Source organism: Rhipicephalus microplus, chromosome X (assembly GCF_043290135.1).
Source record: "Rhipicephalus microplus isolate Deutch F79 chromosome X, USDA_Rmic, whole genome shotgun sequence".
Classification (NCBI taxonomy): Eukaryota; Metazoa; Arthropoda; class Arachnida; order Ixodida; family Ixodidae; genus Rhipicephalus; species Rhipicephalus microplus.
Window position 1 is genome coordinate 269,150,688 of NC_134710.1, and position 72,089 is coordinate 269,222,776.

Consider the following 72,089-nt stretch of genomic DNA (forward strand, 5'->3'; position numbering starts at 1 on the left):
CGCGTAATACAATGTTGAAGAAAACCCGCAGTGACGAGCTTGCGCACGCCAGCAACTCGCGGATGTCTGCATTCCGGACGTGAATCATGCGGTCGTAATGCGAGATTTTTAGCGACCTCAGATGTGTGTTTCTCGGTAGGAAGTTGAAGAAGGTGATCCAGTTCTTCGGGTGCCACAGCGAGTAAGGAAATGTGAGCTCTTGCAACGTCTCGTTCGCGGCCAGGGCCTCGCCGCAGAGCGTTAGTGTTGCATCCGATATATTGGTGCCCATGTCCTGCACTTTTCGGAGGGCTAGTTTCTTTAGGCCGGGGCATTCTGCTAGAATCCTCGTCAAGAATCGCGCGGTGCTTTCTCCGCCGCAGACGCTATGAATATAGAGTGTGGAGACAGTGGAGTTACGGGCGAGGCACTCCACGAGTAGGAGCTCTTGGCGATCGTCCTTGTCGCCCGTAAGCACCAACTTTGTTAGCATTCGGTCACACATCACGTAGTTTCCGAGGGCACCGGGCGGCACGGTTGCTTGCCAGTTCGTCCACAGCTCGAACGTCTTCAGTGTCGAGTTTGCAGCCAGCGCGTCCGCAAGCGTCCTCGGTGGCTGCCCGCTGAAGCATGCCTGCAATGTCAGGGACCTAAGGCAGGTCGTCGTTCTGAAAAGTCCCGACACGGCTTTCACAATGGCGCTTGTGTTCGGAGAATGGTATAAAGTCAGGTCCTCCAGAAAGCGAAGCCTTGGAAGCAGTGTCGCGATGTGGGTCTGCGGGGCATCTGTTGAAGGGAACCGCACAAAAAGTTTTTTGACGTGGTTGTTGTCCGGCAGTTCTTCCACGATGGTATCGCCGGGCGCCGTAACCCATTTATCCCGGAGCACGAGGCTGGTGATGCAGACGTGCGTTCTGATGAGCCACCGAAGGAAGGTCTTTGTCCGGTACAAGTCCACGTCGGCAGGAGGTGCCACTCGGGCGCTGGTGGCATCAAAACTCACCAAGGACAACGAGCCTCCGCGTCGTTCCCGAAGCTCTAGGCCGACGTGGAACAGTAGCTCGTTGCAGGTGTCGAGGTAGTCCCTAATTGGGCATCCTTGATTGTTCTGCGTGGCTGCAGGAACGTCTGCTGAACAAGGGAGGCGGAAATTTTTCGCTACGGCGCGATGGAGAATACTTGTGGCATGCGCCCTTTCCGCGAAGAAAGCGGTGAAAAGCCACTTCAATCTTCCAAAAATGTTTCCCATCGTGAGCTTTCGAACTGCGAACCTGCTGAAAAGAAAACAAAAAAGACAGTTTATTTTGTACCTGGTTATGTTTGCCCGCTTAGACTCTGTTTGCAGAGCCCCGTTATAGAGGCCGAAGTCGGCCTCCACTATAGATATCAAGGCCCTTAGATCACTACACCGCGTAAAGACGACGTATTAAGGAAGGTCGACGCTCTCCCCCTCACACCCCTGCTCCAAGGCTATGCTCGGAATTATTACGTATGCGATCACTGGTGCTTCGAAAGACCGGTGAAGATATGTCACATCACGTTCTATTTAGGCTTGTCACAGTGTTCTGGTTTGTCTGGCTTTGTCATGTCATGTCGTTCGATCATTTTACCAGCTAACGAAAAAAAATTACGTGAATGTGACCAAGAATTAGGCGGCATTCGCGAACGCCAACCATTAAAAGTCATGAAAGTGAAATCTAGAGAGAGCCAGACACTTAAAATCGGCTGCAATAAGCAGCACGCCTTTCGTCTTTGTTTAACCAGAGCAAGCCGATATCAGACAATAGGCGATATTTTTCATTACTTTTCATTTCAATTTCATTGCAATATTAGCAGTCCTGTGGCACCATTCAGGCAACACTACTACTCATTCGCCACGGTTTAGCCAACACTTGTTGATATTAGCCTATATGATCCCAAGAACAACGAACATTAACCAGTTTGAGCCACAACTGGAAGAACGTTACGTCTATGGGCAAATCATCGTTCTGAACTTTTGGGGAATCGCTCTCGGGATTTCGTGCCGACCGGTTGTGCCCCCGCAATCTCCGACGACAGCGCAGCTCTGGCTGACTAGGCTCGCCCTACGCCACTGCCTGACGCTGACAAGAGCTCTCGCCGAGTGGAGCCCCGTCCTCGGACTCCTCCGATTGTGTCCATCTTTCCTATCTCCTCTTTACTTCCGTCCTTTTCTGTCGTTCGCTGTTCCTGCGCCTCGTTCTCTCCTTCCTCTCTTTTTCTCTATACCTTTTAATCCTATCCTTTTAATCCCTCTTTACCACCATCCCTCGTGGGCTACTGTTGAGCTGCTGCACTCTGATGCAGACAGTTACGGGGCTCACGGGCTCATGTTCTCTTCTTTTTTCTTTAAGAATCACAAGAACTTTTGAGTAGTGTCCTTTTTCCCTTATGCGAGGACTGATTAAGGGTATCGATCTCTAGCGGTTGTTCTGCCTCCTTCACAGTGATGTGGATGGCGGCGTTACGAGTGACTGATTTATTGGTACCGAAGAGGCTGAAAGACAGTAAAGGTGAGAACCATACTACGCGTGATACGCTACAAAATACGCAACAACTAAAATAAATACTTGCAGAGTTCTGAATGAAAAAGGCTGAGGGAGAAGAGCAGCCGGAGATAAGATCAAACGCGCCAACCACGCCTTCCGCAGCGTTCTTTCTGCGATGAACAAAGCGACCAGTGAAAACAACTCAACTGCGATGGTTGCTGTACGTGCTAATCGAGGATGCACTTATAATGGCGAACTTCATTGGGAGAGCAGGAGCACTCTAAAGCACGCTTAAAGTGCTCTCTTCAGAGCATTTCAATGGTTGAACAGGTGCAGGAGCACTGCCATCCATTGGTAGAGCGAGAATGCTTCTGCTGTGCCGAGAGCTGCCAGGAGCAGTTTGCAGTGCTCTCGCCTGAAAAGCGGAGTAGGCGCCGTATGACTAGTCACGTGGTCCTTGAACGTCATAGCCTCCAAATTTTTCTTCAGCTGGCGAGCGCGGCAACCATGTGTAGTTGGACACCACTGTTTTGTACGGATGGCTACGATCAGAGCTGGACGTTTGCCGAATGAGTCATTGCACAAGCATACACGGTATCAGGATAATCAAGGATATGTGGATGACCGATTTCGCGCGTATTTTGCTGCTGCCCCACAAAGAATATGCCCGGGCTTGGAATCTTTCAGTCGAATGGTTCCCCACTCATGCCCCCTTCCTTCACCTGCCCTCCGGGAGCGCGGCGCATTGGGCAGGTTGAGTGGCCCTGCTTTCAGTGATCTGCCGCCCACTCCTCAGTGCCCTGCCCCTCTACTCCTGTTCTCTCAATGGAATTCGCCATAACACTAGAATCCGCGGGTCCTTGCAGCTGACACAAACCATCGATGCGATCACGAGTTGAATAGATGTTTTTTTCGAGCTCCATCACAATATCATACAGCTTATTTCCTGATTTGAGACATCATATTGTGCATAATGAACATCTTTTCCTTTTGCCCAACCTTTGGTGCCTGACAGTCGAATAGTTACACAGAAGCGCAGTCTCTGAAAACTAAGCACACTACTAAATAAAAAAACAAGTTGGGGACTGACAGAAGTAGAGGTGCGGCTCTACACTGCATGATAGACGTAAGACGTGAGGGAAGGCTAGCGATTTTTAATACGAAAATGAAAAGAACATTGAGCCGGCAATTGTCTGCATGAGATTGCGACATCTCAGCTATAGTTCACAAGAGAAGAATAAGGTGGGATTAAAAGAGAGAAGGAAGGACAAGAAAAACAAGAGAGAAGGCAGGGAGGCTAACCAGGCATGTGGCCGATTTGCTATACGCTACAGGTGGGAATAAGAGGGACAGAGAAGTAATGTTTTAGATAAAAGTAAGAGATTAGGAGATGGTTAGGGAAGTCCGTGAACAGGGCCCAGATCGGCGAGCGATCGTTAAAAAGATGCCATCGCGGAGGGAACAACAACCATCCGATTTGCCGAGCGTCTCCACATATGACTTCGGACACTTGTCAACCATGTTCGAAATGGGAGTCGCTTAAAAGATCCTATATTTATTAGTATGATCACCGATTTCCTCGTAGCACGTGAGCGGAAGCGAAGCCACGAAAGCTGTCCGTTTACCTGTGAAGGGGTGCCAACGACGTCGTTGGAACGCCTCTTTGCTACTGTAGACGGGTGGAGTGCATGGTGGAACGCAAGGCGGTGAAAGTATATTTGCGGGAGTGGAGGAGGCGCCCCTCAGGTGAAGCCGTGCGCCGCCATCTTGTTGTAGTCAAAAAGCGCGCCTTCCTCAACAACTCTAGCCGCTGCGGGCCACACATGTTCCAGTTGTTTTCCGGCGTCGTGGTGGTCCGGATGTTGTAATGGATACATTGCGCATTTCTTAAGGCTACATAAATCAATCGAAAGGGTGCTCTGGGATAATATTTCAGTTGTGAGTAGCATATCTCGAGCTTGGTGAAAACTTCTTCGTGTGCCGGTACACTTAAATTGTTGACAGCTCGAACCCTGTGTTCTTATGCCTCATGGTGATCCTTGTTTTTTTTAACAGGTTTCTTAAGGACCGAAATCTTGAAAGCACGGCCGGGCGTGCTGCTGATCTGTGGCATTAAGATGACGGAATGACTGAAAGCTTATAGACACGGCGATTACATATAATATAAAGGCACTTCTGGTGAAATTGTTACAAGCAGGACTGGCCTATGACCCGCAAGTTATCCGGCTGGGCTTGACGCATTTCCTGCAAGGTCCAGTTGTACACGTCCTTGTGCTCGTTGATAACACTGGAGCGGTGCGCGAATAGGAAACGAAAACACTGTTAACTATTCGTTGAAATTAAATAGGCGATCGATTTTCCAATATTTTGTTATCGGTTCTTTGTTGTGTTAATTAAAAGGGTAGCTTGTTACTACAAGGGTAGGTAACATCGTTTGGGCGATACACAGACCTGTCTTTTCTTGTATTCGTGCCTTTCATTTTGTTTCTTGTACAGCGCAGTGAGTAAAACCAGTATGAGGAACTGTGCAATACTAGTTCCAGCTGCAAAGAAAGCTGCCATGACCGAGGCCCAGGGTACTCCTGCCGTTATATGTATTGAACTTGAAGAAGCTGTTGGAGATATGGCACTGCTGTTTTATCACCTGCACGGCCGTTCTCACAAACAAACAAACAAACAAACAAACAAACAAACAAACAAACAAACAAACAAACAAAAGCTTCACCATTCTTAAGGAGATGTAACACAGCTCCATAACAAACTTTTACCGTAGAGAATCGTAGAGTGAAGTAAAAAAAAAAAGCGAGACATAATCCTCAAGGTGTAGTAAAGGGATAAAAAATCAGAAGCTCATATCTGATGAGGGGAAGAAGGTGTTCACTGCAACCTTCCCTCGCACATACAGCGACTCTTTCGGAGGGCACAAAACTGCCAGAAAGGCACGTATCCATTCGAGCTGTGGGCGTTTGCGTTACCTCTGCTCTTCCATTCTGCGTCAGCTTATTAGTATGTATGCTCTAAGTGAAGTATCGAGCTCTGTCAGCAGAGCGCATTTTTCGAGAATGCAACACAGTTCCATGAAAAAAAAATTGGGGAATAAAGCTTCACTTTTAGGAGTTGAACGCGATAGGGACATCTTGTTCAAAGTGCGTACTTCAAACATTTAGTGTATGAAACCTTTTCGAATTTTCTATCCCTCCACTACGTCGCCCTAAAGGGGCCTTGAAGCAGTTTTTCAAGTAACCATGGAATGAATTCACTGAAAGAGATTATTGCCTCACGAATTCAACGCTGCAAAATCTTTAAGAATTCGTCCAGTGCGACTGGAGTTACAAAAGTTTGTCGCATGCTGCAATTGCGTTCTCTCTTCTCTCGTCCATACGAAAACTCTGGAAGCTAAGCAGAGAGGAATGGCAGGGCCACAGAAAAACGTAACGCACGCTTCGCGACCTTGAGCACTTTTTTTTCTTTCTTTCGAATGCGCGGCTTTTTCAGTGTGATCACGCGTACATGCGTGAACAAGTAGCGGCCTCCCGCGAGCCAATGGCTGATAGATGGGTCGTTGACGTGTGATTTTTGGGCACATAACGTGATTTGTCGAGAGAAGAGAAAGCAATTTTAACTGACTGTGATAATTTATTGTGAATTCCAGGCCGCGTGGTGTGCTATAATATTTGGCTCGTGTGTTGTCGGGAGCCTCTGTTACCGATCGGCAGCGTTTTCTGACCACGCTCAAAGAGTGTTGCAGGGCCCTTTTAAGGGAATAGGCGCAGTAGCGTGTGTGCCTTTTGTAGAGGGCCGGGTACCAGCTTTCAACCACGAAACCATTATGGTAATCACACATTCTGACGCCCGTTGGTAACCGGCGCTTCACCACGCTTTATTACTGCAATATTTCATGTTGAATTGTGAAGCACATATACAGGAAACGTGCGTATGTAAAGCATGAAAGCTACTTTCACTGCATTTCGAAGCAGATGAAGTTCTTTTCACTGCTTCCACAAGCAGGGGCGTGGCCGTGTGCTGGAACATTAGCTTGCAACGCAAGCGACCCGGGTTCGACCCCCACTTGCGACCCCAACGGCCCTGGTGCGGTCTCTACTCTGCTCCAGGGTTTTTATCATTTATTTATTTCATTTGCATTGTTTTCAAATTTTTGGGTCACGCATGAGAAGATTTTTTCGCTCACAACCAGTGACGCCGCCACCGCAATTTTTTGTGGAACGAGCTCTCTAACGCTATCGCGTTAAAATAAAAAGCCTCCATTAGCAGCCGAGTCACCGTCTTGAAAAAGCTTGCCCAATTCTGCACAGAGACTCCGTATACTGTACGTTGATTGTTGATGCCAAATAAGGAAACACGTTGAGATTGCGGGCGACTGTCGTAGTTAGGTATGATGACTTTGGGTCTGGAATGCATGGCGATGGACTGCCTGTGCATACGCTCGTTGTCTTTAACTCACGACTTGGGATGCCACCAAGTGTGTTTTCAAATTGATTCATTCGCGGGATTAGGGAGAGCATAGTTAACGAAATTGTATCCAACAACCGGAGACAGAACCTAATAAAGCGAAGCTTCGGGCTTGTTGGTCTTGCATGATGAAGTACCAGCAGCGCGACATTCTACAGGAGGACACAAACGAGGAGACACAGAGTCTGTGTCTCCTCGTTTGTGTCCCCCTGTAGAATATCATGTGGTTTGTACCTTTGGCTGGGAGTTGCTTTCACGAAAGCTTATACCACGTTAATCGGAATTACTGACAGTGCGGCGTGCGATATTTGCGGCACCGACGAAAACATCGAACACCTGCTGTGCCATTGTCCTTGATTTGCCTCAGATAGACAAGTACTTGCCAACGCAATGCGGCGACTGGATGATCGGCCTCTTTCTGTGCAGGTGCTATTACAGCAACGTCCACATGCCTTGACAGCCCACAAGGCAGTGAAAGCCCTGCTGTGTTTCCTGAGAAAGACAGGCTTGTGTGAACGCCTCTGACATGCGGTAGAGCTCTACACGCTGCAGTGAAATTACTGTCAGTCTCTCCCCCACCATTTTTTTTCTTTTCCCTCTCTTCCCTCTTTCTCGTCTTTCTTGTCCCCTTTCCTAATCCAACAGTGTAGGGTAGCCAACCGCATGTCTTTCTGGTTAACCTCCCTGCCTTCTCCCTTTTGTTGCTTCCCTTCCCTTCTTCTGCACTTCATCATGGCAGATAGAAGCTGTTGAAATGGTGTCGACTGCAAGATGAATACCCTCAATTGAAGCACGTCTGTGCAAAACAAAAACACTGTCTCTGAAGCTATTGAGCTTGTCTTTAGAAAAGTAATGGCTTTTGATGAAAGCCTTGATGAGCATATCTTTATCGATGAGTGTGTGCTTGGGACACCCACATTCATATTCCACGCAAAGAAAGATGCAGAACTCTACAGTTGGATGATATTCTTTCACATGAATAGACCTCTACCGGGGTACGTCACAGCGTGATGTCACCGGTGCACGTGCAAGGCGGTGGTTGGCAAAACACTCCCGCCGGTGGCTGAGTGGGGTGCAGTCGCTCGGTGGCTTGGGGCAAGTGTTTTTTTTTTCTTTCTGAAAGTTTAATCTTCATCTCACAGTAGGAACATTAGCTGTAGTATGTGTCAGAGAACACATAGGTGTGTGCTGAAGTGCGTGATGAAACATTTGCCACACTGGCTGGCTGTTTATCTCGGAGAAGTGAACACACGCGGCGGCCTGTGCGAGGAACAGTGGCATCGTCTTCGAAAATGTGCAGTGTTGACTGCGGCGTGTAGTGTGCGTTGAAAGGCATCGACAATATTGCTTCACTTTTCAGTCAAGGTGAAAATGCATTTGACGTGATCATCTGCGAGTGGGTACATCTCAGCGTATGTACGGTGTGCAGAAAAATAAAAGTGCATGATCTCCGGGTGATATGTACGACTACGCATGAGCTATGAGCATGTTGTAGCGTTGCCGAATCTGCATATACGCTTCACCATGGCTATACCTCGTATTATTGGATACCTCATACGTGTAAATGGAAACAGCGGATATTTCCGTTTCTTATCTACTTTTTACTTATACGGCTCGATCCTTATTAAGTCACAATACGCATTAGACGTTTGTGTATCAGGCCTAAAGGTGCTATATAGGTACGAAAACACGTTGTAGGTGTCAAACGCACCAAGGCAAGTGTGTTAGATAATACTATATATTATTAAGTTGTCCGGTTTTACATCACATGAATTTTCACTGGGTTATTGAGAAACGTTATTGAGAATTTTACGGGTTATTGAGAATTTTACTAAAATTTTCACGAGGATATGTTAACATGAGCCTAACGCACGGCTAGAAGTGCTTCTTTATTTTTTTTCATTCATCTCCGATCGCACGTTCGCGCAATGAGTAAGAATCTTATCCGTAACGTCAAGCACAGCAGCTCAAAACCACGCTGCCGCCAATGCTGTTGTATCTCGTTCAAAACTTCATTGCACATGCAACGATGGCAATTGAATAAGTTTACATCAATGCCATGTAAATATTTCTCGAAGTGCCAGTCACCGTGTATACATTCAAAACATTCGCTTTCGGAAAAGATAAGATTTTTTGTGGCTGCCCTCTATGTGGGTGAAGCCCACTGCGTGCTAGTCGTGTCTCTCAGTGCTACAAATAGTTTCTCCATCCATCCATCTACGACGACCGAATTTCCACACTATGGACAGTGACCCTTCCGCGACCCCTTTCTTTCAAAAGCTGTGACTTTAGGACGTAGTAATGTAGAAATTCCTGTCGAAGGAATGCAGACACGCAGCTCTGCTATGCAGAAAGATGCCGCCGGCGGAACTTTCTTGCCAACCAGCACCTGCTCCGAGAAAGGGTATGGTGGGCGGGGTGCCCGCAGTGACGTCACACTGTTTACAAAAAGGGAGATGTCTATAAAATGAATACAAAATAGGGTGCCGAGAATGTGGGGTCTGCACTAATGAGCATGCTTCTATTTAAAAGGCAGCGATAACCTGAGTGGGCGTGCATGCTCGCAAGGAACACGCCGAAAAGAAACAGAATGAAGTAGACTGTATTCTTGTCTGCCATCTGACTTCTTTTTCTCAACAACTTTCCCCCAAATTTCCACCATAATAGTAAAAACTACGGTGGTAAGGCGCGGCGGGTGCGCTTTGGCTCTCGTATCTCGCCCATGGCAAGATGGCCACCGTGCGTGCAGCGCGGCTTCACTGCGCCCCATTTTGTATGTATGCGGTCTCCACTCGAGCAGAATTTTTGTTGAACCTGCTTAATGGAACAGCGACATCAAAACCAAGGGATGCTGATGACGATAACGATGCGGTGCAGCGGCGGTTGAACGTCGCAGAGTTTGCTTGCTTGCTTTTCCCCTAGAACCCACTATGAGGAATCGAACAAGGGGTCGGGGCTAGCTTAAATGACTAGGACAAAAGCAGGGCAAGACATTCAAATAACTTAAAAAAAAAGGAAACTTCATACTCACCCTAATTTGTCAGTCGGAGACAAAAATGACCACCATTACGAACCGGCATGCGCTGTCTTCTGCACCATCATCCTCTCTTTGCTTCGCTTGCTGAACACGTGTGCAGATTTCTCCAGCGTGGCTTGTAGCAACCCCGGTAGGCGAGAAAGCAAGCACGAGCAAAAAAAAAAAAAAAGAGAGAGAAAGAAAAAAGCTCAATTCTTAGAGGCGAAAATTCTTGACGAGGCGGGATGCGAACCCGCGATACCAGGACAAGAGAAGCTGGTTACCAAGAGGGGTTCGTTCACAATAATTCGCGGACTATGGCTTTCTATGATATCTAGGACACGTTTGCTTGCACTATTTACAACTGCTCTAGAGAGCCGAGCATCTACGTTCGTTCGTTGCCGAAAGGTCTCTCGTCACTGTCGCTGCCTTTTCGGCCACTGAGTCCCACACCGACCACTCTCTGTATTCTTGTATTGTCAGCCGCGCCGTCTGGTCTAGCGAGGGTCAGCCTGGTCCAGCAAGGCGCGCGTCATCCAGTTCCCCGAAAGCAAACGCAAGGGTCCCCGGCACCCGCCTCGCGAAGATTCGTGGAAAACTTCATATCTTTAACGAGGCTTTAGATAATAGTTTTCGCAACGGTTGGACGAATGGATGGATGTATCCGGCTGTGCCCTTTAGATCAGGCGGCGGCTCACGCCACCTAGCCATATAGTTAAGTACTATCAATATTAATTATTTATTTATTCAATACTGCTGGCCTGAATTTCCAGGCCTTTAGCAGGAGTGCAGGCGTTAAATTTTTGTGGAAGTAGACTTGAACAATGAAAAAGAGCTGACATACAAAACAGCAAAAAAAATATCAAATGGCGTGTGAGATGTGGCAGTGCAGTACAATGGCGAACAATGGGTATGCCAGCGTAAGTAGTGACACTTGATACAATGCGTTGTCGAACGCTTCAAATCACAGGAAAAGAAAAGAAAACAAGTGTCTGTTAAGTGATTTTTACATTTCACCACACTCGGTATCAGTACACACTTATTTTAAAACATTAAGTATGCGTTGAAGCATTGAACTTCACTCGTAATTTGATTGTATCCACCAATCAGTTAGCCTCTTCCTGGTTATTTCTACCCGTTTAAATTCCGTTTTGCCTTCACTGTCCCTAAACCCCAATACTTTGATGGTCGCGTCGCCATGCGGCATCCGTCGTAACTGTCGCTTTGAGGATGCCCATGCAGCCAGTTCATGCAGGTGTTCAGTGGGCCTCATTTTGGCTGTTCTCTGGTGCTTTATATTTAGAGGCTTGACGATTTGTTCGACGACTTTTCTGAATTCGGTGGTGAACTGCAGAAGACGAGACGGGTACTGCGAATCGTGGTAGAAATGATTCACACTTTATCCTTTTTTTTCGCTGTGACGTACAGGTATACAAGAATCGCAAATTGTGCTAGGTGCCGCTGTACACACGCCGTGCAGTCAAAGGCGAGGTTTCCTGCTTCGCGCGAGCAGTAGCCATGCGAAGAGAGGGAGAGAGAAAAGAAATATTCGTACTCGTCGCATTTCAGTCGAAGCATAAGTGCGCGGAAGGAAGATCATCATCATCAGCATCAGCGTCATCGTTGTCGTTGTCGTTGTCGTCGTAGTGAGGCTGCTGCTGCTGCTGCTGCTGCTGCTATGATGATAAGCGCGCGCAGGGTTCTCCTTTAAACGGGGGCGAATAAGGCTCATGGAAGCCCACCCACTCATTTATTATGCAACGCACCCACCTCCTTTATATATTACTGTAGACATTGCCCCTCACCTCCTCAACCGTCTGCATCCACCCGTGCGCACACGTATGAGCTTCAGTGAAGATGCACTTCCCATCAAATATGTTTCTCACCAGCATGTTCTTGTTGAATGTTGGGTTTTAAGTTTATTCTGCACTAATCACATAATTCATTTCTTTACAACTGGTTTTTATTACTGTAATTATTGTGTCATTTGTCTGTGGGACTATACACAATAGAAACAAAAGCTTGTTTTGAAGTTGATATATCGACGGTGATGTATTCAGCTTCCTGGTATCCCTGAAATTTTGACACGAAATACACCCGAGTATGTTTTGTTTACAAGCGCATTAAAGCAGCGTAGTTTCTGCCGTGAAAAGTGATGATAAAGTTCGAACACAGACGTCGCGACTCACTCTTAGCTAGATCATGAGAGTGGATGGCTACACTCTTTAAGATCACCACTATTACTTTCGTAGTCATGCATCGAAGCTAAAAGACGTAGGTCAGAAATTAAGAACGTCAGCTTTTGCTTCATGCGAGATGCGTCGGACGCACTAAGCCTCCGAAGAGCGCAGTCATCCACTCGCATTCGCATGACCTAGCTGGGTGCGCAAGGACGACTATGTGCATATGGACGACTGCAATATGAATTCGGACGGTCGGCTCTGTGAAATGATCATTTTGCTCACTTTCCAAGTAAACGACCCCCTCCCCCCCCCCCCCCCCCCGAGAAACCAAAGAGGTTTAAGAATAATTGCTGGAGTGGAAGTTGTCGCTCACATGTGAAGCCGTACCCACCGTGAGATCGCGGCTACGGCAGCCATCTTACTAGGGGCGTGATGAGCTGATGGCGTTCGGCGATTGAGAAGGAGCGTTCTCTTCGGATGCCCAGCAAGTTTATGATGCTAACCTTTTTTGGACAGTTAGCGCTCAAAGTGTGCCCTTCTCTTACTGGTTTTCTTTAGTAAGCCTCAAATTTAGGGCAAATTTAATAGAGATTAAGGCACCGATAGTCGTCTGTGTGCGTTATTTCATCAGAAACGACTACGTTTTGATTTAAAATCAACGTAGCCTTTAGACTGACAGGTCAAAGTCACTTGATATCCAAGTGGGCACTACCAGAAAATAGCATCTTTCTGAAATCTTTGGAGGGCAAAAGCTGGCTTCACTACTGCTGGCAAAGCGTTGCGGGAACTTCCACTCAAGCAATTTCTTTTTAAACCCCCTTGCGAAAAACCTACCCCTATTCCGCCCAGCGTGAAAGGAAAAGAATGCAACGAAGCTGCTGTTCTGCTGTATTTCCCTTATGATCACTTCTGCCTATATATATTGTAATAATACACAGTACTAGGCTGGGGTGTCAGCCATCTTCTTTATTTCTAACCTCCTCTTCCTCCTCGTCTCCCTCCAACCCTGCCTCACGTCCACGTACACTCCCCCTCTTTGAAGACTCATCCCTCCTGGGGTGATACTTGAAAACGTTTCTAATGGTCGCAAACTCCAGCACACCATCATCGTTGGTGTAACCGACCCTTTTGAGAACGTCATGTTGCACTGCGATCTGCACCACGCGATAAGGTCCCATGTACACCTTCTTTGTGCCGGGAAGGCCTTTTCTGACAAGCACCAGATCGTTCAGTTGTATCTGAGGTATCCGCGTGTTGTGGCGACGGTCAAAGTTCCTCTTCATACTTTCCCGGTATCGCTGGTAGGCTTCCGAAGGTTTTCGTTTTTCGCACAATTGCAGGCGGTCTGCAATGCAAAGTTCTTGATCAGCAGGAAGCACTGGTACCTTTCCGAAAGCTGCAAAATATGGACTACAGCCGATGCTCGCAGTGTGCGACCGATTGTGATGAGCGACAGCTGCCTCCAAGCAGCACTTCCATCCACCCTGAAAACCTGGATACATTGCAATGAACTGCTTCAAATCCCGAATGATTCTTTCAGCCATGCCATTTCCTGCAGGATGGTACGGAGCGCAGCGTCGCAATATAACTCCTCGTTCCTTCGCCCAATCTTGCAAACGCTGACTGAGAAACGCTGGCCCATTGTCTGATATTACTATTTTCGTATTTTTGAACATCTCCCGACTCAAAAGAGCGATCACACTATTTGCGTCTTCCCTTCCCGGCCGTGCAGCCACTATTCTTGTGCACTGGTCTATTGCCACTAGGAAAGACTGCGTTCTTCTTACTCCTGCAGCCTTCTTCTTGAGCTCTGCGAAATCCAGATGAATGACTTCAAATGGTACGTCGGAATGTTGAGGCAAAACCATCTCGTCTGTTCTCTGAAGGTACTTGGCCTTGTGAACTTGACATTGATGACAAGACTGAGCATACCTTTGAACGTCCTCTTTCATGTGTTTCCACTGGAAACGCTGACGAATCTTGTGATATGTCCTCCAAAAGCCATCATGTCCACCTGAGTGCGGGGAGTCGTGATAGAGCTCCAAAATTCGAGGCACCATTGTTCCCGGGACTGTGAACTTTCCGTTATGGAACTTAAGTTCTTCAGTTCCCTCCCACAACAATGTTGCGTTGACATTTTTATGATCAGGAACTACCGCAAGTCTTGAAAGCGCATCTGCGTCCTTGAGGTGTTCTCCAGGCCTGTGGTGGACAATGAAAGTAAACTGCTGGAGTTCACTCACCCACCTAGCAATTTTTCCTCGAGGCTCGGCGAGGTTAAGTATGTACGTTAAGGCTTGGTGATCCGTAAAGAGCTTGAAGCTCCTGCCATCCAGGTAAGGTCTAAAATAGCGTACGGCCATTAGGACGGCCAAGGCTTCCTTCTCTGTAGTCGTGTAGTTCAGTTGTGTTTTCGAAAATGTGTACGAATAGTACCCGACGACCCTCTGTTGACGGCTCTGTGGAGAGTCGGTATCTCTCTGGTAAAGCACGGCGCCTGTGCCATAATAAGAAGCATCGGTGTTCAGTTCAAAGGGCAACTTGAAGTCTGGAAGAGTCAGGACCGGATCCGATGAAATAATAGTCACAAGGCTGTGATAAACAGATTTACACTCTGCTGTCCACTGAAATGGCACGTTCTTCTTAGTCATTTCTGTAAGGCATTTGGTTTTGGTCGCATAATCTCTAATGAATGGCCGGAAATGCCCTGCAAGACCCAGAAATACCCGCAAAGAGTGCAAGTCATATGGCTTCTGCATTTTTGCGATTCTTTCAACTGATTCTTGTTTCGTTGTCTTGGTTTGGCCGTCAAATACTCTTCCAAGAAACACCACTTTACTTTGGAAAAACTCACTCTTCTTGTCATTAATTTTGAGCTCGGCGTCACAAAGTGCTTGAAGTACACTAGCCAGATGGTTTGAGTGCTCTTCCTCGTTGCGGGAGTATACTATTATATCGTCTATGTAGACGTTACAAAACTTCCCGATAAACGGTCGCAAGACGTCGTTCATCATTTTCTGGAACCAAGCGGGTGAGTTCTTCCATCCAAATGGAAGTCGGTTATACTCATAGATGTCAAAGGGCGTAATGAAGGCAGAATATTTCTTGTACTTTTCAGAAATTGGAACTTGCCAAAATCCTTTACATAGGTCAATGCGCGAGAAAACTCTGCAGCCACCCGTGTCATCTATGATAGAGTCTATACGTGGCATAGGAAACGGAAAAAGCTCAGTCTGCTTATTAATTTGTCTGTAGTCCGTGCAGAGCCGAAGACTTCCATCTTCCTTTGGTGCAATGGTGATGGGTGAAGCGAACGTAGACGTGGATGGACGGATAATCTGCGCATCCAACATCTTTTGAATCTCGTTCTGAAGCCACACTTTCTTCTCTCGTGACATATTATAGGGCTTTTTTCTCACCACCGTCGTATCACTGAGCTGGAATGGAACCTCAAACTTCGTAGTTGCTGTAGGATATCCTTTCAAGCACAGCAATTCTGGGTAAAGCGTCCTAACATCTTCACCTGACGATGGTTTCCGCGGAGTCCTTGAAGGCGAAACTGCAACGTTGACAGCGCGGCGCTTTTCTTCTGTGGTAATTTCGCCTGTCCAGTAGATATTAAGGCGAAGTGCACTGATGACTGGACGTGAAAGCAGTAGTTCATACGGAACTCCGTCGAGTACCAGTGCTTGCGCAGTGACAGTGTTGCCGAGACACGATATGGTTATACAAGTCCATTTATCGTGGACATCTCGTCTTCCATCGTATCCGTGTACTTCTACTGGTCTTCCCTCTTTTACTTTCGCCCTCTCAACAATATTTGCATTAATAACCATGACGCTTGCTCCGCTGTCAACTAACGCATTCCGTTCCTTTCCATCCACAAGAACAGATATGTACAATAAACTTGTATGAGACAAATAAACAGCTTCTTTTGATGTCGTCAGGTGGAAGCCGAGACCCTCTCCATTTAGTTTTTTGTTACGTCATCTAACTCTTCGCCATGGTCTGAGCCTCCCGGGGCGGTCAAAAAGGATACGGGTGTTGCAGTAGCTCTCCAGCTTGCAAGCGGGCGTCGTTCCACCTCGTGTGGCCCCGGTATTTCTTGCAGCCGGTGTCATGGGTTGACGCTGGGTTCCTAGGTCCTGGAGGTAGAGGTTTCGCATTCCCTGCAGAAGTTCTTCGACCGTCTTGGGTTCTCGCATTTGTATCTGCTTCTGGAGGTCCGGACTTAAACCATGAATGATAAGCGGAACCACAGACGTCTCAGGCAAAGATGAGTCCGCCAGCAGTAGCAAGCGCCTTTTCTCATAAAAATAGCTGAGTGCAGATCCAGACCTGTATTTAAACGTGATTGCTTTGTCCCATAGCAATACCTTGTTCTCGCTGAAAGAGCTCAGGAAGCTTGCTTTCCACTCTATCCATGGTTTGTTGCTGTGAGCGTTGAGACGCCATTCGTACCAACTCTTTGCTATGCCCGATAGGAATAGTCGCATGTTTTTCACTTTATCTTCGTCGCTGTGCCAGTAGTTCTCATTGCATGCATACTCGTAAAATGTGAGCCAGGACTCGGGACTACTAGATTCTTCGTCAAAAATGTCTGGCTTCACTTCTTCGCGACTCGGTCTGCTTAATCTTTCCGTCGCGTTTACAAGCAAGCGCATTAAATCATTTTGCTGCCTATTTTGTTCTTGGTGAAGTTCAAGAAACTTGATCATCTCGATGGAACTGTCAGGTGAAGCAGCGGTAGCAGGCTTCGCGTCGTTTCTTACTGAAGTCAGCACGAAATTCTCATAATCCTGAAGAGTCATGTTGATCTTCACCGTTCTTTTAGCAAGTAACTGGTCTGGAGTGAGCTTCATTTTTGTGCTTAGATAGGAAACAAATGCGTCAGTGCTCACTGCTTCCGGAAGAGCTAGTCCCTCTTCATCTTGAGGCGTTGCGGTCAAGATCCGGATGCCACCGCGTTGATTTGCTCCAATGCTGAAGTCCACCCACATCTTGAATGTCCGCACAGAAAGTATACGCGGCTGCGCCAATTTGTAATAATACACAGTACTAGGCTGGGGTGTCAGCCATCTTCTTTATTTCTAACCTCCTCTTCCTCCTCGTCTCCCTCCAACCCTGCCTCACGTCCACGTACATATATATAATATATATATATATATATATATATATATATATATATATATATATATATATATATATATATATATATATATATATATATATATATATCATTTTAGACCCACCATTACCTCTGTCTCAAATCGCATCTGATAACCTGCATCGCTCCCTGCTCAGATATACTCCTTTTTCGATTTTCGGCTTTTCTTTCTACATTTTTTTCAGCCCAAAATTACGTTTTCTTTGAAAAACCATTAGCCTTTTAGTTAAGATCCTGCCGCCCGGTTTTTGGCCGATCCCCCTTTGTTGGTGTGCGCCAGAGTGTCAAGGATCATCATCATCATCACCATCACTTCTTCGTCTGCAACCGAGGCAGTTGTGCCATCTAGCGGTGTATCTGAGAACCGACGATCGCGGAAAGCCTGTATGTCTAATTCGCGCTCAAATCGCAATCGTTTGTCTCACTGCGCGATTGCGCATCCCTCGCTAAATGCTGCTCCGCTTCCGTGAAACTCGCAAAAAGTGCGTGGCGCGGGCACCCATCGTTTTCAGTTCGTACAGTTGACACATACTGCTGTAAACAATAAGCAAGCACGTAGGATTTCACCAGCACGAGTATAAATAACTATTGTTAGGAATATCAGAAATATCGGCGTGCGACGTGCGCGCCACTTTTCGATGCGATTCCTTTAATTCCAGCTTGTTACCACAGCTGACATCAGTGTCGTTTTGAAGTTGTTTTAGGGCCTGAAAGTTGCGCCAGAGTGTGGCCAATTTTAGGTGGTTTCCTTTGAAGGAGTGGATTTCATTATAAATTAATGGCATCACGTTCATCATCGAGCCCTTCCTCGTGAGTACAGAGAAAAAGAAGCCCAGAAGGTGGCTAGGGTGTCTTTTCTTTTTTCTTTCTTTTTTCTAGGGGGTGGTTTCGATATTGAAAAAAAATCTTACTGAATTAAGTCATCGATTCTTGGCCGATCCCCCTGAGTGGGTACGAGCCATGGCTGTGGAATCATCATCATCATCATCAGATGCCACGAATTTAGGCATTCATCAACGTCATCATCTTCATTGTTCCCCCAGAGTGGGTACGTGCCAAATATTGAAGTAAAAACAAACAAACAAGGTAGCCATTGTTATCGAGTCCAGCAGGCCTGTTACAGTAACACTTTACCCTAGCGATGGGTACGTACTGCATTTCACTGGCGTTTACTATCTAACAAGAAAATAGAAGTTAGAAGTTTTCGCTTGGGCGTGCTTCAAGTTATGGCGCCATTTTGACGGCATTCGTTATGGTTGAAGAGTGGCCGTTGGCACGCTTGTAAGGTCGTAAGGTGTATGCCGTTACTGTTCTCTACTTCAGACGCACGAGGGTGCTGCTGACCTTTTTTGGGGGGCAATATGGACCGATCTTCCTTCAGCAGCAACTCGAAGCTCGACGTATATACTTGCGTTCTGACGTATCGTGAAGGTCATTGTAAAGCGGCCGGAGCAGCTTAAGTTTGCACCCAGGACGTCGTGTTTTTGTTGTCGTTTTCAAATCTCAGCGTGGTTCTCACGGAGCTGCCACAGTAGATCAACAATAAAGCTGTGGCAGCACGGTAATGATGGAATTCCATTTCTCGTCATCAACGTCGTGCCAGAAAAAAACTGTAAATTTATCAAGAAACACATATTGATTTTTACACGAATAAGTTTTTGAAAAAAGGGGTCTTAAGTGCATACCGTATGGCTTTTAAGACAGTCCTAAACCTCAACAAAATCAAAATCAAGGGAGTGACTTTTTTTCTCGTCATTATCACTTTTGACACCAGGGTAATGTCCTCCTCGCCACTTCTTTGTGAAGCTCATGCACAGAATTCGTCAAAAGTTCCCAGGCCACTATCCCATTTATTTATACGGCAGCATGGACGGCATGGGCATTTTCGATAGCCCCTTTACATAGCCAGCACTAAGCGCTGAGCCGATCGATATATCGTACTTCTCGGCTACACTGCGTAGGGCGAAATTTATCTGTATGCATGCGACAAATGGTGACCGTGGTACGCGCTCAACAGTTGTGCACATCAACTCGAAGGAACCATGCATTAGAAAAAAAAAAACTATATTCAGTCCATTTTCTGGAACTCTTACTCTCTTCATAGAGACACCTTAACTCTTTCTGGGCAGTATTGCAGTATTGTAGGAGAGTCGTTGAACCTAAAAGAGAGTTAACGTGTTACTAAAAAGGGAGTGACATACGTGACAAATCAGAAATCACACACAAAAGGAGAGAAAAGGCTCCTTCGTTGTCTCAGTATGTGGTAGGAAAAAGATGTGTACGTATTGGAGATACTTTACTGAAAGAAATATGAATGCGCTCGCACTTCGCTACTACTTGTTGTTGTTGTTGTTGTTGTTGTTGTTGTTGTTGTTGTTGTTGTTGTTGTTGTTGTTGTTGTTGTTGTTGTTGTTGTTGTTGTTGTTGTTGTTGTTTTTCTCTGCACATGGCTCGTTCCCAATGGAGGGGGTTGACCGATTATGCGGTGAATTTTCCTGATACGTCCTGCTTTGCTTCTTTCTTAGGAATGATAAGTAATTATGATTTGAAGCGCCAATTGCTAATTTGAAAATATGTAGTGAGCCCACGCTACTTGTTTGTATATTTGAAATTGTCAAAATATTCTTGTCCTTAACTTCATGAGATTGGTCGTGATAAAATGTTCGGAGTAATTCCATAGTTCATTTTTCGTATCGATATGCTTCCAATAATAATAAAAAAAACTATTGTATTCTTTCTTCTACCACCTCAGAAATAATACATAGTACGACTGCGCATGATTACAGTGTTTTGTATCTTGAAAAAAAAATGGTGCGTGTTTGTTAACTTGTAATCTGCCGCAAGCTTCGTTGAGGTCTCCTTTGTCTACAGGTTTCTGCAACCATTTCCTCTCTTAATTACCTATTGTGACAACGATTCCTTCTGCCACATTAGAAGCACTGGTTGTGTCTGTTTTTACAATACAGACGTGCCAGAATTCTGTGGTCACGACACGAAACGCCCGTTTCTCAAGGACAAGTGCATCGCTGCGTCCAGATTCGGAAGTAATATATTTACAGTGCAATCTAGTTGCCATAACAGGAATTCTCGCGTTCCTATAGCAAGTTCTGTTATTAATATTAACTCGACATTTCGAGTAATCCTACACCTTTTTGATTATACCTTTGTAGTGTTTGTGAATCGTTTTACGACTCCCAACACCACCTTTATATTTTTTTTTCTTCGCACACAGAGACCATCTATGCGACCACAACATACTCAAGATCGAGCTCTGGGCATTGTGAGTTCATTACTGCTAATATTACAGCGCAACAGTTCTACGGGGTTATCCCCACTGAGTAGATGTGGTGGCTAGTAAGTACTGCCAGGCACACGTGTTCATTTTCATGGGATCCGCGGCTTCACCCGGAAAACTGTTACCGGGGGAAACGGAAGTTTTCCGATTGGACTAGCTTTTCCGACAAGGTATCGCATAACTTGAGTAGCCGAACAAAAACGAGAACCCTCGATAGCATTCGTTTCTTTTATCAGCCTTGGGTATAAAAGATGATTAGGTTAACTACGAGCGACATCCGGGATAGCCATTCTTATTGGTACATTGTGTGTCGCTTGTGTATTCAGTGTTACTTTTCATGGGTATGAATTCACCCAGTAAAGTTGTTTCATGTTTACAGAATTGAACGCAGTGCACTGCGCCGTCACAGCCAATTAGAGATACGCTTAAATGCTTAGAGAGATTCGTACATGAATGGCGCGCATCACTTAACACTGAATCTGCGCAGTGACTCGCATAGGCATTCGATTTCTCCTTGGTGAATGGCCATACCATTTCTTTGTTTTTCCCTGTCTTCAGCTGAGTTGAACGCACCGGAAAGTTCGTTCTGTAAGTAACAGCCGAGTTTCCGTTAACTTTATTTTAGGGCCGCACTCCCATGGCCTCAACTAACTGAAACTGAAACTCGAAAGAATAACTTCGGTTGCCGCAAGGTTATAAATATGAAAGTAGATGCGCTTTCACATAACAACTGTTTATTGTGCCGACGTTTCGACAGGAACCCTGTCTTTTTCAAGGCATAATACCTCAGAAATAATACAGAAATAATCAAGAATACCCGCCAGCTATCATCGATGACGCCATCAAAAAAGCTTAAAATCTGGACCGCCAGATTCTTCTCAACCACCAGAGAAACGCCGACCAACACCGCAACAAAAACTTGCTATTAACTTTCACGAGCAACCCACCGAACATAAACAAGGTCCCAAGAAAACACTTCAACATATTGGAACAGAGCGTGCGACTATCCAAAATTTTCACTTCTTCTCCTTGTGTTGTATACAGAAGGCCGAAAAATATAAAGGATCATTTAATAAATTCAAAGATAGGTGTGAAACCTCAAATTGGGTGTCAACCTTGCGGAAAAAGCAGATGCAGGGTATGCAAACACATGCAGACAACGACAGTGGCGAAAAGCACCCACTCGGGAGCGCGTCCCCCTCCCCCTTCGCTCGCTCCTCCGCGCTCCTCGCTCGCTGCAGCTGCGCGTGCACCCCTCTCTCTCTCGCGCCCGCCTTCTCTCTCAGTCTCCCGTCGAGAGCGGGTCGAGAGCAAGCGCTGAGAGCTGTCGGCCGCCTATAAGGCGTGCTTGGAGAGTGCGCCTTTTTCTTTTTCGCGCTGTCACGGCTGACTCTTGCCGCATGGTCTCCTGCAGCCGTGACTTTTTATGAATTTTTGAGCGTCCCGCCTACAGGACGTGCGCTAGCCAGGACTTGATTAAGAGTGTAACAGAGGAAAGAGCTTGCAGAACAGACCAGTATCCTCCTGTTTATTCCAAAAGCGATTAAGAACAGAAAATTATTCATGAACGTATTACGGGGTCGGCCATAAGTTAGCTGAGTACCATTTCGAGGCATGTCGCCTAGGTGGGCATTTTTCTTTGCCCCGCGAGGACAATACAGAAGAAAATAATTTGATTAATATGTGGGGTTTAACGTCCCCAAACCAACGTATAGTTATGAGAGACGCCATAATGGAGGGCTCCGGAAATTTTGACCACCTGGGGTTTTTTAAAATACACCCAAATCTGAGCACACGGGCCTATAAGATTTCCGCCTCCATCGGAAATGCAGCCGCCGCAGCCGGGATTCGAACCCATGACCTGCGGGTTAGCAGCCGAGTACCTTAGCCACTAGACCACCGCGGTGGGGCAATACAGAAGAAAATAAATATTAATGAGATGGAAATACAGATTTTCATAGAAAAATAGTTCACAAGTTGATCGTATAATGTGACTGGGCGCAGCTGACCCTGGTATCAAGTTATTTCAGTGTTAATGATTTTTCATTGGGTGTGTGAGCAGCTAAGAAAGTTCGAGCATTCACGTCGTACGTCATAACTGAGAAATTTGGAAATAACTTCTCGGTATACAGTAGATATAATCAGAACTATTTCCTACGGAGTCTAATTCTGTAACGGGAGCTACCTCCTGGCGACGCCGCTGTGCTAGATGTTCCTTCGTTTGCTCCGGTGCCTCCGCATCACGTTTAACCTTCTGGTTGAGAGGCGCTATTAGGTATTTCCGGCGCAGCTGCGCAACAAAGGCGCACAGCTAAGCCCGCGCAGGCGCTAGCGCTTCTGCCCAACACCTCCTAGACACGTTTGCTGCGGCTATGACGTCACTACTCTAATATGCGCAGATTGGCGAGGAGCGTGGTGGTGGCTACCACGTGCTAGCTGTGTTGTGTGTCACGTGACAGCTCATCCCGCATGCGCAGCACGGCTCTTGATAAAGCATGCGAAACGACTCAACTTCGGCCAATGTAGCTCTCACCACGCTACAAATAGTGCAGCACCACCGTTTCTTAGTGTAGGTAGGCATGCAGTGATGGAAACTGGGTGTTTCGATGCGGTCGTCGCCGTGGGTCGTTCACCTGGGCGCGTGCGTAGAGGCACGCGTTCGCCGTGGCCGACCTCCGCTTTCGGCGGGAGTTTCTCAATCGGCTTTGGCACCGACTTCTGCAACTGCCTCTAGCCGCAAGTATCAGCTTCACTGGTCAACCATCTGTACGGAGTGCTTTCGCGGTGATTCTTTTTTATTTATTCCTCTTTTGGCTGTGATACGTAACCACCAAAAAAAAAATGCACCGCAGATGCTGTGACGTCAGCCTTTGCGCTCCTGGTGTCGTAGCCCCGCATAGCTACGTTTTGTTTTCTCTTGAGGAAAGGCCTATACACCTTTTCAAATTTTCCGGTCATGGGGACCCTTTATTGAAATGCACCCCTTCTAACATGCAATTTTGGCGCAATCGCCATGTTTAGTTGCGCGTATTCGAACTGGTGCGTTATTCGTTGGTGTGAGATCATTGCTACAGCCAGTGTTCACCAATTTTTCGTTTGCTTAGCCTGTTTTGTGGGACATTATCGCTGCCACTGACCGATCCGTCGCTGTCTAATCCGTTCACCGGCACGCATTCGCAACGTAAAAATGAGCTCCACTTCTGTGAACGGCGGTGTTTGTTCGACGGTGCTATACTCGGCGACAACTTTTCTTGGGACAGAAGGGAAAGCTATGGGGGTGGAGCTTCTGCACATGTAGCACTACGCGAAGTTGTCCTATTTGGCGCGCGTCGCTTAACGCTATGCAAAGGGAAGGGGGAGCACCATCGTTTCATTTCGACGCAGACGCCGCCTAGCGTTTGAGGTGCACGTATAAAGGCGGGACTTTCTAGCATGTTCAAAAACACGAAGCCATGACGAAAAAATTAACGGAAATAAAAATATTTTATTGCTCTGAGCTGCTGCCTGTCTGAAATAGCTTCACGTGGAAAATAAAAAAAAGGCATTTTATATTTCGCCTTGAAAACAATGCGATATTGTGATACTAAATTCAGTGGCGGAATGATGCACGCGATTTTGCTCCGTACGCTTCGCTCTAATGCCAAGAAAAGTGTTCGCCGAGTATAGTAGCACCAGTGGAGTGCTTGGTTTTGGACGCTGTTTTCCACAGCTGCTACTTCACGTTAGCTACAAGCTTGTGTTCATGTTTGAATTATAGCAAAAGGCACATGTGGTATAAGTGCGTTTGGTGATTATACAGCATCAGCTCTTTTCATACTTTTGCAGAAAATGGCAGCTAAAGCGGCCGGCGTCTTTCTCTAGACAAGTGTAACTCCCTTTGTATACCTTCTTTAGACATCCATCATGCAGCAAAGGAACGTTTTTTTTTTTTTTTTGGTTTTCTTGCTGCCGACAAAGTGCCGTGAACAGGACGTGATGATGGCGACACGTGGAGGTTCTTTTGATTTACTGACGACACCCACTGCTTTAATTCGCAATTCAGGCGACGAAGGAAAGCGATCAAGCACGAACATATATACCTGCCCTCATTGCGTGGCGCATTGTGCTGCAGAGACACGATTTCATCCAAACTGTTCCTCTTGCGCTGATTGTTCATGCACCCGTACATCACACAGTGATGTCCAGATGGTCTGATCTTCAAATACGCACAATTTCCTTTCACGACAGTTACTTTTCATTAGATAGAGCTGCCTGTTACACATCCAAGCGTGCCGTGTGTGCAGGTTTGGCATGTGCAGCCCAAAGCACGATGACAACACTGAGAATGAAAAAATGCAACCTTTATTTCAAAGAAGAGGTCGGCTCTGGGCCGCAGTTTTGGAATATGGGAGGAAGATTAAGTGCACAGCGTGAGCATATCAAAATAACACCAGTCCGCGGTCATCCGTTGCAGTAGTCGTTCTAAGAGTCTCTATCACCCGAGTTGGTCGACCTCCTCTAGACCATTCGAAACAGGCCGCTTGCACTAGCATACGTCACTAGGGCTTTTAAGGGCGAAGCTCCTTATAGCGGCACTTGTTCGTCCTTCGTAGCCGTTGTAGTATGTAACAAGTATAACATTTTGACCTCCAAGATGGTGAGAGATTTCTGCTGTGCGTTGTTGAAGAATAAAAAATAGTGCTCAATGTACATGCCGATGGCTGCTAATAAGGAATAAGAGACAGAGGCATTCTGCTTTTAGTTAACGCGCGCGCTGCAATTCTTATTAGCAGCCATGGGCATGTTCATTGAGCACTATCTGACAAGGAAGGGTTGCTACGTTATACTCGCTAGGCGGCAATAAAGACACGTATATTGAGATTTACTATGTAAGCACCTAGTTCATCAGGTAGCCGCATATGCTAGAAAAGAAGTACAGTACTTGTCCATCATAAAACTTCTCCAATTGCTTGCCCCCTGAAAGAGGCGTCTTTTTTTTTTAGTTACAATACGTGAAACATACAGAAGGTATAGACAAACCATGTCCGGACCGCAGAGTCCGGCCGTTGTTTTTAGTGTTGCCGCAGCACATCGTATCTAGAACGATCTCAAGAACTCAGAAAATTGCGAACCCCATCTTAGAACCGGGCCCAGCCCCTAACATGGAACTTCAGGCCCGAGCCCTCGGTGAAAACTACTTCACCCGGCCAGGCCTGGCTGGTAACGGTCAGGATCGAGCCTCGACATCTGCCATGTTGTGACCGGGGTTCGCGGCACCGGAGATCCGGGATCAAGATGTCGAGGCAGGAGCAGGTTGAACTTCGTAGAGAGGGTTTATTTACATTATCTACATGACACGGGCTCTCTGGCCCGAAGCTCTACATTGAAAGCTCTACATCGCAAAGGGCTGTCTATTTAACAAACTCCGTTAACCACCGTACGCAGCCCGCGAAAGCTGAATAAATACAGTCTCATCTCCCCAGATCGCTAGATCGTGGAAGAGGTCCGTACCCATGCAACTCCAATACCATGACGATAGTTATAGCGCGAAAACAAAACGACGACACAGAGACAAGAAGGACACGAATGTCTCTGAGTCGTCGTTTTGTTTTCGCGCTATAACTATCGTCATGCCATACCAACTAGCCCAAGCTGCCACACTTCCAATAACATGTCCCGCTGCGCACACAATGTCATAAAGCTGGCACCGCCACCAACATACACATATACAAATACACAAACACGTGTATGATCCCGGCGATGCTGCCTCCTTCGGCGAATCATGCTTGTGCGGGGCGAAACGAGTCCCTCATCTCGCCGCTCGGGCCGACCACCCATGCTTTGTCGACCGGCCGTCGCGATCTAGGCGCCTCCGAGGGGCCATGACTGGACATCTGGTTCTTTTTTGAGCGTCGGCGGCTCATCAGTCATGGCCTAAACACGGTACGGCCGCACGCCCAGTTCCGCTCCGTTTTTCAGGACTGTTCCGGTTTTCCGCCAGTCTGGAGACGGAGGCTGTTGACGGTGGGGCCGCACGAGCGGAATGCATGAGCACGCTGATTGGCCGACGCGATGTTCGCGAAGTGCTGGCAACCATTCGGCGAAACAGAGGTGTTCGATGGCGACTATCATCAGCAGACGACACAAAACATACACTTTTGCCCTTGCGGGTTCAATTTAAACAAAGTACGTGCACTGTTACGTTCTGTTCTGCAGCGGCATGAGTTCCATGGTTGCGGTCGTGGATGCTAGAAACTCTACAGAGGGGCCTTAACCTGCGTCATTGTTGATATTCGCTTAAACTGCCGTATCTAGCATGCGATCATTCGACCTGCCCTAGGTGCGTTCTGCGTGACATCGCCGTGCTTGAACGTGCCCGCGCTTCAGCTTCTTAGAACACGACGTTCCCGCACACGTTCCAAACCAGATTATTGACGTAGGCGCGCTGATGACGATCAGCCATCAATCTCGAGGTTACAGACATGTAGGTCGAGACAGACAGACAGAAATCTCAATACCCCCCCCCCCCACCCCCCGAAACGCTACTCCTTTAGAGCAGCGCCGCGGGCCGCTCTAATGAAGTGCGCAGCGCCGCCACGATGTGACAGGGCCACAAACCAGGGCTCGGCAACCTACTGCGGCCGGGCCTCATGCGCGCGCCCCCGCACGACGTCCGAACCCCCCTTCCCCCCCTTACCTTGTGACATTTTATCTGAAGGCTAACATAGCAATTTTGTTCTGAAGTAGATTTTCGCTTGTAAGTTTTAATTGTTTGTAAATTGCAACTTTGTGATATTTGTGCTAAAAATACCCAGCACTTCAATATATCGATCTATTCCAGTTTTTTTACATTTTTCTCAATTCGCCAATTTTTTCCCTTCACCTGTGCTCGATTCCTCATTATACAAAACTGGGAATGTGAGGGCAAATAATTGCAGGTTGTGCAATAATACGACTCATACACAGACCAGTGGGCAGGCACACATTTCATATTGTCGCGACGTGAAGACATAGGTCGTATTTTAAGAAGCTGAGAAAGCAGCAGCGGGTCGGTCTTTTTATTTACCGCGCGCCAGAGAGTTCCTCGTCTTTCTTGTTGCGTTCTACATAAAAGCGTGCAGATCGCGTATGCACTGTCACCTTTGTCTTACTCGCAGGACGCACGTGACAATATACTTGACATAACGAAAAGTACACTGCGTGAGGCAGCATAAAGGTAAATATTCCTACAATGCACACAGACATTGTTTAGATGCTCCCTTTACCTAGAAAGATTCACCCCAAATGACACAAGAAAAGACAGCAATCATATGACAGTGTAAGCGGTTATAAAAAGAAAGATGAACGACATAAAATCTACGTTCTCAAGTGTTTCCCATTTATTTTTCAAGCAGTCATAGCCTGAATAGTAATGAAAAGCAGTTAGAGCCATCCATGATCCAATCAAGAGCCATACTAGCAACAATTCTTTGACACCAAGGTCAGAGTGTGATGAAAACAGCACGCTGTACTGTTCATGTTTATTACTAACCCGCATGTACATAGCTCTTCGCAATGCGCCCATTGTAACAGATGTCGATCGATGCGATACTAAATGTGAGCTGAAAACACCAAGGGAGATGACGAATTGCCCATATTATTGATTTTTACACAAGCCAACTATGTAATCAATAAAAGAAGGGAATTCAAAGGGCTCGTTTTTCTGTTTAACTGAACCTTAATGAAAACCAGAAATTAAGTAAGCGAATAAAGGTATGGGGATAGTTAACTGTTTTGTTTTAAGTGTATTGTAGCCATTGTGATATAGATTTGCATAACAACAATGTGGACGAAGCAAGTTCCACCGACAAGCACCAAACCTGCAACCTTCAAATTATGCACCTGATGCTCTGCCATAACTCAAGCTGTATAGCATTACCCGCATAATCCAAAGGCCGCAAGTTCAGTCTCTGTTGAGCGCAAGTTGTCTTCCCATCCACTTTGCTTTATGCACATACATATCGCAATTATACATTCACAACGGTACAATTTAGGTCCCCTGTACCTTTCCTTAGCTTCACAATTTTCTGGTTTTTATTATCCTGCATAAGTGAAACTGGAAATTTTGCAAGAAGAATGCAGCAGCACCCGAATGATTTCGTGAACGGCAATGCAAGCTTGAATGCCACAACGAACCATCACTTGAACACTAACTGTGTCTGAATAAAATAAGCTTATGGTCATCACATCTAACTAAATTATTAAGTTCAGCCACAAATAATGCATATAAACAATGACAAACAGAAGTCTACACATTCAACAAATACCTCTTTGATTAGATGAATTTTACATTTACACATGTTATTTCAATTGTTTATTTGGTATCAAATTTTCACCAAACCTACAACTACGATATCATTATGTCTTCCCTTGGTGTTTTTATGCACATGATTGCAACTTTATATGTGGTAATTCTATCTTTTGTACAACTGTACATATTGATGATTGGGATTTTGCTTGAGTAGTTACCTCATAAACTACTTCCCCTTTTGCTAGTATAGTTATTTGCTTCTGCTGGTACACATCCCTGTATTGCTCCTGTATTGGTTGGTGCAAGCTTTTACTCGATCTTCTGTTTTAAATACTGCACTTAATTCAGTGAAAAGTAAACACGAACTGACTTACTAGGTGTCAATAAACAAATTTTGCAACACCATATGACACACTGATCGTGAAATTTTGAAATGATGTGAGGATTGGCTGTGCCACAAACTTAAACATAGTTTTCCTTCACATCCATCTATGAATATTCAGTCAAAATAACTTAACCTCTACGGTTCGAGACTACATGTAAGAGAATGAAAAACAACATTATTGAAATAAAGACTGCTCGGTTACTATGGAAGGAGTCAGGGCAAGGGAAGAGTTGTGCGGGTTCTGACACTCTCCACAGCTTCTTCATGCTTGAACTTTTTGGGTTTGACTAAAGTATTTACACGGCTTCACATAAACTACCTGTGGCTAAAGTTAGCCGTTTACCACATAAACACTGCCCGAAAAAAATTCTTCAGTTTAGCCATGCATCGAGCACCTTTTGCAGGGCCCTGTTGTCTATTGCAGCCTAATGGTTGCCAATTGGTTTTCAAATAAAGATTGCAAAGCCACATCTTCCACGGCCATATGTTGGGTCTCTTGTTAAATGATCGCAAGACGACTCTTGCCAGACGTTGCGTGCACTGGTAGTTGGAGTTATTGCCTCGCTAACTGTATCAGTTAAGAAGTTGTTTGCATCCTACTGGCTTCTGCACAGGGCAACTGTTCAGGCTTGTTGCTGTTTTGTGTAAACATACGAGTTCATGTAACATGGGATGAGGTCCACATAGATTCTTGCTCCTAGATCAGGTGGCTTGTGTGTGGTTCTATTTTATCATACCAAAGGCTTTGAAGAGTAACATAGCCACATTAAGACGGAGGGCCCCTGGGGTGTTTCACCGAGTCTCGTGCTGAATCCAATTTGGAGATCAGTTCCCAATGGCTATACCTCTCTTATATTCTGCCCCTCCCCCCTTAGGTGCACTCAATCCTGCTTTGTCAACCAAACTAGCACAACTATCTGCGAGTACTTACCTGAATTAGTAGAAATGCAATATAGTGCATGTTATGAAGCCTCATCGCTGATTCAATAGTATTAACTAACTTATCCCTTAATTCGTTGCCTGCATTTCGCCTGAGAGTATTGCAGAAAGAGGGGTCCAGCAACAATAAGGTATGGACTGCACGAAGTGTAACAGTGCCTACAATCTCAGCCTTACAAATACAAACACATTGCTTGTGTAACATAATAAATGGTCTGAATGTTACTTGACCATTTTGAAAACAAAAACAAAAACATATAGCATTCAAATCGTAACAAATACAAAATACGCACAGATATATTGTTGAGTACGGTAGTGAATGCTCACAAAATACATAAATATTCTGCCATGGCATTAACTCCAGATAGTTCAGGGTAAACAACATATGACTGACATGTAGCTTGCACAACTTCAATAAGCAGTTTTCTATTGATTCACAGCATGAAAGCACCACAAATTTGGCTAAACCTTGGTCAGCTGTGTATTTTGGTTTAACGTGGCAAACAGCAACAAAAGCTATCGCTTTTTTCTTTAGTTAACAACTGTAGTGGAAAGGGACAAGACAAATTCAATCAAATTTATTTTCATCCTGTAATACAGAAAGGACTGTGATGAAAATCTATCTTCGGAACAATGAATGTTGAGAAATTTGATCACAAGTGAACTTAGCAGCGATTAACAGGGCCCTATGTGAGCGCAGGAACACCGACATGAGCTTACTGAGAAGCTTGTGCAGTGATACTTACGTAGGTCCATAATTTACTCCAACAATTTGGTGCAATAAGCTATGAAATTCAGCCTCGTGGCATGATGCAAGTGTAGTGGCACTACACATGGGTTGAAATCTTCCATGTATTGCAGCTTAAACCTTACCATGTGTGCTGTCAGACTATGGGGCGTCACTTCTCACCTGCTTTCTTAATTGATATGAGTGCATTCACAGTTTCACATTGCTTGCAGCACTTGGGCAATATTTTTTCAGAGAGGTAGTGAGACAAGTATTTATTTTTTGTTTTTACTGTTATTGTGTTCCGTTAAAACCCTACTGTTGCAGTTTTTCCCTTGTAGCAAGCCACACCTTCATGTATTGCAACATTCTTAAATCGTGGCCATCATTTCAACACTCACCTTAACAATGACGAGCTGAGCTCATCGACACAGTTATACCTCTTCTACGGAAAGCAAGTAGGCCTCATTCACACTGAAAGCAGTGCCTAGGACGCCGCATTTCAGATACTCTGAATAAGTTATCCTAGTTTTTTCATGGTTTGAACAAACAGTGCACTAAAAAATTTCAAAATATGCTCAAAGCATGCATTTTGATAGAGATAGGACTGGATTCTGGCAACGGTAACTTCAAAATAGCTGCAGCTCTCTTTAGAAAAAGAAAGTGCATGTTTGCCAGAGCTTTGTGCAATGAAGAATTTCACTCGTGCTAAGAGTGTGGCTCCAACTACATAGAATAGCGTTATTTTTCTAAATTGTATGATTAAGATTATCATTGGTTTTAACCTTTAGTAGCAGTGGATGCTGGTAGATGTAAACACCCCCCCTTCCCCCTGGGCTTTAATAACCGGCTCGCGTGTCCCTGCGCATTACTATTTAAAATATCAGCTGGACATGTTCTGCACTGAAGGCTGAAGCCGTTGTGGCACTTTCTTTGCTACAGTGAAATGAATCTTCTGCATATTCACAAAAAACATTTGGCTTGTTGTATAAATACATGTGAAATCAAATATGAAAATAAGAAAAAAATCAGTATTTTTGTATCCCTTCTGGCAAAAAGTGTGGGTGAAAAGGGGCGATACCAATTACAAGCATGGTAATTATAGCACGGTACGTAACCAATCACCTAAGTATAGACCTGGAATATACAGTGACTCAATAATGAAAACCTAGAATAATTCTTTGCTATATCCGACTCTTGACAACTGTACTCATCACTGTAATGTTGATGTCATGGTAGCTTAGCAGGCAAAGTGTTGTGCTGCTAAGCATAAGGAAACGGGTTATATTCCTGGTGATGGTGGCTGCATTTCAATGGGGGCAGAGAGCAAGAGCACCAGTGTACTATTGTGAACAGTGTGAGAGAACACGAGTGGATGAACAGAGAAATGGCTGTTCTCGCACTATTATTTTATTATCCCAATATATTCACACGCAGCTAGTAATACAATCAGCACTAGCAAGGTGGCAGTGGCAACGCTTAATAGAACCATGGTGCCCTTTGTTAGAAACAGAAAACATAGCGCGCGCTAGATGAACAGAAAAACTAAGATGGCACGTGGCACAAGAATCTTGCCACTTTTTCACCGGAATAAGTGGCAGGGTTGAGACGCACTGCTCGAAATCCCCAGGCGTATTCGTGCCAAAAACCCATTCATCTGCGAATGAAGTCTTCGTATTTTACACCCTTTTCAGTGTTTCCATCAGCTGCTGCAGTGAACCACGCAACAGTGTGTTCGAGGCTATTTGCCACCCATTCCACGTTCCCTGCCATAGTGCTCACTATAGTACTTTTTTTGTGTTATTGTTCAGGTTAATGTTAAAATGTTAAAGAACACAAGGAGAATAATCTACAATATCCCTTTACAGTTCATTATAAACGTATTATGGCTTTTGTGCATAATGTCCCAGATGATATGTTAGTTTACGGGGCTCACATTTGTCCAACAAAGGCTTCATTTATATTTGACGAGTTCGGCTGCTGAATCATTTGCAAACAGTACCTAATAAAAGTACAAAATTTCCAATCAATGACTGTCTAGATTGGGCTCTTTGTGACTGTGATCGTCCGAACACACCTAATTCAGTTAAAAATAAGAATAGTAGTCCAGCTATTCGAATGAACTAATTGAATTCTTAGAAACACATAGCTTTCTACAAGAACACAAACATATGTAAAACATTAAAATCAACTTCACAGTCCTCACCAAATAATTGTAAAGTAGTCAGCTGCTCTCACAAATGCCTGTACTATAAACCCACACAATTACATACCTGCAAGAACTCAGAAGTTACGATTCTTTAATGTGCGAAATGTTCTAGTCTCAACATCTAAACCATACGTATGCTTATTGTCAAGTTCAAACTGAAAACCACATATCAAAATTGAAGGTACCCAAAATTCAAATTAAAACACTCCAACATGTTGACCTTTCAGCTCACGCAAATTAAGCCACTTAGTAGTTGCACCTCACCAAAAGATGTACTTGAACCACACAGGTAACTAATTTTTCAAACAGATAGTACTTGGGAATACGCTTAAAGCGTGCAATAGAAATACACTAAAAGCGTGCATTTTGTAATAAAGATAGGAATGAAATATGGCAACTGCGAAATAAAAATAGCTGCAGCTCTGTTTAGAAAAAGAGGAATAACAAAACGCATGCTTGCCTGAGCGTAGTGAAATGACGAATTTCACTTCTGCCGAGAGTGCGGGTCAAACTACACAGAATAGCCTTTTATTTCTAAACTTTATGTATAAAATTCTCACAGCCTTTTAACGTCTATCAGCAGTGAATACTGGTAACTGCAAACAAACACCCACAGGCTTAATTCACTGGCTCGCTTTTCCCTACACATTATACTTTAAATTCTAGTTGGTGCTAGTATATGTAAACAAACCCCCACAGGCTTTATTCACTGGCTCGCTTGTCCCTGCACATTATTCTTAAAATTTTAGTTGAACATCTTCTGCACTGATTGCTGGAGATGTTAAAGTACTTTCTGTGGTGAAATGAAGTGTAATAAATCCTCTGCACATTCACAAAAAATTTGCTTGTTGTATAAAGACACATGATATCAAATATGGAAATGAAAGAAATCAGTTTTTTTTATTGCTTCCGGCAAAAAGTGCGGTTGGAAAAGGGGCGATACCAATTACAAGCATGATGGAAATAGCGCAGTACATAACCAAACACCTAAGTAGTGCTGGAATGTTCGGTGACTCATTAATGAAAATCTAGAATAATTGTTTACTGTATCAGACTGTTTGACAATTGTACTCATTATTGTGACATGGGTGTCTGGGTAGCTTAGCAGGCCAAGTGTTGTGGTGCTAAGCACAAGGAAAGTTTTGATTCTTGTGATGCTGCCTGCATTGGATGGGTGCAGAGAGCAAGAGCACCAGTGTATTATTGGGAGGAGTATGAGAGAGAACACGAGTGGATAGGAATGGCTGTCGCCGCACTATGCTTCCATCACATTAAATTCACAAGCAGCTAGTGATACAATCTCCTGTTGCTAATGCTGCTGTTTTGTATCAGCACTAGCAAGGCAACAGTGGCAAGGCTTAGAACCATGATGCTCTTTGTTAAAAACAAAGAACGTAGCGCACACTAAACAACAGAAAAACGAGGGATGAAGCATGGCACGAGGATCTTTGCGCTTATTCACTGAAATAAATGGCAGTGTTGAGACTCGCTGCTTGATCTCTCCAGGTCTTTTCATCAAGAAAACTCATTTATCGACGAACGAAATCTTCGATTTTACACCCTTTCCAGTGTTTCCATCAGCTGCTGCCATGAACCATGCAACAGCGTGTTCGAGGCTATTTAACAAGCACTTCCGTATTCCCTGCCATAGTGTTCATAATAGTATTATTTCAGGTTGTATTATAGAACACAAGGAGAATAATCCACAATATCCCTTTAGAGTATGTAATAAATATGCTATGCCTTTTGCGCATAATGTCAAGGATGATATGCATGCTGCTTTACTGGGCTTGGATTTGTCCGACAAAGGCTTCGATTATACTTTAAAAGTTCGGATGCTGCATTATTTGCAATCTGAACCTAATGATAAGTATAAAGCTTCCACGAAACGATCCTCTAGATTGGGCTCCTCTATGAATGTGATCATCCGAACACACCTGATCCTGTTTTTCAAAATAAGGGTAATAGCCCAGCTATTCGAGTGACTTAATTGGATTATTACACACACATAGCTTTCTACCAGAACACAAAGATATGTAAAACATCAAAATCAACTTTACAGTCCTCACCAAATGAGTTCACTAGTCATCTGTTCGCACAAGTGCCTGTACTAAAAACCCACACATTTAGGCACCGACAAGCACCGAGAAGTTATGAATCTTTAGTGTGTGAAATGTTCCTGTCTGAACACAAAACCATACCCCTGCATATTATCCAGTTGCATTACGTCCACGTATAAAAAATTAGGGCACCCAAGATTCAAATTAAAACACTCCTACAAGTAGTGTATAGACCTGTCATCATATGCAAATTAATCCACTTTATATTTAGACCTCACCAAAAGATGCACTTGAAGCCCACAGGTAACTAACTTTTCAAACAATAGTACGAGATGTTGCAGATAAATCCATCTTTTATAGTTTCATCAAGAAGAGCACATGACTGATTACCTGCATGGATTAATTAGTAATACAAACACATCGCATGATGGGCTACACATAAAACAGCACCTAAAGCTGCTCCAACCCACTGCAGGTATACGCCAAAGGACACTATCGGTCCCTCAAAAGCTATGCCATCACCACAGAGGAAAACAAACTGCAAAATAGTTCAGAAACAATAAAACATGCATGACAGCGATGAAGAGGCAATGAAACTAATGCATTTCACTGTGTACTCTAGACACCAAACGCAGCAATCCAATACGTTCCACGTTTGTGTTCAATGAGCATGAGTCCTATGTAGATTTCACCTGCATGGGATTACTTGAGGAGTTAATGGCATGAAACACACACAATTGACAGCACCTCACACTCACGTACAAAGAACACTTTGTGCCTTTCCATGGGTGATATTACATCCAAAACCTAGCCCTGCTCTGCTGTTTTTCGATGAATAATTCCTCAAATGCTGATTAACTCTCGTACTAAAATCACAATAACATCCATATTAGCTTCATTTATACAGATGGCGATTAGGCCTCATCACTTCATGTGTGCGTCATGTTTCAAGTCGAACACACCTGAAAACGTCTATTGTCAGTGCCCTTTTCTCAGCCTATCAGCGACAGTGCAAAATAAATAGCTCATGGGAATAGTTTACTGGCATGAGTAGTTTTAGGACACGGTATCCAGCACCAGGTGCAAACAAAATTGGCAATCAAAACGTACTGGAAGTAGCCTCCAAGAACACTGATTGGTTAATATGGGTCAATTTTGTTTGCATTAAATAAAAGGTTCATGGCAAAAAGATGCGCCAATAACAATAAAATGAGCAAAAGCCAATCTGCAAGGTACTGGAAAGCTACAATTTTGGCAACTCGTTCGGCTTTTGTAACTATCATCTTAACTGCCATGAAAGTTTGACATAAGTTTTTGTGACAGTTGTACGTTAACAGATTTTATATTGAACACACAATTTTCGTTAGTTATACTGAAGTTTTCCTTATATGCATATAGCCTTCGATTACAATATGGAAATTTGTAGGAAACCGCAGCATTTTTTTTTTCACTTGACTATCAATAAAGTTCCTGTGTGGTTAAGAAACATCAAGAATACTTTCGCATCATGACTTCTCTTATTTGAAATTTTCTGTATTATTTTCAAACGTTAGACATAAACGCTACCTGAAGTTGTCATTTATGACTCCAACATTCTTGCACGTATCTAATACAGCACTGTGAAAAGCAAGGCGTGCTAGTGCGGAAAAAAGTTTGTAACAAAACACACGAGCAAATTCAAGTTTGATGGGATTCCTGTATCAAGATTCCAGATACACAATAAAGCTCAACTAACACCACCTATTCACGGCACATTTCAGAGCACACAGCACCGCAAAAAGCTTTTGCGTCTAGCACCGCTGCAGAACATCGCAGGCTCATACCCCGACCGGTATCTCGTCAGGAAACTTGGTCAACTGGGGACACGATCGAGCACTTCGGGCACAACGCGGTCACCACATCATACTGCCCGCGGCAAAGCAGCGAACACGCCGCAGAACATGTCGAATGACGGAGATAAAGTTGATCACCGCAGATTGTGATTGTGTCATCACCTCATCACCCAGTACTCCTCACGAATGAACCACGAACACGGCGCACACACAAATCACAAGCGTGCTTGCAGCGATCGAACACTTTTGAGAAAAAATATGTGTCATCCGAAGATGACACCTGCAGATGTTGACGTTCCGGTTTCCAAGTCAAAGCGAACGATGACACGAAACACACGAAATCGTCGGTCTCCGAACCTCGCGTAAACACAACTCTCCGTCGGGTTCCATCGGCGATCGCAGCCAGTGACGAGAGCAGGAAGGTGCCTTTTTCCTCTTCCTTACAACCACTCACCACCACCACCGCACGGAAAAAAACGGAGCGGAACCGGGCGTGCGGCTCGGCGGTGTGGCTGTTACCGGGGCACGAAGACGCCACGTGTCGTACTTCTGCGCGGACCCGAAGGACAGCGGTGCTCCGTAGAGTAATTTCAGCCACGCAGCGCCCAGCACACTGAAACAGCAGTGCGTCTTGGCGCCGCTCCTTATCTCCACAAAATGAGGCGGCTGCCTCTCTTCGGTCCTGGCAGCCGCGGCAAAAGGGCGGCAAACTGGTAGCTGTTCTGTGGGGCGGCCCGCCCAACGCAACACCCAACACCAAACGAAGCGAGGGGATCGCAGTGGTCGTGCCTAGCCACTCAACAATGTGGCGTTTTGCCCATTACTAAGCTTATTTTTGTTTTGGCAGAGGTGGTTTGGTTTCCGTGTGTAACGATTTAGAGTACTAGGTACTCTACTATGGGAGAGCTTAAAGCCGTCCCGTGAGCGCGCACTGTTTGAAATGCTATGTTCCGTGAGGAACCGAACAGCGCAGAACGTCTGCTTCGCTTTCGAGAGCATATCTACCAGCCTCATGAAACGACTGCACCACAACGCATGCTTGGTTTCAAAATTTCGCAAAGTCTGTATTCCTCTAGTATAAAGAATGCCGTTTTACGGTTTAACTTCTCGTCCTGCAGAGGGCTTTTATTTGACTTGGTACAAAATCGTATGGAACCTCAAAAAAAGACGATAGTTTAGCGCGAGAAAAGAACGACGACAAAGGGACAAGGAGGAGACGAAGACGTCGTCGTTCTGTTCTCGCGCTATAACTATCGTCATGTTATACCATCTAGCCCAAACCATCACACTTCTAACTTATAGAAAGGCCTTTCTTTTTACATTTGTTTTGCATCGCGTCTAAAACGCATTCGTATTTGCGTGCACGCAACTTTCTATGTTTCGTGTTGCCGGCGTATTGCGCGTGTTCATAGTCTTTATTCTGCGTCTGAAAGAGGTTTGCTGTTTAATGCAAAAGATAAACCAAGACGTTTGCACCAAAATGAAAAGTCTTGCAGAATTGTTTTTTCATGATAATCTGGCAAGATTGAACCGCAATGTGTTCTAGAAGAATATTATCAGAGTCTTTACGTCTCAAAACCCCGATTTGATTATGACAGATGCTGTAGTGAAAGGCTCCGGAAATATAGACCACCTGGGGTTCTTTAACGTGCCCCTACATCTAAGCACAGGGGCACCAAACATGATCGCCTCCATCTTAAATGCATCCGCCGCAGCCGGGATTCGATCGAGCAATGTTCGGGTTAGCAGTCGAGCGTTATAACCAAGAACACCGCAGTGGGGCAGCCACATTGTGTTCTGGCGAGCGAGAACGCCGGCAAGAAAAAAAATGGCTACGAATTCCTATAGTGAAAGCCGGAAAGATTTTACCGACTTAAAGACAGAAATGGGCCCCCGACCCGAGTAAAGAATACCTTTGAAAATGTGTTTAGAGAAATTTATTTTCACAGACAGGGAACATCAATTACAATCCAACAGAACATTGCGACAGAACACAACATCCACAGACACACCAAAAGTTGTTACAAAAATATGTGTACATATGTAAACGGAACACAACATACACAACTTACCCAACTAAACAGGAAACCATTTCGTAAATGCCAAGGAAATGGACTTTTGCGCTGTGCGAAACTTCTTTGAGCCTAAAGATATTAAGTGTGAATACACTTTATAAGCGACCCCAAACCATCCACCGCCGTCGGCGGCGTCCGCAGTCTTCTCTCTATCTTTAAAAGAAAGAGGACTTGGCGGGCCGCAGCGCGACGCTCTATACCGAATAAGCCACTGTTACGACCGGCCCTGGGGAGCCAAGCAGGAAGAGGTTGGGGGAGAACCGGTTCTTGACCTGACGGTGTCGTCCACCCCCACCTCCCCATTCGGGTTCCTCCTCGCCGGGAGAGCTCCGGGGTCTGCTGTGCGTTCGTGACCATGTTTGGTAACATTTTAGGGCACCGTGACCATATATGGACCTCGTGTTGGGATGTGCCACTCCATGTGTTGTGAGGTGTGTTTCCCCCTCTCTCGTGGCCGAGGGGCCGGAAACACCGTATTGGCTGACGATGCGGACGGGGCGCCCAGTGTCAACGGCGCGGCGCTATAAAATGCCGAAGACGTTTTGTATCACACGCACTCTTCTCTCTTTTGGGTCAGTTGACCACTTCTCCACATGTAAATAAATCTCTGTTGTTCGTTCGGGCGCTTCTTCTCGCTGAATTGTTGGACGATGGATCCTGCGACGGGGCCAGCTACCAAAAACGAGACCGGCAGGACCCGGAGTCACAACAACTGGATGGCAGCGGCGGGATGCCGATAACCCCGAAAGCGACCACTGGACGGAGTGAGCCCGAAGTTCAACAACGGGACGACAGGAGAAGGATGACACGAGCTCATCGACTTCCAGAGGGAATCGAACGGCACTTCTGAGAGGCACGACGCCGGATACATGACTGCGAACTGGGTGAGTGCCGGCTTTCTCTGTTAAATTTTACCAGGCATTTACTCTATGTGTTAAGTAAAAGCTGGTAGAGAGGGGCTGTCTTGGTCATTGGGTTAACAGGTAACTTGCGTCAGGCAGAAATTGTGTGATAGCTTGGTTAAGCTCTTTCTGTCAGTGGCGTCAAGGTTAACAGTGACAGGGCAGGATTCCGTGTAAGAGCTTTTGAAGCTTTATTTGTAGACTAAGTTAACGGAAAACTTGAGGCAAGGCAGGTATCTAGAGCTGTCGTTGCCGTCAAGGTTAATTAGTTGCAGGACAGGAATCTTTGTGGAACAGAGACAGCGGTACTGGAGGCAGCCATGAATCTGAAATCCCTGCGAAAGTCCATGTTGTTGCTTCTTGCAAGGGAGTTGAATCTGGAGGTGTCGGACTCTCAAAGAAAGCCAGAGCTGATAGAGGCGATTCTCGCATTGGGGGCGGAGGATGACGAGCTGTCACAATGTGTCGAGGAGATTCAGGAGAGGCAAGCGGCAGAGGCCGAAAGAAAGGCGGCCGCGGCAGAGGCCGAAAGAAAGGCGGCCGCGGCCGAGGCCGAAAGGAAAGCGGCAGAAGCCGAGGCAGATAAGATGCGAAAGCACGAGCTTGAAATGAAGCGCCTCGAGCTAGAGATTAGCCATAATAGTAGAACAGGAGGCAGCGAGGCATCCGGTACCGCAGAGCGGGTCAGGTTCAAAATGACGGATCTAATGAGATCGTACAAGCTAGGGGAGGACATTGGGCTGTTTCTCGTCAACTTTGAGAGAACTTGTGAAAGGCAAGGTTTCAGCCAGGATACGTGGTCTCAACGCTTGTTGTCCCTACTTCCGGGGGAGGCCTCAGAAGTAATCGCGCGCCTCACGAAAGAGGAGGCTGACGAGTACAGTGAGGTAAAGTCGAGCCTTCTCAAGAAATACAGGTTGTCAGCGGAAGGTTTCAGACAAAAATTTCGCAACGCCGTAAAAGAGAACAATGATTCATACCCGGAGTTTGCTTACAAGTTAATGGCCAACATGGGGGAGTGGCTCAAAGAGGCAAAGTCGTATGGGAATCATGACAAGGTGCTCGAGTGTATCGGTCTGGAACAATTCTATCAAAGGTTACCAGAAAAGGTGAGGTTCTGGGTGCAGGATAGACCGGACGTGAACACAGTAACGAAAGCCGCAGAGCTCGCTGAAGAATTCGTTACGCGCCGCGCCCTCGGGGCAAACAGCGAGCCTAAAAGGGAAAAATTCCTACGGCCGAATAAGGCGCCGTTTAGAAAACAACCGACAAGTCTCGCACAAAAGGGTGAGGAAAACAATTCATCTAACCATGGGGCGTCGGCAGAGGCAAGCAAAAGGAAATTTGAGGCGAGAAAACCGGCTGCTTGTTTCAATTGCCACGAAACAGGGCACTTCGCGAAAGACTGCCCGAAAGAAAAGGTGGCCTTTTTATCTATAAATGAAGCCGACGAGAACATGAAGTTGTTAGAGCCCTATATGTACGACCTTACCGTGAACGGCAAGCAGTGTCGGGTTCTTAGAGACTCCGCAGCCACTATGGACGTAGTTCATCTGTCTTTTGTTCAGTCCGGACAGTATTCAGGAGACTGTGCCTGGATTAGACAAGCCGTAGAGGCAAACAGTCAGTGCCTTCTCGTAGCTAAAGTTGTCCTCAAAGACGCATTTGGAACATTGGAAACAGAAGCCGCGGTATCGCCATATCTACCCCCTCAGTATCCTTACTTATTTTCAAATAAGTCAGATCAAATGCTGAAGGAGAAAGGTCTAACGTTGGGAGAAGGCATAGTGCAGGCACTGACTAGATCAAAGGCACGTGCGCTGGCTGCGAGAGCAACATTCACTGAGGCAAACAAGCCTCAAATAGACAACGGGCCTGGTTGCGAGTTGGACACCACGGAAACAAATCGACTTGTGCGAGAACAGGCTGCAGAAGCCGTAGTCGCGGAGGCAACCATTCCTAAAGGCGACGTTGAACCTCCTCCCGAATTGGAAGGGGTCAATTACGCCTCGTTGACCGAGCAAATAGAGAATGCCATTGCTCCCAAGCCGATTCCTGGTAGTACAGAGGATAGCACAGAAGGTGACACATTCCAGGTACTAGGAACTACAAAAGAGTTGTGTGTCATGCCAACTTCGGATAATTTCAGTCGGCTGCTGCAGGTGAGCCCCGCTTCATTAATAACCGAACAAAAGGGTGACCCAACGCTTAAGCAATTCCAGGACAGTTCGAAAGAGGGAATCGCCAAACGAAATGTGAGATTCCAAGAGAGGAGCGGCATACTCTATCGAAAATATCTAGATAGGCGAGGAGTAGAATTTGACCAGGTAGTCGTATCTCAGGCGTATCGTCAGGATTCGCTTAGTTTGGTGCATGGAGAATCATGGTCAGGCCACTTAGGCGTAAAGAAGACGAAAAATCGTCTCTCACAGGAATACTACTGGCCTGGATGCTTTAAAGATGTAGAGAGGTTTGTAAAATCTTGCGATGTGTGTCAGCGAGTGGGTAAGCCGGGAGATAAGGCGAAATTTCCAATGAAGCTGGTACCCGTAATCACGGAACCCTTTCGTTGGTTGGTAATTGACACAGTAGGTCCTTTGCCCAAGACAACTTCAGGCTACCGTCACATCCTGACCTTAATCTGCCCAGCTACTAAATTTCCAGAGGCGGTCCCGCTAAAAGAGCTAAGTTCCGTCGAAGTAGTGAACGCACTTCTGTCCGTGTTTGCCCGGGTAGGCTTTCCTGCCGAGATACAATCAGACCAGGGCACCATTTTCACGAGTGCCTTAACGACAACCTTTCTAGAACGGTGTGGCGTGAAATTATTGCATAGTTCAGTCTACCATCCGCAGTCGAACTCGATAGAAAAGCATCACTCCGTGATGAAGCGAGTGTTAAGAGCCTTATGTTTTGAACAGAAAACTGACTGGGAAATGTGCTTACCTGCAACGATGTTTGCACTAAGAACTGCACCACATGAGACAACAGGGTTTACGCCAGCGGAACTCGTTTACGGCCGCAGACTGCGGTCTCCTCTTCGTATGCTGAGAGAGTCGTGGGAAGGTCAGGGTGATGATCCTGTAGTAGTGGAATATGTCCTCACCTTATTGGATCGTCTAACAACAGCCCAAGAACTGACCGAGAGTGCGATGACCAAAGCACAGCAGAAGGCTAAGCTTTACTACGATCGGACCGCTAAAGCACGACACTTTGCTGTAGGAGACAGGGTCATGTTGTTGAGGCCCTCCCAAAAGAATAAGCTTGAAGTGCAATGGGTCGGCCCGGCCGAGATTACTCGAAAATTGTCTGACACCAACTATGTGGTAAAATTACCAGGAAGTCGTAAGGCACACCAGGTGTATCATAGCAACTTACTCAAACCCTACAAAGAGAGGGAAGCCATCGTGAACATGATTTTAAATGTTCCGGAAGAGGTTCCGGCAGAAATCCCTGAATTAGCTCCCGAATCGGACGAAGTCCCGATCGAGAAAAGAGTTGAGGATTTAGTATCAAAGTCACAACTAACAACGAAGCAGAAGCAGGAATTGCGTGGTCTTTTGACCGAGTTTCAGGACAGATTTGTAAGCGAGCCAGGCCGGACATCCGTCCTCACTCATGACATAGAGCTTACCTCGTCGGAACCGGTAAGATCTAAGACGTATCGGGTGTCACCTCGCCGGCTTGAGCTAATAAAAGCAGAGGTTAACAGGATGCTGGAATTGGGTGTGATTGAGCCGTGTGAAAGTGATTACACTTCCCCGTTAATTCTCGTGGAGGTACCCGGCAAAGATCCGCGTCCTTGCGTAGACTATCGTAAGTTAAACCTCATCACCAAGGATCAGACATACCCAATTCCCCACATTGAGGAACGCGTCGAGAGGGTAAGCAGCGCGCAATTTATCTCAACGCTAGACCTAGTGAGAGGTTACTGGCAGGTGCCGCTCACCGATAGGGCGAGCCGGTATGCTGCATTTATTTCACCATTGGGGACATTCCGCCCTAAAGTGTTGAGTTTCGGCCTAAAGAACGCGCCTTACTGTTTTTCCAACTTAATGGATAAGGTTTTGCGTGGTCAAGAGGACTTCGCATTGCCTTACTTGGACGACGTCGCCGTGTTTTCCTCGTCCTGGCCAGAACACTTGACGCATTTGAGAGCAGTACTGACACGCCTACGCGAAGCAGGTTTAACGGTAAAGGCGCCCAAGTGTCAGCTAGCACAAGCAGAGGTACTCTATCTTGGGCATGTTATCGGTTGAGGGCATCGCCGTCCCTCTGAAATGAAAGTGGCAGCTATCCGAGACTTTCCCCAGCCCCGAACGAAAACCGATATTCGGGCTTTTCTTGGAATAGCTGGTTACTATCGTAAGTACATCCCTAGATATTCCGACATTGCCAGCACTCTTACTGACGCGTTGCGCAAGACCGAGCCCCAAATGGTCGACTGGGATGAGGAAAAAGAAAAGGCTTTCCGCGTTTTGAAAGCGGCCTTGTCGAGCCAACCTTTGCTTAGTTCACCGGACTACTCGAGGCCTTTCATAGTCCAATGCGACGCTAGTGATAGAGGCATGGGGGCAGTTCTTAGTCAAAGGGATGAGGGGGATCAAGAGCATCCCGTCCTATATGTTAGCCGGAAACTCACCCTTCGCGAGCAGGTTTACAGCGCTAGCGAAAAGGAATGTGCGTGCTTGGTTTGGGCAGTCCAGAAACTGGCTTGTTATATTGCCGGAAGCAAGTTCATTGTGGAAGTGGACCACTGTCCTCTCACCTGGCTACAGACCATGTCCTCTAAGAACGGCCGCCTGCTGCGTTGGAGCCTCGTTTTGCAACAATATACGTTTGAAATACGCTACAAAAAGGGTGTACTCCATGGCAACGCTGATGGCTTAAGTCGATGCCCCTGACGCGAGAGGATGTATCGAGAACTCTGGCATTTTTTTTCCTGACTTAGACAAGAGCTAGGGATTGTTTTTTTACTCTTTTAGGTGTACTTGTTTGAAAACGTTGAAGACACGGCTATCCAGGGTTTCGGGTTCGGTGTGCTTCCAGTGTTGTTGTTTTGTGTCACCTTAAAGTGTGAGTAACATTTTGAATAAATTGTGTATTTCCTTTAATATCAGTTAAAGGGGAAAATTGCCTGGTGGAGTTTGGCGGAATTGTCCGGCGCTCACCGGCTGAGTAGTTGTGTTTTCATGTGCGTATGTGATGTCTGTTGAGCCCTCAATGAAGCAGGTGTTGCCCTCTACTTCATCAAAGACGGTCGTCACCAAACCGACTGCCGGCGATGATCTCTCGGGACAGTGGCTGCAAACCTCAGCCCATCGAGATCTTCACCCCCCCGCGCGAGAGACTGTTACGACCGGCCCTGGGGAGCCAAGCAGGAAGAGGTTGGGGGAGAACCGGTTCTTGACCTGACGGTGTCGTCCACCCCCACCTCCCCATTCGGGTTCCTCCTCGCCGGGAGAGCTCCGGGGTCTGCTGTGCGTTCGTGACCATGTTTGGTAACATTTTAGGGCGCCGTGACCATATATGGACCTCGTGTTGGGATGTGCCACTCCATGTGTTGTGAGGTGTGTTTCCCCCTCTCTCGTGGCCGAGGGGCCGGAGACACCGTATTGGCTGACGATGCGGACGGGGCGCCCAGTGTCAACGGCGCGGCGCTATAAAATGCCGAAGACGTTTTGTATCACACGCACTCTTCTCTCTTTGGGTCAGTTGACCACTTCTCCACATGTAAATAAATCTCTGTTGTTCGTTCGGGCGCTTCTTCTCGCTGAATTGTTGGACGATGGATCCTGCGACGGGGCCAGCTACCGAAAACGAGACCGGCAGGACCCGGAGTCACAACACCACGGACGCGACGCTGATATCCGTGTCAGTAACGTGCCTTATACCCCCTCCCCCTTCGCCGCTCCTCTGCTCTCCTCGCTGGCTGCAGCTGCGTTGGCACCCCTCTCCCTCGCGCGCCCGCCTTCTCTCTCAGTCTCCCGTCGAGAGCGGGTCGTGAGGGGGAGTAAAGTTAAAAACCGTTGGCATTCGCCAGTGAGTTAACGTAAACTCCCCCGTGTGATCAAACTGCCATTCCCAGGAACCATTACACCATAAAGGCACCATAGTGTGAATAATAAATATAATAGTGCGAATTAATAAATACCCCTCATAGCATCACCCCGTGTATTCGCACTTAACCATGTTCACCCTCGGGTAATGCTTGGGAGTTTATTTTCATGCTGGCAGTGAGGACAAATTCATAGTATATTTAGCATCAGCGAGAGGTTGCGAAAATACTTTGAAAAATTCAGAATTATGGCTGAATCAGTCAACGACTTTCCTGAAACATTTATTATATTCGAATCAACTAAATATTTTCGCGAAAGTGCTTGCAGCACATGAAATAATCAATGCTGGGATGCTTCCCCGTTCTCGGCTTCATCGAACACGCATCCCGCTGCTTTTTGGTTTTAGCGTATGCACGGAAACTCACACCAGGGCGAGAAGTAGAGACCGCTTTACGCGTTCCTTTAACCATACAATTACAAGCGCCGAACAGAATGGTTGGTGTGATTCCACGCTTCGGGAATCGTTCTTTCAAGCCTGTTGTAAATGAAGGCAATAAACTCCTATGCCTACATATCCGCGAAGTATACACCGTCATAGTGTTGGATGCATGGAAGCTCAAAAAAAAAAAAAAATGACCGCTGAGTGAGCTGCACGCTTGAGGATGAAGGCTGAGTTGTTTCGCCGATTTCAATTCTATCAGTAAAGTGTATCGGTGCCACGACGTTTTGTAAGGGCTCATTCACTATAAGGCTCACTCGAATGCGTCCGGCACTGCGGAAACTAGCGTATAAACAAATCGGTAAGTTAGAAAATGAACTTACTCGGTGCTGGAAGCACGCGCTGCGCTGACGACGGCATTGGTGAGTCACGTGATGTCGTTTATTTCGTCACAGCGACAGTAGCGCTGGCCTCTCTAGTGGTCGCCCTCCCTCATAACTCCGAACTCTCGATCTCGCCTCCTTCCACATGCAACCCCGTGTACACCTCCTTGCAGCATTGGGGCTGTTAGATTTTCGACTTCTGGCTACCCGCGGGTACAGTGCCACCCAGAACGCGCTCGTTTTTCTCGAGCTGCTCCCCCCCCCCCCCCCCCGCGGCGCACTTCCGGTTGGCGTTCGTTTTTCTCGGGTTGGACGTTCTGGCGACCCGCGGGGAGCCCGAGGGTCGCCAGACGCTTCCAGGATAATTTAGTCGCGGAAGCTTTCTGGAAGGTTTTTGGCAGGTTTCGGGCTAGCAGACGCCCTAAAGGTACGATGCGCGCTCGGTGCCATCTTTGTGAGGACTGGATGGATTGTAATGTGGGCGCTTGAGGACTGCGCCTTCGCTTGTCATTACGCATGGCGTTATCTTCTTAAGCCTGTTCCGCCTTGCGAGATGAGACGATTACTAGTGGTGGCGAATGTCTGAAGCTACTGTTCATCGCATTTGTTATGTTTCCCGTGAAGCTTTCTCCTGTCAACAACGCGGTGAACTGTTGACTACGTCGTGCACATCCCTTAAGAGTTGTGTACGTAGTACACGTCCATAAGCACGCATGGAGACAACTTTGGAGTTAATTTTTTTTTTCGTAGCAGTCGTTTGTGAAGCTGTGCCTGCTTTCTGTGCACTTAGCGAAGGCGATTGTGATTGAACTAGCTCGCTCCATCGTATGTTTGCATACGTGAACCTCTTGGAACCTCTGTCCTGGCTACACAATTGATCTTCGATGGTTATAGAAGGCTCTAGATCGCGACTGTTGGTGATGCTCACTGGTCGAGAACGGCGTACGAACCCATTTCTATCTATAAGCCAACATATGTGGTATGATATTATACGACACGGCGCGAGAAAAAAAAAAACGGAGAATGGTATCAGAAATGTATACATCCTTTAGTGGTCCATTTCATCGTTGGCTTTGTCTTTTTCCACCTCTTCGTAATAATGCCGCGCAGTATAGGCCGAATCAAAACTCATGTACATGACATTCGTTAGGTGCCACTTAGAACTGAAATACAGACCAAGGAAATTCTAAAAATGGGTCGAGAACTTGTCAAGCAAATGTTTATTTCATATCCGACGCGCACTCGTGGTACCGATACCCGCACCTGCCATAAGCCTTTGACAAAGACGTAAGTTGATCAACGTGTGTTTGCGACGTATGATACCCGATAGCTGAGCAGGTATATATCTTCAAGCTCTTTTGGGGACACGATCATTTTCTTGTGACTTCGCATCGTCTTGTGCACTGACTGATACATGTACTAACAGAGACGTGAGCTTGTCAAGCAGTCACCGTCGCGGCAGCTCACCTTGCATTGTTCTCAAGGCAGCGTGCGCCAGCTGGCTGTTTCGTTCGCGGACGCGGCCAGTGGTCGTGGGAGCGTACGAAGTCGTACCACAAATGCGTGTGCTCGAGGATATTATTTAAGCTTTTTGGCGAGCTTAGCTACGTTTTTACAAGCGGACAATGCAGAAAAAACCACCATACAAGCAGCAAATTGTTTTGTTTGCTGCCATGACGGTATAGAGTTTCTTCACGTTTACGCTGGCTGTCCTGCGTTCCATTTTGCGACCTTCGGGCAGTCGCCGGGCGGCCGTGTAGCCAGCTTACGTCATTTCCGATCAGAACCGGATGCAGCGGTAGCTTTCGGGGAGCCCGCGGGTCTCCAGAACTACCACTGTGGCAGAACCGACCCAGGAATCCGAAAATCGAAGAGCCCCATTGCTTGCCCCAGTGGCTGACGCTGCTTGCGCATGCGTATCACCGATACATGCGCGGCATGCCCCGACATGAACGGCAGCTGAATAAGACGGACTTCGCACGCGGAGACCGCATTGCAAGCGCTCAGAGCTGTCGGCCGCTTATAAGGCGTGCTTGGAAAGTGCGCCTTTTTCTTTTTCGCACTGTCACGGCTGGCTCTTGCCGCATGGCCTTCTGCAGCCGTGGCTTTTCTGAATTTTGGAGCGTCCCGCCTACAGGACGTGCGCTAGCCGGGACTTGATTAAGAGTGTAACAGAGGAGAGAACGTGCAGAACAGACCAGTATCCTCCTGTCTATTCCAAAAACGATTAAAAACAGAAAATTAGTCATCAACGTATTACGGGATCGGCCATATGTTAGCTGACTACCATTTCGAAGCATGTCGCCTAGGTGGGCATTTTCCTGTGCCCAGCGAGGACAATATAGAAGAAAATAATTTGATTGATATGTGGGGTTTAACGTACCCAAACCACCGTATAATTGTGAGAGACGCCATAGTGGAGGGCTCCGGAAATTTTGACCACCTGGGGTTCTTTAAAATGCACCCAAATCTGAGCACACGGGTCAACAACATTTTCACCTCCATCGGAAATGCAGCCACCGCAGCCGGGATTCAAACCCGTGACCTGCGGGTCAGCAGTCGAGTCTCTTAGCCACTTCACCGCCGCGGCGGGGCAATACAGAAGAAAAGAAATATTGTTGAGCTGGAAATACAGATTTTTAATAGCAAAATAGTTCACAAGTTGATCGTATAATTTGTCTGGGTGCAGCTGACCCTGGGATCAAGTTATTTCATCGTTAATAATTTTTTCATTTGTGTGTGTGTGAGCAGCTAAGAAAGTTTGAGCGTTCACGTCGTACGTCATAACTAAGAAATTTGGAAATAACTTTTCGGTTTACAGTAGATATAATCAGAGCTATTTCCTACGGAGTCAAATTCTGTAACGGGAGCTACCTCCTGGTGACGCCGCTGTGCTAGACGTTCCTTCATTTGCTCCGGTGCCTCCGCATCACGTTCAACCTTCTGGTTGAGAGGCGCTATTAGGTATTTCCGGCGCAGCTTCGCAACGGAGGCGAACAGCTGGGCCCGCGCAGGCGCCAGCACGTCTGCCAAACACCTCCTAGACATGTTTGCCGCGGCCATGAAGTCACTTCTCTAAAATGCGCAGATTGATGAAGAGCGTGGTGGTGGCTACCACGTACTAGCTGTGTTGTGTGTCACGTGACAGCTCATCCCGCATGCGCAGCACGGCTCTTGATAAAGCACGCAAAATGACTCAACTTCGGCCAATGTAGCTCTCACCACGCTACAAATAGTGCAGCACCGCCGTCTCTTAGTGTAGGTAAGCATGCAGTGATGGAAACTGGGTGTTTCGATGCGGTCGTCGCCGTGGGTCGTTCACCTGGGCGCGTGCGTAGAGGCACGCGTTCGCCGTGGCCGACCTCCGCTTTCGGCGGGAGTTTCTCAATCGGCTTTGGCACCGACTTCTGCAACTGCCTCTAGCCGCAAGTATCAGCTTCACTGGTCAACCATCTGTACGGAGTGCTTTCGCGGTGATTTTTTTTTTTCTATTCCTCTTTGGGCTGTGATACATGACCGCCAAAAAAATTCACCACAGATGCTGTGACGTCAGCCTTTGTGCTCCTGGTGTCGTAGCCCCGCATAGCTACGTTTTGTTTTCTCTTGAGGAAAGGCCTATACACCTTTTCAAATTTTCCGGACATGGGGACGCTTTATGGAAATGCACCCCTTCTAACGTGCAATTTAGCGCAATCGCCATGTTTAGTTGCGCGTATTCGAACCGGTGCGTTATTCGTTGGTGTGAGATCATTGCTACAGCCAGTGTTCGCCAATTTTCCGTTTGCTTAGCCTGTTTTGTCGGACATTATCCCTGCCACTGACCGATCCGTCGCTGTCTAATCCGTTCACCGGCACGCGTTCGCAACGTAAAAATGAGCTCCACTTCTGTGAACGGCGGTGTTTGGTTGCCGGTGCTATACTCGGCGACAACTTTTCTTGGGACTGAAGGGAAAGCTATGGGGGTGGAGATTCTGCACATGTAGCACTACGCGAAGTAGTCCAATTTGGCGCGCGTCGCTTAACGCTATGCAAAGGGAAGGGGGAGCACCATCGTTTCATGTCGACGCAGACGCTGCCTAGCGTTTGAGATGCACGTATAAAGGCGGGACTTTCTAGCATGTTCAAAAACACGAAGCCACGACGAAAAAAATTAACGGAAATACAAATATTTTGTTGCTCTGAGCTGCGTCCTGTCTGAAATAGCTTCACGTGGAAAAAAAAAAAGGCATTTTATATTTCACCTTGAAAACAAGGCGATATTGTGATACTAAATTAAGTGGCGGAATGATGCACGCGAGTTTGCTCCGTACCCTTCGCTCTAATGCCAAGAAAAGCTGTCGCCGAGTATAGTAGCACCAGTGGAGTGCTTGGTTATGGACGCTGTTTTCCACAGCTGCTACTTCACGTTAGCTACAAGCTTGTGTTCATGCTTGAATTATAGCAAAAGGCACATGTGGTAAAAGTACGTTAGGTGATTATACAGCATCAGTTTTTTGCATATTTTGCAGAAAATAGCAGCTAAAGCGGCCGGCTGCTTTCTCTAGACAAGTGTAACTCCCTTTGTATACCTTCGTTAGATATCCGTGATGCAGCTCAGGAACGTTGTTTTTTTGTTGTTGTTTTCTTGCTGCCGACAAAGTGCCGTGAACAGGACGTGATGATGGCGACACGTGGAGGTTCTTTTGATTTACTGACGACACCCACTGCTTTAATTCGCAATTCAGGCGACGAAGGAAAGAGATCAAGCACGAACATATATATACCTGCCCTCATCGCGTGGCGCATTGTGCTGCAGAGACACGATTTCACCCAAGCTGTTCCTCTTGCGCTGATTGTTCGTGCACCCGTACATGACACGTGATGGTCAGATGGTCTGATTTTCGAATACGCACAACTTCCTTTCACGGCAGTTACTTTTTATTAAAAAAAAAGCGGCGCATAAAAAGACGGAGACAAAGAAGAGAACCACACACAGCGCTGCACTCACAACTGAAAGTTTAATCCGAGCAACAAGAATTTAAAAAGTAATAGCCGCGCATGACAAGTGAGGTACAACGAGATTAAATGATACGCTCTTTGTTGCTCTTGTTGCTCGGATTCTTGTTGCTCGGATTAAAGTTTCAGTTGTGAGTGCAGCGCTGTGTGTGGTTCTCTTCTTTGTCTCCGTCTTTTTGTGCGCCGCTTTTCTTTTAATATGAATATACACCAACTCGCCCAACTTTCTATTCAGTTACTTTTTATTAGATAGAGGTGCCTGTTACACATCCAAGCGTACCGTGTGTGCAGGTACGGCATGCGCAGCCCAAAGCACGATGGCAACACTGAAAAGGAAAAAAATGCAACCTTTATTTTAAAGACGAGGTCGGCTGTGGGCCGCAGTTTTGGAATATGGGAGGAAGATTAAGTGCACAGCGTGAACATATCAAAATAACAGCATGCGGTCCACGTTCATCCGTTGCAGTAGTCGTTCTAAGAGTCACTATCACCCGAGTTGGTCGACCTGCTCTAGAGTATTCGAAACAGGCCACATGCACTAGCATACGTCGCTAGGGCTTTTAGGGTCCCAGCTCCTTTAGCGACACCTGTTCGTCTCTCGTAGCCGTTGTAGTATGTAACAAGTATAACATTTGACCTCCAAGATCGGGACTTCGCCTCGAGTTAGCTCAACCTGCTCGAAGTCACCTGCAAGCACTAGCCTCCCGGAGCCACCAGCGTTGTAACACCGCCGACATCGCAGTCGTGCCAGAACTCTCTTCGACTTCTCGCATCCGATCGTCGGGGACGCAACGCTGCCGGTCATCACACGTATGCCTTCACCTGTTTATATCTTCGAACTTTCTTCTCCGTAGTTGATGTTGATGAGCTGTTGATGTTGCCGCTGAGCTGTCTTTGCATGCAAGCTAATCGTGATTTAAAAAACAAAAAAAAAAAGACTGCCCCTATCTTGAGATAAATTCTTTGCATTCTTGGAATAGCTCCGTTTGGTTCTTTGCTTTGTACGCATCTGTGCATTTATTTTCTTTGAACATTGAAAACGTCATTGTGCATGACGCGAGACACCATATGTGCAACCGGGCTGCACTCCATGCTGGGACATGGCCGTGTGTGACATCGGTCGTCCTGCTAAAAGTGTGAATTAGATATTTAAAGCAGGGTACAGGCCTGATGTGTAATTCTGTATATCAGATGCTGATGTGTCACCACCGAGCTTTTTGTCGTATTACAGTGCAGGTCCTGGTTGAAATTACTTCTGCGTTTTTGTATTCTAAATCAAAGCGCACAGAGACACATAAAGAAGCCATTCATACATTCTTATATTTAGACTTCTTCAGGTCGCTCTATGTCCGCACAAAGTAGTCTTACTTAAGGCAGCCGCAGGAGTACCCATCCTCATGACGATGTAACCCTTGGAGGTACTTTTCTCTCATTCTGTTGGTCTGAAGGCTCGTGCATTGTTGCATCACAGCTCAGGCCACAAGCAAAACACATTGCGCACGCCGCGAACAGAAAAGGCCGAAAGAATAGAGCAGAACAAGCCGCAATCACCGCACGCACGCAGCAAACAAATTGCGCTTGCTCTACCGAAGCGAAATAGAGAGGGAGAGAGAGAGCAAAAAAAAAAAAAAAAACACGAGAAATTGAGCACCGCGCCGCAACAGAGGGAAAACATGATGCCTACGTCATCAAAACGAAGCTCCGGCCTGAACGGATTTGTTGTGATAACAGTTTCGCCCGACCACCACGCCGGGGCGCGCGAGCCGATTTTCGATGCGCCGAGCGGCCGCCGCTATCTCGGAGACGAGCTGGAAAAGCAAAACTTTTAAACGCGAATGTATTTCTTCGTCCGTCCGGAAATATACACTGCCCTCTCCCATAGCACCAGATGCTGGCGCAGGCGCTTATCTTTGCCCCTAGCAATCAGAGCCTCCCCCCCCCCCCTGCTTAATTTGAACGTGACTTTCCGCCGCCTCAATGCGAGTGGTTCTTAAGATAGAGAAAGGAAGAGAAAAGTGAGCCCCGTTATCGTCTGCTTCGGTGAGCGACACCGCCACAGAGCTTACAAGGGATGGGGGTGAGGAGGGATAAAAGGGTAGAAGTAAAGGTATAGAAAAGAGGAAGAAGAAGCAACAACAAACTGAGGGGATAGGAAACACAGGAAAGATGGAAGCACGGTCACTGGAGTCCGAGGACGGGGTACACTTGCGAGAGATGTTGTCGGCGTCTGTAGATGGCGTAGAGCAGGTCCAGTAGGTCAGAGCTGCACTGTCGTCGAAGACCGTCGGCGACAGGAGGTGACGTAGGTCGAGCCCAGTCGGCCAGAGCTACGATGACGCCGAAGGTCGCGAGCGCGCGGAGCGCGCGGGCGCACATCCGGTCGGCACGGAATCCAGCGAGCGAGTCCCGCCGCCTCAATGCAGTGCGCTTGAGACGCATTTGTAGCGTTTGTGCTGCACAGCCAGAAAACAGCACGATCTCTACGCGTTTGTGCTGTATTGAAGGCGGTGGAACAGCCCTGAGGTGATTACGAAAGCATGTAGGAAGTGTTCGTTGAAACAGGCGCTCAAAAGTGATATACTTGAGGCGCGTCGATGAGTTGTCCAGCGAGTGTTTTATTATTTAACCGTGCAAGCTAGCCACTAGAATTGCAAACGCCTATCGCGTTTTTCGTGACAGAAAAACGCCACGCCTGCCAAACGTAATGAAAAAAAAAAAAAGAAAACATTATTCTTCTAATGGTGGGTTGATTGATATGTGGGGTTTAACGTCCCAAAACCACCATATGATTATGAGAGACGCCGTAGTGGAGGGCTCCGGAAATTTCGACCACCTGGGGTTCTTTAACGTGCGCCCAAATCTGAGCACACGGGCCTACAACATTTCCGCCTCCATCGGAAATGCAGCCGCCGCAGTCGGGATTCGAACCCGCGACCTGCGGGTCAGCAGCCGAGTACCTTAGCCACTAGACCACCGCGGCGGGGCGCTAATGGTGGGTTCTGATATGCGAAACGCCGTTATGAAAACTACTCAAGACTTTCGAATTTCCTCACCATTCCCTATGGGAAGGTGAAGTCATTTTTGTGCTGAATAAAAGCAAACGTGCTGCTATACTCGCTTGTATTGCCTGTGTGCGATTGGCAGCCTTATTACGGCTCGTCCAACACCTGCTTACAATCGCCGGGTCGGCGCTTTTTGTCGCCGGAGGTAAATCTAGCGGGGTTTTGGCTATTTCTATGCGGGGTGATAAGAAGAAGAGGACGACGACGTGTTGGTGTTCGAAACATACAACAGCCGTCATCTTCACTGATGGACTATTTTTCAAAAGTGAAGTAGTAAATACATCCACAGCAATATTGTGCATCTACAATAACTTTCAGCTTTGCACTTCATGTTTAGTCCACTGAATGCAAGAGAGCAACAGTGCGAATCGGCCGGATAGTAACCATGGCTATAGGCTGTTTTCCTCTTTCGATACCGTAATTTCGGTGCACGGAACATAAAGGAACAGTGAAATGTTATTTTTTCTTGCTATTCAGCCAGCAGAAGCGCCTCCGAATAATTCTTAGCCCGTGTGCGTCATGACAGGTGAGGACGAGTATCGTTCGCCGCTGCACCGGTCAACCGACTGCGAGCATATCGAACAAGACTTGGCTAAAGATGAGGTTACCGCGTGCAAAAATCAAACAGGATCCGACCATTCGAGCAATAAATCGCCTTACAGTGTCCAGCAACTTTGCAATTCCTGACTCGGCAAGCTCCGGCGAGCACAGCGGGCCACGTACTGCGTTTCGATAGTTGGGACCGTCATGCCCGAGAACCACTCACCGCCGTCCTCGCACTGGGAGCCGTATGCACTGCCGTTCTCGTCATGGGATCTAGCCTTCCATCCCTGAGACACTCAACAGCACAGTGGCGAAGGAAAACAGAGAAGCTGCGGCGCCAGCCATTTTCGGAGAAGTGGTCGCGAGCTTCGAAAAATACCGCTTTCGACTGCAGGTGATATGAACCGAAATGCCGTGAAGACCAACGCTCACGATAGGCTTCTAACACACTGCATCATCTTTGAAGTGCAACAGCTGCATAAAAACGCACATTAGGAACTCTAGCTCGCTCTCAACAACGTGGTCACATGACTGGCGATTCAGACGACGGCGTCATCAAGGAACCCCAAAGCCCCTGCAAAAGCACGTGGCTGCTGCTGCCCTTTTCGTTCTGCAGTTCGGATTGCGAGGGCCTCTTCGGGAGCATGGCATCACGAAGTCAGCCGTCACAAGCCAAGTTTTGAAGCTAACAGTAGTGTCGGCCAAACACGCAACCTTTTCCGGCAATATCACGCAAGCAACAAGACTTGCCGAGAATTCGGGGTGTCGCGCTCTGCAGCTTTTATTTTCATTGCATTATACTTTTATCGAAGAGTGCTTCTTCGGCGCAGCCGGTCGGCTTCGGATTGCATGAAGTACAAGTATTCACTAAAGGGTTGCGTGTCCGCCCCTTAGTAAATACTAAGCCGTGGACTTTGAGCCCCCCCCCCCCCCCCCTAGGTAGTTTGGCCCCTCTCTTCTTTCCTCCCCCACGTGCGCACGCTGATGCCATGGTGCATGGCACTTGCAAGTTTTGATAAAATAACGTCAAGTGTTTCTCACAGCAAGTTCAAATTAAAGCCACACGCGCAACATGACGGAAATAACGGTAGTATTCCGGCACAAACGATCTGAAAAAAGAAAGAAAAGTGACCTTTCTCGGTCGTGTCGACACTTACCGTTGAAGAGTGCTTTAGTGATCGAGTGGACGCTGAGCCTGCCATCGCGAGCTAGGAAAACCCTAGTCACTCAAACCTTCCCCTTCGGCGTGGATGGCGTGTGCAGAGGCCGTTAGGACCACATAGCCGGCCCGTAGGCGAAGCTCAGCTCCAGCATCGAGCGCTACTCCACGCTCATCCACCGAGGGGCCGCATCTTCCATGGCTGTGACAAATGCTGGGAAAGCCAGCGTCACGTACAGAGGGAGCCGCGCCGTGACAAACTGCCGATGCGAGTCGGGCTCCTACAGGCAATTGGAGCGTTAAAAGGTGTCGCCATGTAAGAGATGAACAAATCAGCTTGTACGAAAGTTTGAACAAACCTATTATGAGCCGTTTGTATTACTTGTTTTTTGTGCTCTAATGATGCATGCCTTGCTAACGATGTTCCACCTAATGAAGGGGTGGCGATCGGAACACGCGGGTAGTCCGCCGTGATGGAGCAGTGGTTATGGTAATCGGCTGCTGACTTCGAAGGTGGCGCGCATTCGATCCAGGCTGCGGCGGTTGCATTTAAATGGAGACGAAATGGTAGAGGCCCATGTACTGTGCGATGTCAGTGCATGGTAAAGAACACCAGATGGTCGGAATTTCCCAAGCGTCCGGTACGGTGTCTCTCCTAATGATATCTTGGTTTTGGGGCGTTAAACCCTAGATATTTCTATTATTGGACTTCGGTGGTAGTACTACTAGCCGGACCTGGATGGAGATATATCGATCTGTTTTCTAGTTTCGTTTCATTCTTTAAAGTCAAGGAGCGAATAAGCTTCTCGGCGCTTACTGATTGTATGCTTACAGTTCCAGGTAAGGAACCCCAGGTGGTCGAAATTTCCGGAGCCCTCCACTACGGCGTCTCTGATAATCATATAGTGGTTTGGGACGTTATACCCCACATATCAATCAAGTTCGAAGTAAGGGGACATCATCCGGTAGGGAAATCGTAACTGTTTTTTCAAGCCAGATATGTCGTCAAGCGAATATACTTTGCCCCCATCCCTTGCCTAATGGACCAATGCTATTACTGTACATTCCTACGCGGCTGCGACACTATCGTGTAGCTCTCGCATCATACAGAGGGACACGACGAGAGCTCAGACGTTAACAATGTGGGCTGTGGATGTCCAAGTCTCGTCACGTGACCACTGAGAGCCATGACAAAGTCACAGAAAAGGAACGTGTCTACATAGCGATTCTTCACAAGACTATACACGCAGGCCTTTCGTCTAGTGGACTTCAAGAACTTTCAACATCTTTGCGCTGCCTCTGAGCTCTGTGATCGCTCTATCGATGATTAGTAATAGGTACTATATATTTATTATATGAGTTTATTGTTACATTTATCACTGCGATTTTAAATCACATTCCTGATTAAAAATAGTAACAAATGCAAGCAATAAAGACACGTATATAGAAATTTACTATGTAAGCACCTAGTTCATCAGGTAGCCGCATATGCTAGAAAAGAAGTTCAGTACTTGTCCATCATAAAACTTCTCCAATGGCTTGCCCCACGAAAGAGGCGCCTTTTTTTTTAGTTACAATACGTGGAACATACAGAAGGAATAGACAACCATGCCCGGACCGCAGAGTCCAGCCGTTGTTTTTAGTGCTGCCACAGCACAACGTATCTATAACGATCTCGAGAACTCAGCAAATTGAGAGCCCCATCTTAGACCCGGGGCCCAGCACCTAATGTGGAACTTCAGGCCCGAGCCCCCAGTGAAAACTACTTTACCCGGCCAAGCCTGGCTGGTAAGGGTCAGGCTCGATCCTCGACGTCTGCCATGTTGTGACCGGGGTTTGCGGCACCGGAGATCTGGGATCAAGATGTCGAGGCAGGAGCAGGTTGAACTTCGTAGAGAGGGTTTATTTACATTATCTACATGGCACGGGCTCTCGGGCCCGAAGCTCTACATTGAAAGCTCTACATCGCAAAGGGCTGTCTATTTAACAAACTCCGTGAACTCCCCTACGCAGTCCGCGAGAGCTGAATAAATGCAGTCTCATCTCCCCAGATTGCTAGATCGTGGAAGAGGTCCGTACACGTGCAACTCCAATAGCATGACGATAGTTATAGGGCGAAAACAGAACGACGACACAGAGACAAGAAGGACACGAATGTCTCTGTGTCATCGTTTTGTTTTCGCGGTATAACTATCGTCATGCCATACCAACTAGCCCAAGCTGCCACACTTCCAATAACATGTCCCGCTGCACACACAAGTGTCATTATGCTGGCACCGCCCCCAACATACACATATACAAACACACAAACACGTGTATGATCCCGGCGATGCTGCCTTCTTCGGTGAATCTTGCTTGTGCGGGGTGAAACGAGTTTCTTATCTCACCGCTCGGGCCGACCACCCATGCTTTGTCGACCGGCAGTCGCGATCTAGGCGCCTCCGAGGGGCCATGACTGGACATCTGGTTCTGAATTGAGCGTCAGCGGCTCACCAGTCATGGCCTAAACACAGTACGGCCGCACGCCCGGTTCCGCTCCGTTTTTCAGGACCGTTCCGGTTTTCAGCCAGTCTGGAGACGGAGGCTGTTAACGGTGGGGCCGCACGAGCGGAATGCATGAGCACGCTGATTGGCCGACGTGATGTTCGCGAAGTGCCGGCAAACATTCGGCGAAACAGAGGTGTTCGATGGCGACTATCATCAGCAGACGACACAAAACGTACACTAGCTTCTGGACTGCTGCTTCTGTTGATGACGACCGTTCCACTGCTCAATTAATCTCTCCTCTTCTTTCCACTTTTCTACCTTTTCCCTTCCCCGCAGGCACTGCGCCGTGCTCCCGACCGGGTTGCAGAAATTAGGTGCCTTTTCTCATCTTCTAACCACTACCACCACACAAAACGTACACTTTTGCCCTTGCGGGTTCAATTTAAACGAAGTACGTGCACTGTTACGTTCTGTTCTGCAGCGGCATGAGTTCCATGGTTGCGGTCGTGGACGCTAGAAACTCTACAGAGGGGCCTTAACCTGCATCATTGTTGATATTCGCTTAAGCTGCCGTATCTAGCATGCAATAATTCTATCTGCCCTAGGTGCGTTCTGCGTGACATCGCCGTGCTTGAACGTGCCCGCGCTTCAGCTTCTTAGAACACGATGTTCCCGCACACGTTCCAAACCAGATTATTGAAGTAGGCGCGCTGATGACGATCAGCCATCACTCTCTAGGTTACAGACATGTAGGTCGAGACAAACAGACAGAAATCTCAATACCCCCCCCCCCCCCCGAAACGCTACTCCTTTAGAGCAGCGCCGGCACAATCTGACAGGGCCACAAACCAGGGCTCGGCAACCTACTGCGGCCGGGCCTCATGCGTCATGCGCGCGCCCCCGCACGACGTCCGACCCCCACCCCCCTCTTACCTTGTGACATTTTATCTGAAGGCTAACATATGAATTTTGTGCTGAAGTAGATTTTCGCTTGTAAGTTTTAATTGTTTGTAAATTGCAACTTTGTGACATTTGTGCTAAAAATACCCAGCATTTCTATATATCGATGTATTCCAGTTTTTTTACACTTTTCTCAATTTGCCAATTTCTTTTCCCTTTACCTGTGCTGGATTCCTCATTCTACATAACTGGGAATGTGAGGGCAGATAATTGCCCCGCCGCAGTGGTCTAGGGGCTAAGGTACTCGGGTTCAAATCCCGGCTGCGGTGGCTGCATTTCAGATGGAGGCGGAAATGTTGTAGTCCCGTGTGCTCAGATTTGGGTGCACGTTAAAGAACCCCAGGTGGTCTAAGTTTCCGGAGCCCTCCACTACGGCGTCTCTCATAATCATATAGTGGTTTTGGGACGTTAAACCCCACATATCAATCATCAATCGAGGGGAGATAATTGCAGGTTGTGCAATAATACGACTCATACACAGACCAGTGGGCAGGCACACATTTCATATTGTCGCGACGTGAAGACATAGGTCGTATTTTAAGAAGCCGAGAAAGCAGCAGCGGGTCGGTCTTTTTATTTACCGCGTGCCAGAGAGTTCCTCGTCTTTCTTGTTGCGTTCTACATAAAAGCGTGCAGATCGCGTATGCACTGTCACCTTTGTCTTTTTCGCAGGACGCACGTGACAATATACTTGACATAACGAAAAGTACACTGCGTGAGGCAGCATAAAGGTAAATATTCCTACAATGCACACAGACATTGTTTAGATGCTCCCTTTACCTAGAAAGATTCACCCCAAATGACACAAGAAAAGACAGCAATTATATGACAGTGTAAGCGGTTATAGAAAGAAAGATGAACGACATAACATCTACATTTTCAAGTGTTTCCCATTTATTTTTCAAGCAGTCGTAGCCTGAATGGTAATGAAAAGCAGTTAGAGCCATCCATGATCCAATCAAGAGCCATACTAGCAACAATTCTTTGACACCAAGGTCAGAGTGTGATGAAAACAGCACGCTGTACTGTTCATGTTTATTACCAACCCGCATGTACATAGCTCTTCGCAATGTGCCCATTGTAACAGATGTCGATCGATGCGATATTAAATGTGAGCTGAAAACACCAAGGGAGATGACGAATTGCCCATATTATTGATTTTTACACAAGCCAACTATGTAATCAATAAAAGAAGGGAATTCAGAGGGCTCCTTTTTCTGTTTAACTCAAACTTAATGAAAACCAGAAAATAAGTAAGCCAATAAAGGTATGGGGATAGTTAACTGTTTTTTTTTAAGTGTTATGTAGCCATTGTGATATAGATTTGCATAACAACAAAGTGGACGAAAGGCAAGTTCCACCAACAAGCACCAAACCTGCAACCTTCAAATTATGCACTTCATGCTCTATTGTAACTCAAGTTACGATAGAGCATTGCCCGCATTATCCAAAGGTGGCAGGTTCAGTCTCTGTTGGGCACAAGTTGTCTTCCCATCCACTTTGCTTTATGCACATACATACCACAATTATACATTTATAACGGTACAATTTAGGTCCCTTGTACCTTTCCTTAGCTTCACAATTTTCTGGTTTTTATTATCCTGCATAAGTGAAACTGGAAATTTTGCAAGAAGAATGCAGCAGCACCCGAATGATTTCGTGAAAGGCAATGCAAGCTTGAATGCCACAACGAACCATCACTTGAACACTAACTGTGTCTGAATAAAATAAGCTTATGGTCATCACATCTAGCTAAATTATCAAGTTCAGCCACTAATAATGCATATAAACAATGACAAATAGAAGTCTACACATTCAACAAATACCTCTTTGATTAGATGAATTTTACAACTACACGTTATTTCAATTGTTTATTTGGTATCAAATTTTCACCAAGCATACAACTACGACATCATTATGCCTTCCCTTGGTGTTTTTATGCATATGATTGCAACACTATATGTGGTAATTCTATCTTTTGTACAAATGTACATATTGATGATTGGCATTTTGCTTGTGTAGTTACCTCATAAACTACTTCCCCTTTTGCTAGTATAGTTATTTGCTTCTGCTGGTACATATCTCTGTATTGCTCCTGTATTGGTTGGTGCAAGCTCTTACCCGATCTTCTGTTTTTAAATACTCCACTTGATTCAGTGAAAAGTAAACACGAACTGACTTACTAGGTGTCAATAAACAAATTTTGCGACTCCATATGACACACTGATCATGAAATTTTGAAATGATATGAGGATTGGCTGTGCCACCAATTTAAATATAGTTTTCCTTCACATCCATCTATGAATATTCAGTCACAATAACCTAACCTCTGCGGTTCGAGACTACATGTAAGAGCATGAAAAACAACATTATTGAAATAAAGACTGCTCGATTACTAAGGAAGGAGTCAGGGCAAGGGAAGAGTTGTGCAGGTTCTGACACTCTCCACAGCTTCTTCATGCTTGAACTTTTTGGGTTGCACTAAAGTATTTGCACGGCTTCACATCAACTACCTGTGGCTAAAGTTAGCCGTTTAGCACATAAACACTGCCCGAAAAAAATTCTTGAGCTTAGCCATGCATGAGCACCTTTTGCAGGGCGCTGTTAGCTATTGCAGCTTAACGGCTGCCAATTGGTTTCCAAATAAAGATTGCAAAGCCACGCCTCCCATGGCCATATGTTGGGTCTCTTGTTAAATGATCCCAAGACGACTCTTGCCAGATGTTGCGTGCACTGGTAGTTGGAGTTATTGTCTCGCTAACTGTATCAGTTAAGAAGTTGTTTGCATCCTACTGGCTTCTGCACAGGGCAACTGTTCAGGCTTGTTGCAGTTTTGTGTACACATATGAGTTCATGTAACATGGGATGAGGTCCACATAGATTCTTGCTCCTAGATCAGGTGGCTTGTGTGTGGTTCTATTTTATCATACCGAAGGCTTTGAAGAGTAACATAGCCACATTAAGACGGAGGGCCCCTGGGGTGTTTCACTGAGTCTCGTGCTGAATCCATTTTGGAGATCAGTTCCCATTGGCTATACCTCACTTATATTCTCCCCCTCCCTCCTTAGGTGCACTCCATCCTGCTTTGTCAACCAAACTAGCACAACTATCTGCGAGTACTTCCCTGAATTAGTAGAAATGCAATATAGTGCATGGTATGAAGCCTCATTGCTGATTCAATAGTATTCACTAACTTATCCCTTAATTCGTTGCCTGCATTTCACCTGAGAGTATTGCAGAAAGAGGGGTCCAGCAACAATAAGGTATGGACTGCACGAAGTGTAACAGTGCCTACAATCTCAGCCTCACAAATACAAACACATTGCTTGTGTAACATAATAAATGGTCTGAACGTTACTTGACCATTTTGAAAAAACAAACAAACAAAAAACATGTAGCATTCAAATCGAAACAAACACATACGCACAGATATATTGTTGAGTGCGGTAGTGGATGCTCACAAAATACATAAATATTCTGCCATGGCATTAGCTCCAGATAGTTCAGGATAAACAACATATGAGTGACATGTAGCTTGCACAACTTCAATCAGCAGTTTTCTATTGATTCACAGCATGAAAGCACCACAAATTTGGCTAAACCTTGGTCAGCTGTGTATTTTGGTTTAACGTGACAAACAGCAACAAAAGCTATCGCTTTTTTCTTTAGTTAAGAACTGTAGTGGAAAGAGACAAGACAGATTCAATCAAATTTACTTTCATCCTGTAATACAGAAAGGACTGTGATGAAAATCTATCTTCAGAACAATGAATGTTGAGAAATTTGATCACAAGTGAACTTAGCAGCGATTAACAGGGCCCTATGTGAGCGCAGGAACACCGACATGAGCTTACTGAGAAGCTTGTGCAGTGATACTTAGGTCCATAATTTACTCCAACAATTTGGTGCAATAAGCTATGAAATTCAGCCTCATGGCATGATGCAATTGTAGTGGCACTACACATGGGTTGAAATCTTCCATGTATTGCAGCTTAAACCTTACCATGTGTGCTGACAGACTATGGGGCGTCACTTCTCACCTGCTTTCTTAATTGATATGAGTGCATTCACAGTTTCACATTGCTTGCAGCACTTGGGCAATATTTTTTCAGAGAGGTAGTAACACAAGTATTTATTTTTTGTTTTTACTGTTATTGTCTTCCATTAAAACCTTACTGTTGCAGTTTTTCCCTTGTAGCAAGCCACACCTTCATGTATTGCAACATTCTTAAATCGTGTCCATCATTTCAACACTCACCCTAACAATGACGAGCTGAGCTCATCGACACAGTTATACCTCTTCTACGGAAAGAAAGTAGGCCTCATTCACACTGAAAGCAGTGCCTAGGACGCCGCATTTCAGATACTCTAAATAAGTTATCCTAGTTTTTTCATGGTTTGTACAAACAGTGCACTAAAGAATTTTAAAATATGCTCAAAGCATGCATTTTGATAGAGATAGGACTGGACTCTGGCAACTGTAACTTCAAAATAGCTGCAGCTCTCTTTAGAAAAAGAAAGTGCATGTTTGCCAGAGCTTTGTTTGAAGAATTTCACTCCAGCTAAGAGTGTGGCTCCAATTACATAAAATAGCGTTTTTTTTTCTAAATTTTATGATTAAGATTATCATTGCTTTTTAACCTTTAGTAGCAGTGGATACTGGTAGATTTAAACAGCCCCTCCCCCCCCTGGGCTTTAATAACCGGCTCGTTTGTCCCTGCGCATTACTATTTAAAATATCAGCTGGACATGTTCTGCACTGAAGGCTGAAGCTCTTGTGGCACTTTCTTTGCTATAGTGAAATGAATCTTCTGTATATTCACAAAAAACATTTGGCTTGTTGTATAAATACATGTGAAATCAAATATGAAAATAAGAAAAAAATCAGTATTTTTGTATCCCTTCTGGCAAAAAGTGTGGGTGAAAAGGGGCGATACCAATTACAAGCATGGTAATTATAGCACGGTACGTAACCAATCACCTAAGTATAGTCCTGGAATATACAGTAACTCAATAATGAAAACCTAGAATATTTGTTTGCTATATCCGACTTTTGACAACTGTACTCATCACTGTAATGTTGATGTCATGATAACTTAGCAGGCATAGTGTTGTGCTGCTAAGCATAAGGAAACGGGTTACATTCCTGGTGATGGTGGCTGCATTTCAATGGGGGCAGAGAGCAAGAGCACCAGTGTACTACTGTGAACAGTGTGAGAGAACACGAGTGGATGAACAGAGAAATGGCTGTTGTTGCACTACGCTTTATTATCACAATATATTCACACGCAGCTAGTAATACAATCAGCACTAGCAAGGTGGCAGTGGCAACGCTTAATAGAACCATGGTGCCCTTTGTTAGAAACAGAAAACATAGCGCGCGCTAGATGAACAGAAAAACTAAGATGGCGCGTGGCACAAGAATCTTGCCACTTTTTCACCGGAATAAGTGGCAGGGTTGAGACGCACTGCTCGAAATCCCCAGGCGTATTCGTGCCAAAAACCTGTTCATCTACGAACGAAGTCTTCGTATTTTACACCCTTTTCAGTGTTTCCATCAGCTGCTGCAGTGAACCACGCAACAGTGTGTTCGAGGCTATTTGCCACGCATTCCGCGTTCCCTGCCATAGTGCTCACTATAGTACTTTTTTTGTGTTATTGTTCAGGTTAATGTTAAAATGTTAAAGAACACAAGGAGAATAATCTACAATATCCCTTTACAGTTCATTATAAACGTATTATGGCTTTTGTGCATAATGTCCCAGATGATATGTTAGTTTACGGGGTTCACATTTGTCCAACAAAGGCTTCATTTATATTTAACGAGTTCGGCTGCTGAATTATTTGCAAACAGTACCTAATAAAAGTACAAAATTTCCAATCAATGACTGTCTAGATTGGGCTCTTTGTGACTCTGATCATCCGAACACACCTGATTCAGTTCAAAATAAGAATATTAGTCCAGCTATTCGAATGAACTAATTGAATTCTTACAAACACATAGCTTTCTACAAGAACACAAACATATGTAAAACATTAAAATCAACTTCACAGTCCTCACCAAATAATTGTAAAGTAGTCAGCTGCTCTTACAAATGCCTGTACTATAAACCCACACAATTACATACCTGCAAGAACTCAGAAGTTACGATTCTTTAATGTGCGAAATGTTCTAGTCTCAACATCTAAACCATACGTATGCTTATTGTCCAGTTCAAACTGACGTCCACATATCAAAATTGAAGGTACCCAAAATTCAAATTAAAACACTCCAACATGTTAACCTGTCAGCTCACGCAAATTAAGCCACTTAGTAGTTGCACGTCAACAAAAGATGTACTTGAACCACACAGGTAACTAATTTTTCAAACAGGTAGTACTTGGGAATACGCTCAAAGCATGCAATAGAAATACACTCAAAGCGTGCATTTTGTAATGAAGATAGGAATGAAATATGGCAACTGCGAAATAAAAATAGCTGCAGCTCTGTTTAGAAAAAGAGGAATAACAAAACGTATGCTTGCCTGAGCGTAGTGAAATGACGAATTTCACTTCTGCCGAGAGTGCGGGTCAAACTACACAGAATAGCCTTTTATTTCTAAACTTTATGTATAAAATTCTCACAGCCTTTTAACGTCTATCAGCAGTGAATACTGGTAACTGCAAACAAACACCCACAGGCTTTATTCACTGGCTCGCTTGTCCCTGCACATCATTCTTAAAATTTTAGTTGAACATCTTCTGCACTGATTGCTGGAGACGTTAAAAAACTTTCTGTGGTGAAATGAAGTGTAACAAATCCTCTGCACATTCACAAAAAATTTGCTTGTTGTATAAAGACACACGATATCAAATATGGAAATAAAAGAAATCGTTTTTTTTTTATTGCTTCCGGCAAAAAGTGCGGTTGGAAAAGAGGCGATACCGATTACAAGAATGATGGAAATAGCGCAGTACATAACCAAACACCTAAGTAGTGCTGGAATGCTTGTGACTCATTAATGAAAATCTAGAATATTGTTTGCTGTATCAGACTGTTTGGCAACTGTACTCATTATTGTGACATGGGTGTCTGGGTAGCTTAGCAGGCCAAGTGTTGTGGCGCTAAGCACGAGGAAAGTTTTGGTTTTTGTGATGCTGCCTCCATTGCGATGGGTGCAGAGAGCAAGAGCACCAGTGTATTATTGTGAGCAGTATGAGAGAGAACACGAGTGGATAGGAATGACTGTCGCCGCACTATGCTTCCATCACATTAAATTCACAAGCAGCTAGTGATACAATCTGCTGTTGCTAGTGCTGCTGTTTTGTATAAGCACTAGCAAGGCGGCAGTGGCAAGGCTTAGTAGAACCATGATGCTCTTTGTTAAAAACAGAGAACGTAGCGCACACTAAACAACAGAAAAACGAAGAATGAAGCATGGCACGAGGATCTTTGCGCTTATTCACTGAAATAAATGGCAGTGTTGAGACTTGCTGCTTGATCTCTCCAGGTCTTTTCATCAAGAAAACTCATTTACCGACGAACGAAGTCTTCGATTTTACACCCTTTCAAGTGTTTCCACCAGCTGCTGCCATGAACCTTGCAACAGCGTGTTCGAGGCTGTTTGACATGCACTTCCGTATTTCCTGCCATAGTGTTCATAATATTATTATTTCAGGTTGTACTATAGAACACGAGGAGAATAATCCACAATATCCCTTTAGAGCATGTAATAAATATGCTATGCCTTTTGTGCCTAATGTCAAGGATGATATGCATGCTGCTTTACTGGGCTTGGATTTGTCCGACAAAGGCTTCGAATATATCTTAAAAGTTCGGATGCTGCATTATTTGCAATTAGAACCTAATGATAAGTATAAAGCTTCCATGAAACGATCGTCTAGATTGGGCTCCTCTATGAATGTGATCATCCGAACACACCTGATCCTGTTTTTTTCAAAATAAGGGTGATAGCCCAGCTATTCGAGTGACTTACTTGGATTATTACACACACATAGCTTTCTACCAGAACACAAAGATATGTAAAACATCAAAATCAATTTTACAGTCCTCACCAAATGTGTTTACTAGTCATCTGCTCTCACAAGTGCCTGTACTAAAAACCCACACATTTCGGCACCGACAAGCACCGAGAAGTTATGATTCTTTAATGTGTGAAATGTTCCTGTCTGAACACAAAACCGTACCCCTGCATATCATCCAGTTGCATAACGTCCACGTGTAAAAAATTAGGGCACCCAAGATTCTAATTAAGACACTCCTACAAGTAGTGTATAGACCTGTCATCATATGCAAATTAATCCACTTTATAGTTGGACCTCGCCAAAAGATGCACTTGAAGCCCACAGGTAACGAACTTTTCTAACAAATAGTACGTGAGAGATGCAGATAAATGCAGCTTTTATAGTTTGATCAATAAGAGCACATGACTAATTACCTGCATGGATTAATTAGTAATACAAACACATCACATGATGCGCAACACATAAAACAGCACCTAAAGCTGCTCCAACCCACTGCAGGTATATGCCAAAGGATACTATCGGTCCCTCAAAAGCTATGCCATCACCATAGAGGAAAACAAATAGCAAAATAGCTCAGAAACAATAAAACATGCATGACAGCGATGAAGAGGCAATGAAACTAATGCATTTCACTGTGTACTCTGGACACCGAATGCAGCAATCCAATACATTCCACGTTTGTGTTCAATGAGCATGAGTCTTATGTAGATTTCACCTGCATGGGATTACTTGAGGAGTTAATGGCATGAAACACACACAATTGACAGCACCTCACACTCACGTACAAAGAACACTTTGTGCCTTTCCATGGGTGATATTACATCCAAAACCTAGCCCTGCTCTGCTGTTTTTCGATGAATAATTCCTCAAATGCTGATTAACTCTCGTACTAAAATCACAATAACATCCATAATAGCTTCATTTATACAGATGGCGATTAGGCCTCAGCTCATGCTCAATCACTTCATGTGTGCGTCATGTTTCAAGTCGAACACACCTGAAAACGTCTATTGTCAGTGCCCTTTTCTCAGCCTATCAGCGACAGTGCAAAATAGCTCATAGGAATAGTTTACTGGCATGAGTAGTTTTAGGACACGGTATCCAGCACCAGGTGCAAACAAAATTGGCAATCAAAACGTACTGGAAGTAGCCTCCAAGAACACTGTTTGGTTAATATGGGTCAATTTTGTTTGCATTAAATAAAAGGTTCATGGCAAAAAGATGCGCCAATAACAATAAAATGAGCAAAAGCCAATCTGCAAGGTACTGGAAAGCTACAATTTCGGCAACTCGTTCGGCTTTTTTAACTATCATCTTAACTGCCATGAAAGTTTGACATAAGTTGTTGAGCCAGTTGTACGTTAACAGATTTTATATTGAACACACAATTTTCGTTAGTCATACTGTAGTTTTCCTTATATGCATATAGCCTTCGATTATAATATGGAAATTTGTAGGAAACCGCAGCATTTTTTTTTTCACTTGACTATCAATAAAGTTCCTGTGTGGTTAAGAAACATCAAGAATACTTTCGCATCATGACTTCCCTTATTTGAAATTTTCTGTATTATTTTCAAACGTTAGACATAAACCCTACCTGAAGTTGTCATTTATGACTCCAACATTCTTGCACGTATCTAATACAGCACTGTGAAAAGCAAGGCGTGCTAGTGCGGAAAAAAGTTTGTAACAAAACACACGAGCAAATTCAAGTTTGATGGGATTCCTGTATTAAGATTCCAGATACACAATAAAGCTCAACTAACACCACCTATTGACGGCACATTTCAGAGCACACAGCACCGCAAAAAGCTTTTGCGTCTAGCACCGCTGCAGAACATCGCAGGCTCATACCCCGACCGGTATCTCGTGAGGAAACTTGGTCAACTGGGGACACGATCGAGCACTTCGGGCACAACGCGGTCACCACATCATACTGCCCGCGGCAAAGCAGCGAACACGCCGCAGAACATGTCGAATGACGGAGATAAAGTTTATCACCGCAGATTGTGATTGTGTCATCACCTCATCACCCAGTACTCCTCACGAATGAACCACGAACACGGCGCACACACAAATCACAAGCGCTGCTTGCAGCGATCGAACACTTTTGACGAAAAATATGTGTCATCCGAAGATGACACAAGGGACTGTGATGACACCTGCAGATGTTGACGTTCCGGTTTCCAAGTCAAAGCGAACGATGACACGAAACACACGAAATCGTCGGTCTCCGAACCTCGCGTAAACACAACTCTCCGTCGGGTTCCATCGGCGATTGCAGCCAGTGACGAGAGCAGGAAGGTGCCTTTTTCCTCTTCCTTACAACCACTCACCACCACCACCGCACGGAAAAAAACGGAGCGGAACCGGGCGTGCCGCTCGGCGGTGTGGCTGTTACCGGGGCACGAAGACGCCTCGTGTCGTATTTATGCGCGGACCCGAAGGACAGCGGTGCTCCGTAGAGTAATTTCAGCCACGCAGCGCCCAGCACATGGAAACAGCAATGCGTCTTGGCGCCGCTCCTTATCTCCACAAAATGAGGCGGCTGCCTCTCTTCGGCCCTGGCAGCCGCGGCGAAAGGGTGGCAAACTGGTAGGTGTTCTCTGGGGCGGCCCGCCAAACGCAACACCAAACACCAAACGAAGTGAGGGGACCGCAGTGGTCGTGCCTAGCCACTCATCAATGGTGTCGTTTTGCCCATTTCTAAGCTTATTTTTTGTTTCGGCATATATGGTTTGGTTTCCGTGTGTGCAGATTAAATGGGTAACGATTTAGAGTACTAGGTACTCTACTATGGGAGAGCTTAAAGCCGTCCCGTGAGCGCGGACTGCTGTTTTGTTCTTGTTGCAAGTGCTATGTTCCGTGAGGAACCGAATAGCGCAGAATGTCTGCTTCGCTTTCGAGAGCATATCTACCAGCCTTATGAAATGACTGCACCACAACGCATGCTTGGTTTCAAAATTTCGCAAAGTCTGTATTCCTTTAGTATAAACAATGCCCCATTACGGTTTAACTACTTGTCCTGCAGAGGGCTTTTATTTGACTTGGTACAAAATCTTATGGAACCTTATAAAATGACGATAGTTTAGCGCGAGAAAAGAACGACGACAAAGAGACAAGGAGAAGACGAAGACCTCGTCGTTCTGTTCTCGCGCTATAACTATCGTCATGTTATACCATCTAGCCCAAACCATCACACTTCTAACTTATAGAAAGTGCTTTCTTTTTACATTTGTTTTGCATCGCGTCTAAAACGCATTCGTATTGGCGTGCACGCAACTTTCTATGTTTCGTGTTGCCGGCGTATTGCGCGTGCTGATAGTCTTTATTCTGCGTCTGAAAGAGGTTTGCTGTTTAATGCAAAAGATAAACCAAGACGTTTGCACCAAAATGAAAAGTCTTGCAGAATTGTTCTTTCATGATAATCTGGCAAGATTGAACCGCAATGTGTTCTAGAATAATATTATCAGAGTCTTTACGTCTCAAAACACGATTTGATTATAAGAGATGCCGCTGTGAAGGGCTCCGGAAATATAGACCACCTGGGGTTCTTTAACGTGCCCCTACATCTAAGCACAGGGGCACCAAACATGATCGCCTCCACCCTAAATGTAGCCCGCAGCCGGGATTCAATCAAGCAACGTTCGGGTTAGCAGTCGAGCGTCATAGCCAACAGAACACCGCAGTGGGGCAGCCACATTGTGTTCTGGCAAGCGAGAACGCCATCAAGAAAAAAAAAAAAAACGGCTACGAATTCATATAGTGAAAGCCGGAAAGACTATGCCGACTTGAAGACGGAAATGGGCCTCCGATCCGAGTAAAGAATACCTTTGAAAATATTACCATTTCGTAAATGCCAAGGCAATGAACTTTTGCGCTGTGCGAAACTTCTCTGAGCCTAAAGATATTTTTCAATCCGGCAGTGAGGGCAAATTTAGAGTATATTGAGCATCAGCGAGAAA